General features: G+C 40.9%; 2 protein-coding genes and 1 long non-coding RNA gene across 20 annotated transcripts in view; 2 read left to right on the top strand and 1 right to left on the bottom strand.

Moving 5' to 3' along the window:
• The first annotated feature begins 4,273 nt into the window (after positions 1-4,273).
• Positions 4,274-15,454, top strand: LOC111260182 (beta-1,4-glucuronyltransferase 1). Of its 8 annotated transcripts, XM_022832752.2 has the most exons (12): positions 4,274-4,654; positions 6,112-6,264; positions 6,372-6,487; positions 9,208-9,471; positions 10,028-10,128; positions 12,496-12,586; positions 13,146-13,232; positions 13,358-13,530; positions 13,778-14,036; positions 14,166-14,344; positions 14,547-14,596; positions 14,711-15,454. In XM_022832752.2, the coding sequence occupies exons 4-12, from the start codon at positions 9,270-9,272 to the stop codon at positions 15,186-15,188; spliced, it is 1,620 nt and encodes a 539-aa protein (XP_022688487.1). In that variant the 5' UTR covers positions 4,274-4,654; positions 6,112-6,264; positions 6,372-6,487; positions 9,208-9,269; the 3' UTR covers positions 15,189-15,454. The 8 variants fall into 8 exon arrangements, with proteins under 8 accessions (XP_022688487.1, XP_022688490.1, XP_022688489.1 ...); XM_022832755.2 differs by having other exon boundaries at positions 6,112-6,487; positions 9,208-9,468; positions 10,031-10,128; XM_022832754.2 differs by having other exon boundaries at positions 6,112-6,487; positions 9,208-9,468.
• Positions 15,455-39,981: 24,527 nt separating this feature from the next.
• LOC111260173 (dermonecrotic toxin SPH) overlaps positions 39,982-58,666 on the top strand; it is a 21,717-nt gene continuing 3,032 nt past the window's right edge. Inside the window, exons 1-4 of one of the 3 annotated variants that reach the window (XM_022832736.2) lie at positions 39,982-42,515; positions 43,657-43,735; positions 46,599-46,697; positions 48,053-48,574. In XM_022832736.2, the coding sequence (XP_022688471.1) occupies positions 41,812-42,515; positions 43,657-43,735; positions 46,599-46,697; positions 48,053-48,094 (924 nt within the window). In that variant the 5' untranslated portion in view covers positions 39,982-41,811 and the 3' untranslated portion in view covers positions 48,095-48,574. Of the gene's footprint in view, positions 42,516-43,656; positions 43,736-46,598; positions 46,795-48,052; positions 48,575-58,666 lie in introns of those variants that run through there. The other 2 variants (XM_022832738.2, XM_022832735.2) reach the window with 2 other exon arrangements.
• LOC111260174 (uncharacterized) overlaps positions 52,991-58,666 on the bottom strand; it is a 13,275-nt gene continuing 7,599 nt past the window's right edge. For 4 of the 9 annotated variants that reach the window (XR_015310930.1, XR_002680141.1, XR_002680142.1 and 1 more), the window contains exons 2-6: positions 56,559-56,658; positions 55,002-55,204; positions 54,724-54,893; positions 54,225-54,338; positions 52,991-53,515 (exon numbers count right to left, since the gene is read on the bottom strand). This is a non-coding gene — a long non-coding RNA (uncharacterized LOC111260174). Of the gene's footprint in view, positions 53,516-54,224; positions 54,339-54,723; positions 54,894-55,001; positions 55,205-56,181; positions 56,449-56,558; positions 56,659-57,570; positions 58,503-58,666 lie in introns of those variants that run through there. The other 5 variants (XR_002680143.1, XR_015310933.1, XR_015310931.1 and 2 more) reach the window with 4 other exon arrangements.

Raw genomic sequence — 58,666 nt, 5'->3', positions numbered from 1 at the left:
TACCTCGAATAGAGGGAGTTTCACTTTAAAGATGAGGGTGTCTGTAGATTTGTTTAAATTTTAGGGTAAACGACTGGTTCGGTAAGTATCTGGCCGTTTAAGTATCGTTTTGAAACTTAAATGAACGCAGTGATCTGCCCATCTTCAGACGTATCACTCCTTTCTTTCATAAGCGTTAAGAGGTCATTGTATGCATGGAACTAGCTGATTGGCAACATTTCGAAATTTGAGGCCCTGAACATGGTGTGTTATGTAGTAGTCAAATATACATCAAGGGTACGAGTGCACAGTACCCTCCCGTAATGTCAAGCGTTGTTATATAACTCGGTGACGTAGTTTTCTAGGGTGAACCTTTGAGATATTTTGCTAAAATGTTGTCAGCGCCTACACCGTAGTCCACCCACGGTCGTAGTGCCATTTCTAGCTGTAGATATTAAATGATGTGCTGCCCGTCCGACAATGTGCTCGATTTAAATATAGAATAACGTTCAACCCTGTCGAAAAATAACTTCACGCCGTGGGCCTAGATATGACTAAGGGTCTTGGTACAATGATGTGTAAGGGACAAAAAAGCAAGGGAGATTTTTTTAAGATGTCGTAGATCAATTACGTTTTTTTCATTCGAGTCATTTAATGATTTTTAGATTTGAGGTACATTTTATAATGATTCGAAAACATCTAGACGCACCCCAAAACCTGATCACCTCCGTAACTGCTAAAACCTTGAAAATCCCACCAAATTGTAATTCACAAGATGATTCTTTGTGATTTTTTCCAGTGATTGGTTATTATTAAGTATCTCCGATTTAATAAACAGGTTGGAAAATACGCAACTTGAAATATCAACCTAGAATTTTACGATTGTGGATGATAACGCAAAGCAAAAAAGAGTATTTGCGTAAAAAGCCGATCTTGCACATTAGGCGTCATACTCTCTACACGCATAAGCTGAAAATATAGGAAAACAAATCGGTGCGAAAAATCGATGGCAGCATAACTTGAAACATCGGATGTTCTATACTAAGTATAATTTCGTTTAATGTAGATATTTATATTCAGTACATTTCGCTTTATAGTGACCTGTCAAAGCCAGACATCTGCAGGCGGGCTTAAAGTAGTAAATGTTCTCTTCTATTGTAAGGGAAATAGATTCAGCCACGCCCCTGCTTCTGCTGGCTTTAATCCCTGACTATCGATAAGGATAAATTCTGGATATGTGCCTTAAGTGTGACGTATAAAATTCATCCTCGTCAGTTGGAACTACATAGACAGGTGGGATCTCTATAATAAGCGACCTCTGTTTAGACGATGCTGCTCTCACCTACAAATAACGGACGGCAAACCACTCGTTAGAACAAGCCGCAGCCTTCACAGCTGACTTGTTTCGTATGCATTATACATACAATCAATGTAAAAGTGGTTGCTCAATCAATGTTCAACTGTCATCATCGAAATTCTGTTTTTTTCATTCTTTTGGTTAAGTCGTCAGAGATTTGGCGCCTTCGGCGATCTGGCCTCGATCACTACTGCACAAGTTGCCATTAAAGCTATAACAATGTTTTTCAGACATCTGACAGACAATGACATCTATCTAGATGTGTTAAGCCTTGAGAATATTGTCTTAGCCAAAAAAAACTGTCTAGAACCTGCTTCGTCATTTCGATGGCGTAATCAAATTTTATACAATGGCGTGGGTCTGTAAAGACAGCAGCGAAAGAAATGCATACAGTTAAATACTGATTTTCATCGGATGTCTCTGATCATACGACGTTCTCGGTTGTGTTAAGCGTCTTGTCGTTCGCTGCATCTGTACATGGGAGTACGATTCCATGACGTTTACCTCGTCACTCGTTATCGTTCCCGTATACAGGTCTATTTGTGTGACTATGTATTTATACTTCAGTCTATTTACGATTCGTGACTGCCACGTCCCCGACGTCGGTTTCTCTGACGTGTCCAAATGGTTCCGATGCGCTTTCCATTAATTTAGATTAACACTTAGCAGCCAGACACGTCAGCTCAGCACGATATACCCATAAACGGTTCAATACTTGCAGACAGAGCGATAGAAAGCTGGGTTTCATTGCATACTGCGATATTAGTATCGATCACCGCAGTGACCCCGTAGCAAAAATCGAACTAAACAACACACAAGTTTTTTGTTAGAAAAAAATCCTAGTGTTTATGTCAACACTTGCAGCTAGTTAATCAGTAATTATGCTTGGGCAAAATGCTATTTTATTTGCTTCTTGGGCTGGCGCTAGTGTGTTAGTAAAATGTTATAAGAATCAACACGCAGAGATAATATAGATTGTAGATATTCTGATGCTAAAAGTATGTGCATACCAACAGGCCTATGTGTACATAATTGTCTTTTAATTAGAAATCATGTCAGTTTCAAGGGGTTCTCTCAAATCCGAAAATAAGATTTTAATAATAAGCGTGCCTTAAACGACGTCGGTAAACGTAAATTCACTGCGGCGTCGCTTACATATGCCAAACACACATATACTAGCCCAAATACTAAATTTGGGCTGATAGCAGATTAGAAGCTACAAAAATGCAAAGGCCTAAAACGGGCCAATAAGCAAAAAAGGTGCAAAAAGGCGCAGAAGGTCTCAAAAAGACGAACCGCTGCAGATTTTTTAGATGACCCCATAGAAATTGACCTTCTGCTTCTGAGAACGACTGCACGAGTTTCTGAGAAAAAAATTCCAGTGTGTATCAAACTTGGCTTTTGGGCGAATTTTTAATTCATTCTCGAGATCCCGAAGCTGAACTCGATTGAGAATCTTCTGGTTTGCTTCCTCTGGGTCCTTCTCAAATTTTCCAGAAGCCGCACGAAAACCGCATCGATTTCGGACGAAAAAGGAACTTTAAGGTTCTCGGTAGAGGTTTATCCATCGCAAAAAGATTGGACAACGGCTAAGTTCCGCTCAAGTTCCCAAAACAGCGCAGTGTTCTTCGCATGACCGATTTGTTGTTTCCTTCTAAAAAAACTGGCTTTTGTTTGCTAGTAAAACCAACGCACGCTCGAAACATCTTGTAACTTTCTTTACTACTTTCCAGTGTTTATTTATCTCAGGGCAGAACGCGAACATGGCACCGCCTAGCTGGCACAGCAGGTATTTAGAGCACAAATATGGCTGTTACTCTAATTATTGTGCTCTTTTTCTAACCGCTATCGTTGAACCGTCAAATATACGTCACGATCGTTGCACAACAGTAACTGTGCTAAACACTTTTTAGGTTTATTATATACATATGCAACAGTACATATAACGATAATAGTTGATAAAATAGTGTGGGATTGCGATGTTTTACTCATACTTTTACTTGTGTCGTAAACGAGAGACCAGTTTTGCGGTTGATGTCCAATCCCTTCCCGTATTTCTAAGACCCGTTTGGTGCGGGCTTCAATTGCTCTTCCGCAGTAAATTAAAGAGGGGAGAAATGTCGACTATGTGTACGCAGTGAATTGTTGAATTCGGTCATTGAAAAGTGGCTAGTTTAAGCATAAACAAGTTCAGCGTCTGTCATTGAATATGCTCGCGGAAAAAGTTCTCATAGACTTCATACTTGCGGCCTCAATCCACTTCGGAGCGATAGCTGGCAACTCGGCATGAACAATGATAAAATAAATAACAAACTTCTCGAGCTTTTACAGTCAATACATCGTCATCCATAGCCGATTGAACTTTATAGCATCCCAGCGAGAACATAATGTTACAAGGTGACATAGCGTAACCATAATACATCCGTTCAATATATAAAGGTGTTCCTGTTCAAATGTTACTGACCACAACTACCGAAAATGTTACTAATGGAAGCGATAGTAATCTTCTTTTTATCAAACAGATAGTACTAGATTGGATCGGATAAGGGTGGCTCAGCGGCGGGTCGGCTAGTGCAAATTACTTACTTAAAAAAAAATTCTTTTATTATATCAGATACTCCCCCCCGCCATCGCTGATCGCTGCTATTGTAAGCAAAAAGCTGAAAACAGCTTTGCTGTATAGCTGCTACTGTTGCTTGGCCGCTGTTAACAGAAGCAACGGAAAGCTGAGGAGCCGGGGGTCCTTGTCCCCTTTTACCTCCCACTTCGATGGCAGCGATCGTAGTGGCGGCGACTCCGCGGTGATGGCTGAACTGCGTGAAATCGAACGCCGCCCAGCTAAGCTGGCGCAGGTAGTTGCACGACTCTCACCCACACTGAGCTATCCAGGAGCCTCGCGTGTTGTACCGCTTGCTTAATGATGGCATTCAGCGTGGCATCTGGCGGCAGTAAATGACGGTCCGCAAAAGATAACCAACTAGCCAGCCAGCCAGCCAGCCAGCCAGTCAGTCAGTCAGTCAGTCAGCCAGCCATCGTCCCCAGGCGTCTCTGATTCGACCAGGAGCCGTGTACACTGATGGGGTAGACGCGCTATGCCTTCGAGCCGTGTCCATGACTGAACGCGGTGAAGACTCCCCTGCTTTGCAGTATTACATTTAGCAATATTTGTCTGGCGTGCAGTGTAACTGTTATAGCACAGAACATATTGCCTAGAAGAAACACACGAAGGAATCCTTACTTCATCAACTTAAGCGATTTAGAACGAGACACACACGGAAAGAAGGACAAGATTTGAGTCACCTATCTCATTGAGCAATTGTGAGATTTGTCCACGCTTCGACGTGCATAGATGTTGATAAAGAGATAGATAGCAATTCGATCTTGTGAAGCCTGTAACAGGTGACCGAGAGGGAAAATTGACATATGGAACGAAGATTTTAGCCAACCGGTGCAAACAAAAGTTTCAATGTTTATCGCGGCCGAATATCATATGATTTGTGTGATGATATTGAACGCCGTGCGAGTAGTGCCTCTCTTTGATGTTTATGACGGATAGTATTTATGATTGTGATGGTGAACGATACAGAAATGTGAAGGCATTATGGGGCAACTATTCGACCAGAAGTGAACACCCCAAGATACTACCTGTGGATATAGCTTACTCATTAAGTATAACGATACGATCTGAAGTCGAATACTAATGTTGTTTAAAAATGGTATAGAACTGTCGACACGGCATAGTTATTGCTTAATCATCTCCTATACCCCACAATTTTTTTTTTTTTATATACTATGTTAACTTTAATCCCTGGTGTGTTTCTTAAACGTGCTTCCTTTTCTGCTCATAAGGCAGGACGTGAATTGAAAACCTTTCAGGACATGCTTTGTTTCTTTAGAATTGGAAGGTTTGCAAAGTACGAATTCATTTTTTCAGTTCACCTCTCGTATTGTTTTTAATATAGCTTCATTTTTGAACGGCAATGAACTGGAGCTCTTAAGGGCCAGGACACGCATACGCTGCACGAGCATCAAACAACATACCGCTTAACGACCACAACTCATTTGTGTGCAAGTCGTATGGAGCCATTCTGCAACAGAGTGCGTCTAACGGGAACACTGAGCTACGCAAAAAAATCTCCAGTTTGGACCTTTTTCCATCTTTTAGATACCTAGAACAGGCCTGCAATCGCTTTAGTAATATTCAGCTCCCATGCATGGGGCCGTTCTAATCGAAAACTTGTTTCGTTCGCCGTATTTACTACGAATATTTTTCTACTGATTTTTTTCTAGATGAACAAAATTACACTTATATATGAATGAAATGAAATGAAAATTACCTAAAAAAATGCGGTATACGACCGACGCTAAAATAATTTTTTTTTTGTTTCGAAGTTTGTTAAATCAGTAACACAATGCCAAATTGAAAGATAGTTGAGAGATCGCAGACTCGTTAACAGTTGTTTTTCTCCACGTATTTTTGGAGCATAAGCTGACTAGTCTTTGCACTGTGTCATTCATTCGCCCAACACTAGAAGGCTCGGGCGGAGTTCGATTAATCTGACTCCGTCCGTTCTTCGCTCGTATGTTTAGAAAAGATCATATTTTTTTCTTCAACCAAAAGGAACCATTAGAAACGAGTCAAAAGGCAACGCAACCCATAAGAATTTTTATGGCCGTACTATCGCCAGCCCTGTTTCTAAAAACTGAAATCATATGCAATTTATCTTGTTTTTATGACCTTTGTGTCTTTTTCGGGCATTTACCTGCGTTTGCAGTCAAGGACATATGATATTTTCTCTACTCGTCGGGATTGTTTCCATGGATATTATTATCGGCAGGCGGTCGCAGTTACCAGCTTACCTATAAATCCATAGGACGAGATGTGTAGTCGGTGGCATCAATGCTTCACAGAAGACAACAGCCTGCATGTGAGTGCATGTCGTTGTGTGGTATTCAAATGAGATTCTTCATAGTTTTCATTTTTAGCCTGGAAGAGAACTCTGGCTATTTAGAAATTCGCTTTCCGCGTTAACAGAACTATAGAGGCCGCTAAAAAAGTTGGACTATCTATTCATGTGGCGCTGGAGAAGGCTCGAAGAAAACTGTCGATACTTTAAGCATCGAGAAGGAACACACAACAGGGCTAAATAGGTACGTACGATAGGTAACAGTAACCTTATTTCCCAGATGCACGACTGTAATTCTCAGCAACGTTCTGGACGTAACGGAATGCTCTTATAGTACCAATTTATAACCCCACTAAGTGAGCAGCCTTGCTACGCTGTCATAAAAGCACAAAGCGGAAATTGCCAATACACGTCCTGCCCATTTTGCCCAACCTTTGTTTTGTGCCATCTAGCTAGAATCGGCGACTTCAACAGGGGCCAATTCTAGATTGGCTTTTCGTATGTTCATGTGTCAAAATTCGAAAGAAAAAAAACTATTTCTGCTTTGGCATGTCGCTGCAGGCTTTCAGGTTTTCAATTGGAAATCTTAGAGCTAATGATCTAAACGATTATCAGCGGTAGAAATTCGCTCAAGCTGTAGCCAATATACGCGAACAGCGTACATATATTAACTAAATAGGGTACATTTCTATAAATGACGCTTTCGGGGAAAATAACGTTATTTGGTTTAAAATAACTTGACTTTTCGATTCAAAATGGGGATTAGATTTTTAGCGTCAGACTAAAGCGCTAACTTTCGTCTGTCGCTGATTGTGTCAGATTAAAGTAAACTATCAGAAATCTTTGTGGAATCAATTAAATTTACCAAAATTGCACCGCTTCCTTAGCACTTTAATAGCCTAGTACCCGTGTCCTACTGTCGCGTTCGAGGTCCAATTCAAATATGAGCGGAGAATATTTGTATGAATAATATTGTCCTTTTACAGTTCCTGATCTATAGTTGCAGTTTCGCTGACAGCATCGGTACAGCCTTGAGTTATCATGCGCCTTGGCTCCAATTTTGAATAAGTGACCATAACACCTTTCGAAGAAAGCCTAGGTAAATAAAAATAGGAACAAAATGTGTCGTACATAAGATTGATGCGTTTGTACGCACCGCGTCATTTTCCTTGAACAACAAATTCACTTCGAAAAAATCCTGTCTAGATTCTCACGATGCTCAAGCGATTTTTTCCGCGTAAAACGTAACAACGGTTGCCATATCCTTTTAAAGACGAGTGTCTCTCGTTGGGTAGAGCATGTGGTCTATCAGACACACGGATGGATCAGGGTACGAGCTCAGAATCGACGTATTATTATGCTGAATAGGTCACACTGTAATTCACGGTTTGGGCGACACACTGCTCTGTGTACAGGGCTAGATCATCCAGAAGACCCGCATGCTTCACGTCTGCCATCTATGTGTAGTCAGATTTATCAAATGTGACACGGAAAGTCGTTAAATGATCGGAATATTTGAAAAGTCTATGTGCTTTTCCTACCGGTAGATGATAGCAATTAGCACGGACGACAGCCATGAGCCAAAAAAATCTGCATTTTAATGTCATTTACCGTTATAAGGGGGTAATATTATTAATCAAATATATCCCAATCGATCAGTTGTAAGGTAATATATGATATTTTAAAAATGGAATCAGTGGTGAGAATTATAAGTGCCCTTGACTTGGCGTAGGTAAGGCTTTAAATCAGTATGTTTCAACAGTACCGCATCTTCCCAAGAATTGGCTATATACAGTATATGAAGTTGATTAAGGCCCTGGCCCGCCACTCGAGTCCACCAATTTCTATATTAGGATTCGGGATAGGACAGAAACAATCAAATCGGAGTAAAACGTTAAATCACATAGTTCACATACATAATGCTTACTTGTTATTACGCTGCCTAGAACATTTGTCCCGTCCGCTTCGTCGACTTTTTTTTGTGTTTACGTAGTAGATCGCGTCATGCACTTACGTTTCTTTAGGCAAACGCAAACTTTTTATACGGAATACATCATCTTTTCAGCATAAAAAAATGTACTTATTGAGGCAGAATTTCAGCCCTTCACTTCATAGAAAAATCGTTGATTACTAAGTCATAAGCTCAGATGACTGACGTGCTAATATTCACGCTTGTCTTACACAGAGTGAGCTATGATTTAGTCACTGCAGCGTTCGAAAGGTATCCATTATTGAGCAATAGTCCGGAAAGTGTTACGCCTACCGCCAAATGCCGTGTCGTGTACGACGCTACAATTTTACAAAAATTCTATTTAGCCCTGATTTTAAGTCAGTGACAATTAGAAATAATATCGCAGCTAGAAGTCTTACAATGATGTGGTCCTCGAACTATCTTAACGAAGGGTCCACAGCGTTTCTACCGCCTCTACTCCCCAACAAGGCTCTATTCCGTATAAACCCATTACTTCGACTTGGCGCATCCTAAGACTGCTTGCCTTTCATATTTTCCGACGATAAGTTCGACCTCATTTTACTGCTGTTTAAACAGAATAAATCAGGTTTCAGATAATAAATCTTATTAAATAAAATAAATCAGAAAATCTAGTAATATCTTACCCACGTATCTATCCGATATACAAGTGCGTAGATTTTTTATCAAACTCCATCATATTAATAGTTCAGACAGACTACTGTGTTTATACGCTGCATGGCATTACTACATGGGACCATTAATGCTAAAGGTCATGAATGTAATAAAATTAAAAAAGCCACAATTACACGTTTATCAACCCTACAATGCACGCTCTCCCAAAACTTCAGACCCGGACGACGCAAAAATTTTGAACACCAACTCTGGCTGATTTGTTTGGTCTTAACCAATAACGAACTAACAAATAACCCCCAGCTTCAACAAACTTTAACGACTGCTGCAATCGTAAAACTAATACGTTTCGATTCTGCCAGTTCATTTCATGTCGTGATCAAGCAGATTGATCGTTGACGACCGTTCGGGAAGAGTGTACAGTATGATGCTGTGGCGTAGCGTTTCTCAGGCCGCCGTACTTCTTAGTGTCTTCATCGCGTTTATCCTCATTCTTCTCCTATTGCATCCGGCTCGGCCATTAATCGGTGGATATCGTGGAGGCAATGCGGCAAGCGTCCACTTTCGCGACGGCATACACAATGTGAACATTACTAATCCCAGCCACTTCTTTGTGAATCGAGGTAGCAGTTATTTAAGAGAAAATTGCGCGCGGAACAATTGTTTATTGTATGTGTTCTTACATATAGTAGGCTGCGTTTTTTTCAGTCATCACGGTCACGTGGTAACTATTCATTTACGCAAATAGTTAAACACTTAAAAAAGACATGTTACAATCGACCGTAGAAGAGATCGCACGTAAACAATATTTATATATATATATAACGGTTTACTCAGTGGAAACAACTGCAGGCTAGAAAAAATTAAGCATCTTGTTGTCTCGGTTAAATTAAGCAGTACAGGAAGTACTAAATAAGGACGCAGAACTGCTATAACTATGTGAAGATAAAAAGTTACGTGCGATCAGCGGTCGTTGTATTCTTGGTATTGCCTATCGCAATAGCTGTTTCTAATAGAAGAAAATCTTCGTTTCAATGACGAATTGATATGCCTTACGTTTACAACATATGTGCACAATTTATCAAAAATCAATTTAGTTAAAGTTCTTTGCATCGTCGTTTCATGATCCAACGGTCTATCCGCAACATTTGTTTCCGTTACTAAAAACATACGCCTTTACAGCAGCTTTGGCCTTGTCCCTGAAGGAAGCTGTCCGTGATTACGACGAATACTCGTTAAGGCTAATGAATCACACCGGTATCCCCTTTTTTCGACGAAACAAGGTAGTGCATTGATTTCGGAAATTCGAGTCACTGCAACTGACTTAGATAGTGGAAATTGTAAACAATAACAGCCCGATAATATATTTATCACGTTTCTTGTGTGGAAGCATCGAAATTATAACATCTCATTATAGATATCGGGATATTTTCTGATTTCGTTTAATGGGAGAGTGTTCTCCTGAGGACGAACGTTTGAAAATTAACCGAGCCAGCATGAGGAATATCAAATTTGTGATCAACGGTAACATTCTACCATCGGACCACAATGATAAATTCTGAAATACTTTAGATACTCAATATGTGTTCGATTTCATAGAACCAAAGCTCAAGCCACCTTCCCTTCATAACTGTTAAAAAATACATCTTGAAAAAATTATACGTCTGGCCTTTTACATATATTCCATATTTATGTGTTACGGCCTTAAAATGGACGAATTCTCTTATTGAAAGCGCCTTGCGCCTGAATCCTTGCAAAATAATTTGGTAGCTTGAAGTAGCTTACCCCTGTGGATTTGTTGATATCCCCTTTCCAGGAATGCAGCAATCTTAATGTCCTTCAATATGAACGGACATAATCGTTTTAACGTACGTAACGTTGAAATACAAATGAGGAGGCTTCTAAGATACGATTCTATATACCATACGTAATCCACGAGAATATGTTCACATGTACTTGCTAGATGCCAACGTGTGCATGCAAATGGGGAGCATTTCATCGTATATATATATATATATATAAATTTCGAACAGTGACATTAGTTATCAGATACCAGCCACGATACCAACTCATATTGCGAAGGCTCGCCTCTACTGCTGTGGTTTACCTAACGTGTCACTCCCGGAGTCGCCTTGGGATACAGAACGAACACAATTTCCCAGAATTTTTTTTTTAGATATATCGGATTTAATCGCCAGAATGCCGCATTCGTTCATCTGTGTCGTTAGTTATAGGATGCCAAGTCCTATAGTTTTTGTTTTTAATGCACACCCAAACAAATCACCTGCGTAGAGTCACAGGAAAGTCTGCGTTTAGCAGACTTTTCCTTCAGTCGCTTCAGCGATACAACTTCGCAATGGCAGGTGGCACCGTCTCGTTACAACCCACTCTTACTCAAGTTGAAATTTTTCGTTACCTACAAAAACGGCACTTTTCTGTATCAACGACCGTTAACAAACAAGCAAGCAAGCAAACAACGCTCTGTTCCAGACCCGTTCCAGAGCCTCGCACTGAAGGTCTGCCTACTTTAGCTTCATAACGTGGCTGTTCGTATATGGCATAAGGGTACCCTTGTGCTTATATGCGGCAGATATATATGCACTGTTCCAGTACAAAGTGTCAACCAACTAAGAAATCACATAATTTGAATCGCGTCGCTTCGGTTCACGTAACAAACATAGGACGCTTCACCTGACAGGCCGGTTTGAGTTCCTCGTTCTGCGTTCTTTGTATACCGCATCAGGTACTATTGTTTGATCTGCCGAAATATTCGCTACTTCATTGAAAATGTTCCTAGACAGATTTTTGTGACTGCTAAGGCAAGAAGCGAAAAATACATACGTAAATTGAAAGCGTTTCACAGAATGTTGCGCGAAATCCTAAGAAGTGCAGCATGGCTAATGTATAGCGTACCATATCATCGTAAACACAGGGTGTTGGAACGAGCGCTCTTGCAAAAAATGTCGATGATCTTAATTCTCGGACTCGAACTATAGTAAAGTTGAACCCTCCGTCGCGTCCGTGACTCGCGCGTGCATGATAGTAGTGCAAACATTAGGATATAGTTACATAGAGAATATATGTATATATATATATATATATATATAATTAAAATATCTATTGCTAAAATGAAGCTGAGCTGTTTGTGCTGCTTCAGAATATGCAATTTTATTGCGTTATATTAATATTTAGATTAACTTAATAACTTACGCTGCAGTTAGCCATGAGAAACCTGAAGGCCAGATTTTGTACGTTCGGGATGTTGTGCGTGCGCGACCTCAGTCAAGCAACCCTGCTATTCTGTTATAGTTTGTTATCAGTTTTTTCTTCTATTTTCCCATTGATCTTTGACATTAAAAACGTATTTTCTATCTGACAAAAACGGCTGGTTACATCAGTGAGTCGGACCGCGGTGCAAAATGAAAAAATTACAATTTTCACTTTTCTCCTATTCATTACTCTTACCGTTTGAGTGACTATGTTTTTACGCTTTGGTGCAGTACTTGTTTAATACGTTATAATAAAGTTAATATTGTTCGAATTAAAACAAATTAGAAGATATTGCCAAACAAATAGTACGCCAATAACAACGGCACCCCTACTTATTTACTAAGTTCGGTTAGTGAGTTAAAACTTTAATGACGTTTCAGGCTGACGTACAGCCGCGGATGCTTCTTCTGACAGATCTCAATGAACCAAACCCTGTAACTAGCCCACAGCAAGTTTGTATCGCTGCATATGGTAAGCATGCTTTTTGCTCTCTATAACTTTTTAGCTCCTCTAAGAGACCTTACAATTCACTGAAATCGTTCACAATTCTGTTTAATCATGATTATCTTTAAATGAAACCTACAACCGTCGAACTATAAACGTTATCGCTTAATTTAAAAGTTTTCAAAATTTAAAAGTTATAAATATTCTTCAGTTTCTTAAATCGTATGAATATATACCTTACACAAATCTTCTTACCTCATCAAATACATCACCCTAAGTTAGTATGCGCAACTTTTATAATCCGTCAAACAATACTGGATACTAAGTAGTTTTCCTACAAGGAAAACTAAAATAGATTGTGATGGAGCTGTGTTATTTATAACTTTTCTTGTCATAATAAAGTTCGCTATATTTTTAGCATTTACTTGTATAAATGGGTTGGGATGCAAAAAAGGGCGTCATGCAGTATGCCACAAAGAACTAAAATTACGTTATTTTGTCATTTAATCTAAATAATCGAAAACGTGTAATTAACCTAACTATTCGAATACGTAATAATAACTTTAGCTCTGTTTTGCGCTTTCAGGTACCTTGAGTGATTTGCATCATGCAGTGGAACTTTCTTGGTTATGGAAAACTTCACCTGTATCCGTGGCTATCTTTGCTGCACCAGGTGAATTCGATGTTGCGTTTATCTTAAATATGTTGCCTAAGTCTTAAACACTTAAGAAATATCTTGGTTACTTTCTGCATATCCACCTCAAGGATCAAAATCAACTGCACTGGCTAATTTTTTAGGTGAAGCTCATTTGGTGCTGGAGTATCTTCAGTACCTCAGTACATGCCATCGCGGGGTAAGAGCCCATTTTAATTTCGATCTTCTCGTTGCCCATCCGGAGGACTTACAGCAAAAAGAAGATGAAGCCTTTTATTCAAAGTTTGCCTGTGAAGAGTATCGTGAGGCTCTTTCGGTGAGAACAAAGAATTTATTATTTCTTAATCTTATTTCTTGCCACCTATCCATTATGTGCTATGATTCTCCTCGTTCAAGGACCTGTTAGCTGGCAACGGCACTTGCGTAAAGATAGATTTTTCAAAGGCCCTAGAGCTCTCCTACCTAAATTTATGCCCCACAAGTTCAAGTAACGAAAGTAATGTGCCTGAATCTGAAGAATGTATTAGGCTGTTAAATTGCTTCTTCTGTTTTAACTTCTGCAGTACCAACTTTCGCGGCGGTCGAAATCACTGAAAAGAGAAGAGAACGTAGATTCATTACCCGTCAATGAACTTCGAAATATTGGCCAACAAAGCTGTCGGCGCGGTATGGGCGCTCAGATCGGCCTCACGCTTCCTCTAGGTGCCATGCCTCGTCCTGGGCTGGATATCGAACTTGCGTCTTTTCTAGCCAGACTTCGTACGACAAGCTCATCAGGCCAGACGTGCGATAAGTGCATTTACGTTATTCCCACCTTCATCTGTGAGTCATGAGCAGAATCTGGTAAAATGTGTCTATATATATATATATATATATATTAGCTTTAGTTAAGGATTATAAACGCCATTTGTGAAACGTTACACGTGATTTTCTACTGTTTACATCCCGCAGCCTCCCAGAGTCTAAAGGTGCCCCGAACTAAAGCTGCTGTAGACGCACTTGTTACACAGGATCGTCTCATGCCTGATGACGAACTCACGTACTGCCGATGGACAGCTTTTAAAGGCAACTCCGTAACAGCTAGTGGCAAAGGTGGGGCTAGCAGTCCAAATATCACACTGACTTACCAGGTAAGAGATACTATACAATTAAATGATTTCGACTAGCACCATAAATAGAATGATGGTATTACTCTTAAAAGAAGCCGACGCACAATTCAATAGGTTCTGAACACTGGATAAGGAACATGTAGCACTACAATAGAATAATATTAAAAATGTATGTCTTATTTTTAATAACATTTACAACCTGGTTTATTTTCTATGATTCCAGCCAACACCGAGGTTCTTTAAGGCTTATGTTGCTCCACTTGATCTGCCCAGGTTAGCATAATCAATTTTTTGTTGAAACAAGCCCCCCCAACCGGGGGTGCTCCGCCGCACTGCTCGCACACTCCACTCGCCAATTTGTGTTTTTTCGAATTTTAATCATTTCAGGATGGACACGCGATTCAAAGGTGTCGACGCGCCGCCGACCCAGCTCATCGAGGCCTATCTACAAGGCTATCGATTTTGGGTTCTTAGCGAGGCTTTTATCGTTCGAAAGGTGTTTGGGCATCGGGTGTCGAAGAGCGTTTCGTCAACATCAATGAAGATCAAACTGATCGAACGTTCGGCAACGCAGGCCGTTCAAAAATTGCCCAAAGGATCGACAGCGGCTTCCGTTGTTGGTGACCCGACCGCCGCCGACGGAAGCAGTGCCGCTGACAGATCTGAGAAAAGCGCTATATTCAACGGTACAAAAGCAAATGTTTCTCATAACAATTCGCAGTTTGCACCATCGCGGAGAAATACATCGGCACTTAACACAGATGCAACAAACAAATTCAAGGAAGATCTCCGGCGAAAATATCCTTTGATAGGCAAAATCAACTGGACTAAAGATGAATTGGTGCTCGAGGAAAGAAAAACATAGATCGGAGAAGAGAATATTTGTTAATGGCCAATTATATTCCGTGATAATCTGAGCTGCACTAAGCTGTGATGAGGAAAGAAGATCTGCGTGTATATAATCTGTAAATAATTAAATAAGTAATGCGGGATGTTTCTAATTAAGAGAAATACGTATTCTGTAAATGTAACTCATCGTTGCCACGTATAGTAAATGACAACAAATGCAATAGAAATTCGGACGTTGTGGAGGCGCTCTTCGGTTTCAAAATAAAGCCTGCATCATTAGAAGCTCTGTGTAGTCCCTAATTTTAATTTTCGAGTGGAAACACCGATTCTAGAATTAATAATAGAAATCGTTGAGTAACTAGAAAATGTCTAATTTGTGTTAATTAATTATTAATTAATATTTACGGTTCCTAAACTTCGCTGATTGGTTGGTATAGAAAACAATTGCCTGATTGCGATTGTTATAAGCCTTGATATGGAGATCTTACAGTGGATTCCTGCACCTTGTATTATATAATAGCCGTTTATTTATAATACCACGCACGCAGGTATATATCTGTCCTTCGTCGAGGTCTTTGACCGTTGTGACCAACTAACTGTAACCGTAGCAACAGTACTCACACTTTCGAACTATCGCAACGTTACGGGTGTTATGCTTATCCAACTCTATACGTTTTTTTACCGATTGTATTTCCAGTAGATCAATTTTGTAAATATAAAAGTTTAATTCATTTCAGGCAATACGCACTCCAGTATATCGTTCCTATTCCTGAACGAGAAGCTCATAAACTTTTAAGAGCGCTGTTATTCCTGCACATTTCCCGGTTGTCGGTCCAGCAAAGCTTTGCAGGAATGGCTCAACAGGTAAATTTCGTTGATTCGCCGTTCCACTTGCTAATAATGGCCATCTCTTCACTGCCTTCACTGTTACTAATATTCGAGTATCTATGTAGGAGGCCGATGCTTTTCAATTAACGCTGCCAATATTTCGATAACGAACGACGTCTGCTTTCTACGGGTGTTCAACATGAACCTCAACAAATGAAGAACCTGCGCTATACGCAGCTTCACAAAATGCAAAGTGGGCACTTCATAATGATACATGGATGAAAAATTGGAACGTAGTCTATTTTACGTGCGCATTAGCTTTCAACATGGGCGAGCTAAACGACCATATATGTCAAAACTTCCCTTGCATTGGACCCCAACATTAAAACGCCTACTTTACACGAATACGAAGCAGTAGTTGCTTCTGCGCAATACGGCGACAACGCAGTCAAATTAAATTGATTTTACAGTGTACTTTATCGAAACCTTCAGGAGTAGTACGCGGAAAGCGGGTTAGTTTCGACTCTCTTGTTTATTATCGTTGTTTTGGAGGAGAGAGGAAGAGATGTGAAGTAGGGCTTACTGGGCATCTCTTGTTTGTTCAAGGGCTTCAAGAAAACTGGTTAAAAAGGGTCTAGGAGACGTGGGGGCCAAGCTGCCAAACTTAGTCTGCTTAGTTCCACATCAATGAGGTCCGTGAATGTCTTGCTGGGTTTCTAGTGGCCGCAGTTTGATTGTGGCGCCAGGGCAGGCGGCGCCGTTTGGGCTTTTTCCCTTTGTCTGCTCACTTTGAGCACGCTATTAAGGCAGACGTGCGCATCCACCAAACTGCAGTAGCTTAGGCAGCCATTAAAATGAACCACCGATAAATCAAGCATTCGATAAAGGCATTAGCGGCGAGAATTTTTTTTGTCCTCTTAGCCGGCGACTTGGTGGTTCGTAAGTTCGTGGCTTTTGTTTTTCTTTAGCGACTGCAAAGCCGACAGGTAGATGGATGCAATCTGTCCTGATAGAACAAAAAAGAATAAAAGAGAGGTAGCTCTTAGCGCATATTCAATGTATATATAGTTCTTTCAATGGAGATGGATTAAGAAGGCATGGCTAGTGCCAACTAATTACGCGTTACCTCTGAGCGTTAGGTATAGATAGGATGCTCAACTTAGCGCAATTTTCGAGACGCTAGAGAATGTTGCAGGAAATGGCATCAGCTACTTTTTCACACGGACTTCAGATGCGCCAAATAATTAGCAGCGTCAAAGTTTAACGAAGTAAAACCTAGAAAATAGCTTCATCAAAACAATTAGCTTGACAAATTTACGCACAGCGGACATACCTGATTTACGCTTTCCATCGAGTCGGATAGTTCTCCATCAGTTACGCTGTACATACACACGCATGCGCACATACTTGAACACATAAACACATCCGTTGCTTTCTAACAGAAGTAAGGTTTTTTCCAATGTATTGTTTGCTCAAGCGCGAACCCTCAAGACTGTCGTTGCAAGTTAGAATGCTCTCCCGAGCCTGCACAATGCACATATGGAGGCACCGGTGGAGCTTTCATTTGTAAGGGGTGATGATACCTAGCACATAAAATGAGGGCAGAACGGGGTTTTCGGCCAGTGGGTTCTGAAGAAAAGAATTATGAAAAGGCTTATTGTCAGACATGTTTGTCCGCAGTGGGCCTATTTATGCCTCTGCATTAAGCTCGACGAACCCCATTATGGAATTCCATAATGGAGTTCGTCCAATCGTCCAGGGCTGGGTCGGTTTCCTTTTGCGCCGATGAGCCGGATGAAACTCTCAAACGAATACTCGAAAGTATTGATATACGAGTATAGCATTATATGAACAGCTCTTGATTGCTTCCGCAGATAAACCAATATTCAATCTATTAAAAGCCTCGTCCGTTTTTCCTTCGCATTTGTATGTGCGCACGAACCGGCACAAGAGAACTATCAGAAAGAAGAAGTGATATAGTTTTCAGCTAAAGTAATAGCTTGAACCGCAAAACAGTAGAGTAAACATTGCTCTGCACGTGAAGACCACGCACGAGATAGGCAGGAAATTGCGCCCATGGTCCTTAAAAGGCGTATTGATGTAGCAGCTACAGGCTTGGACGGAAGGAGGTGATATCTTTGTTTAAATTAAATGTTTACGCTCATTGAGCATCATTGATTTATAGGAAAAGTCGTACGTCTCGGATAAGCGCCGATTATCAGAAAGTCAGCTAAAATAAGGATAATTATGGGAAAAGGTTCCATTGTGTTAGTTCTTATAGAATCTGGTGGTTAATATCTGGTAATATAATAATAATATAACGATAACGCCAGCGAATCGCGTCGAGTGTAGAAGTCAAGTAAACGCATGAAGGCTAAAATGAACTCGTGGCTTCCGAGAAATATTCTGCAACGCAAAGAGTTGGCGAAACACTCGCGAGAGAATTTTGCTCATACGTTGACCAATAGTCATTTTTTTAAAATATAAATAGGCTAAACATTTTCTTCAGGGCTAATGATTCAAGATAAAATACAAGCAAGTATGTTTTCTGCTTAATTCGCTGGGATTACTGTTCATCAACGTATTTGTTAGCTGTGCCGTACTATTGAGCATAGTCGTTTTGTATGCGTCAAACGTATTGTACATCCGCTTTTTCTGCGAAACCACGTCAGGTATGAGCGCCGTATAATAAAGCGTGCTCAAAGTACACATTATGGGCTCGCCTAGTACGCTATATATGTATATATATATATATATATAGATATTTTGAGACTTAATATAATTATCATCAGTAGTATTTGTAAATCTTACCGGTGACGTAAATCAAAATATGCATTTCGTATCGTTTATCAATTCGATCTGTAAGGTTTTCTTTCCATTACTTATGATCTCGGAAGTTCCTGTCTGGATTTAACTCGTCTCCAGTCCTTAGTGTCCTTCAGTGCTTTTCGCTAGAGCAATGTTTCAAGCGGAAAGGCTTGTAAAATTTCCATCCTATATGTCCGCTTTCCTGCATTATATGTCGCTGTGGCTTGTCTTGCGCGCCGACGGGGTCAAATTTGCCGACAGCTCTCAGATTTCGCTTACACATATAAGACCAACTCTCATATCGTCTTGAATTTCCAATTCGTAGTAATGGAAACAAAAAAAACCGAAAGTACGATACCAGAGAAGCGAGTAAACAGGAACGGAAAAAACTATGCACCGAGAGGCGAAGCGACAGAGAAATGGTCTTTCATCACGAATTACTCTCCGAAGCCCCCACCGTTAAGGTTAGGGGCAAAGGAGCAGAGGTAATGATTCTTTCAGGAGTTCCTCAACCGCGCTACCGTTTGGCACAGCCACGTCGTACAGATCCTATTTCATCAAAAGGCAACAAGTAAGATCACTGTAATAGATTTTCAAGTTGAACCTTGAAGATCTACAAGCGCGAAGGGGGCGAAAAACCAGTAGGCATCACGAGCCACTGAGGCTCCTCTGCTACTTGGGTTATGCCATACGAAACGGCCATGATGTGGTCGTATTGAAATGAATTCGAGACCATTCAAGATCAGGGTCCACCTCACCCAGGTCCTTTTGGACGTCCTGCCATCACCACTACCGCAAAAGTCACCAATGCCGCCGTTGCGTGTCCTGAATGAAATAAAACTCCACTGTGAAGCCGTACAGTGGCTGGCCGGAAGCCGGGTTTATGCTGGGAACAGGACATGATTTCAGTTTGGCCTAACCGAGGCTGCCTGTAGTGGAATGCCCTTGTTTTTGCAGATGTACCGTATATTGGATATGAGTGGGTGGTGTTGTGTAATAACGGCTGATATGTCAAGGGAATATCAGATGACTAATTCAAAGACGTATGTTCCTTATTGGCTTGAGTGTAACCGATTTTAGACTTGCTGTTGCACGGTGCCCACTTCCATAACAGTAACAAGAACAATTTACGGAATTAACTATTTGTAGAGAGGTAATAAGAGCAGTAGATAGATGCCTTGGACTTTCGTGTACCGATTATTAGATCGATAAGTTCGGGTTACTTATCCAGAAAGTGCTTCGTAATAGTCCTCAGAAATTTCATTTTGTCTATGCACTTGTCGTAGCTGTCATTGTTACCATTAGCTGAGACGATCAGTATATAATTTGCAGTAGACCTTAAATCGAACTTTGGTTTTCATTTTTGGTACGGCCGTAACAATGGCAGCAGTAACTCTAAGGTATTACTATGTTAATTATCGAATTATAAGACGATTATCTGATCTTTGACTGTCGAGTTGACGGCTCATGTGTCCGCCTGAAACAGACCCGGACCAGAAGCTTCAGCGGATCCGTGATCGGAATGGGTCGAACGGGCTAAATCGAAGCATTTCGCGGAAAGAAAGTTCGACTACAAATAAGTTCGGATGATACTAATTCGATGAGACTGAAAACGATTAGGAGAGGACAGACAGACAGACAGACATCCATCCATCCATTTCCGGTGTACGAGATTCTCCTTTAGCAAATACATCCACAAATGTCCGTTCGGATAGCGAAGTCGATCTACGACGAATTAACCGGGGGCTGGGGTGCTTGTAACATTAGAGTTCGAATATGCGAAAGGTTCAACGACGATGAAATTGTCCGAGCATACCCAATCTACAATGTTTTTCTTCGCGTAGCCGAGATCCAAGGCTCTTTTTAGAACGCTGTGTACAGTATCCGCAATGGAAACTACACGAATTAGCAGGAGTCGTCGGTTTGATTCGTGACACGCGCGCCTAAAGAGGAAGTTCGGGCGAAAAGAGCTGCTATACCTTCGCGCCCCCAGGTACTGATAGGTGGATAAGCAGAGTGACTGCTGACGATTGTCTACGCTGCCATAACGAACCTGTCACTCACTTCCCGGAAGCGTTCCGGAAATCGCTGCGACTGTGTCTTCGATTTGTATAAATTGCTTTTGAAGTCATGATAAGAATAGATGGAGATAGATGAATAGGCGGGTAACATACATGTACAATAATATGCTCGCGTGGGAAATTAGTGTATCTGAGTGTTAACACAGAGTATTCTGCTTGATAATCAGCAGAAAGAATGGATTCTTTTAGTAACATAGCGGGACTCCTTTGACTGCAGGCTGTAACTTACATCATTGAATAATATATAAGCTGCGCAAGTTCTACGGGGTACACTCGTACGAGGTTAGTGTTTAGGTGCAATTACTTGTAGGCCTGGGTGAGCTGATCTGACGGTAAGGTGTAACTGCTGATATAATAGAAAGTGCCAAAATCCCATGAGAGTGAATCAGGGTTTATTTTTGTAGAGTGCAAACAAAGGCGTGTGTGTGTGTTGTCTGAGACATAACATTAACTAAAACTAAATAAATTTTATTTTCATAAGCTATTGTATTGACGGGTTTTTGTCTTCACTGCGAAACGTGCCTGTCTGCTTCAACACATTAGTAACAGTCTAATTCGGATAACATGCCGTGGGTCCATATGGCAATATATTATATCATATATTCTCAACGTAAAGGCGTTCACACACGCATAATTACATACTCATATAAAAGAAACAAAGGCCAAAGAATATATATTCAGTGTAAACCCTAAGACCGGCATATAAATTGTCTAGATTTACGTAACAAGCTGCGATTGTTCAGTGCTTTAGTAAGGAAAGATAACTAAATCCAATCGTTATAGTTATAATGCGCTATATTACTTTTATGTCGTTTATATTAACGTATATAATTTACGTTAATTATTTTTTATGTTATATTTAGCGTGAACTTGGCCTGTGCAGTAAAACTGCTGACGAAGAAGGCCAGGGCTGGCTGGCTGGTCCGAAGCCCACAATCCAACACAAAAGCAATGCAAATGTTTTATCCATTTAGTTGCTACAAGTACTATCAAAGATATTTACAAATGACTAGAAATTCCCAACGCATACACATAGAGGTTCCTCATCACATTGAGAAATTTCCTTAATTAGCATAAATAAAATCATTTTTAATAATAATTCGTACTAAATTACCCCCCAACTAGTTACAGGTACGCACTAACAAGACAGAACTGTTTTCAAGAAAGAATTTAACTGGAAGGATAATAAAACGTTAAAAAGCTAAAAAAAATATTCTCCAAATCTAACCTTGGAGGAGAAAATGCTCAAGTGTGACTAAGATCGCTAGCAACGCTAAATAGGGTTTTCTGAAGTGCAAACTCCGATACCTGCTAACAACGAAAATTACCTGAAGTAGGTGCATTCACTATAGGAAGGACACAAAATCCTATCAGGGGTGCATGAACTAGACGCAATGGGTTTGACTGAAATCCAGATTGACGTGCTTCGTTCTGGACTAACGTGCTACAGATGGCGACACGTCATGCTAACTGGAAATGGCGTGAGAGGCTATGAAACTCAGACATACAGACAATTTGCCTTGAATCTTTGCGTATAACCTTGTGGTTGGCCGTTTTCGGGGTAGCTTCCGCATAGCTTTACTAAGAAATCGTACATAATGCATAGATCAAAATTGCATGCCCTAGTCTTTGGGTGTTTTGGTTCTGGGTTGAAATTTACGTTTGAGTGGGATCACCGCGCCGGCTGGGTAAAGGTGGCGTAAACATATTTACTTAGTAGTTTTTCATTTGACTGCACGACGATTTTTCACGGAAGATTTGCGTAACACAAAGAACCTTTGTATGAATGACTTTGCGGTTTAGTATTTGATTGCCCAATTCCATTATTTATCTGTTAGCCATTAATGAATGCAACAGTACGTGTTAGTTATTACCCTCCAGTAATAATCAAAGGCGTTGGAAAGGGCCGGAAGATAAACTGATATAAATAGGTTAAGGTAACACGCCAACATTACGTTGGGTCAAGCTAATCTAGATTAAGGATGGTAAAATGTACCGTAAGGTACTTTATTTACCAGGTGTTCTCTCAGTCCTGTGTTCTTAAAGGATATCACGCTGCTCATCAGGCAAACACTTTCCATGTGTTCGAAAAGCAATACAGCTTTATAAAGTTTGTTCCTTCTTAAACGCACAACGGCAACACGAAGCACCTGTCGAAAGTAAACAATAAACAAACAAGTTCCTTTCAGAAGGGTCGCTCGATCATATCGAAAAGAAAGTTGGGTAACTTTCTGGCCCGTCATTTTTGTATGAAATATTAGTCTTCTGTTATATAAAAGCCATATAAGTCGAAACCGACTAACCGAAATCATGAAATGTAATAAACGAGTGTTACGAAATCCAATGCGAATTTTAACGTGAACCAAAATTTTCTCCGTACTCTTCCTGGGACTTGCCTTTGCCCAACAAGGGCTACCAAATTAACACGCGCCTTTTGCAAGAGCGTAATTAATTAGCTCTAGGTAGAGATCCTTAGAAGGTTCCTCGGAAATTTAAATTAATCCAACGTAAATAAGTGTCCTGAGCTATTTCTTTGCTTTCGTAAACGCTCTACCTCCATCTAAACTTCAGGTTTGAGTCAATGCCGTAAATTCTTTACAATTTGTTTACTCAATTTGTAAATAACTGTTATATTCTTTGCGGAACTGTAAATATCGGACATCCTCTAGTAAGTTCAATCGTCCTTTAACGCCTTTGACGTTAGTACTATAAGTAGCTAGGATCGATGCAGAACGAAACTGGCAACAATAAAACTCTACAAATGACGCTCGTAACGGGAGCTTCCTGTTAGGCCTGCTCCCTTATTCAACAGCAATGGTCCGGAGAAGCGGTAACATGCTGCATATAGGTACATTACCAAATAAATGACCGGGGGCGCAGATCGGTCGACAGAGGCCTTATATTGGACTGCGTGAAATAACTTGCTAAACGACGGCATTCGGCGCTACCTCGTTGTTCCACGTGACTGTACTGCAAGATGATGCTGGACTGCGACGGCAATGCGCCTCATACGAGCGTTTGCCTCCGAGGCCTCATCTAAGAGGCTCGTTCTGTTCTTGGGACCTAGGGATGACAAAACCCAGCGATGTCTCTTGCTTTCCCGGTTCTAGCCATAATTTCCCCTTGCCATTTCTTGGCTTTTCTTCACTTTCTTTGCCGGTAGTCTTTCCACAGTTGTAGTGGGCCTTTGTGGCAGTAAGTTCCCGTTTCAACTCGTTTCAGTCGCTTTCGTCGACCGACCGGAAGCACGGGCGTTGTTATGGTCGTTGCAATGGGCGATGGTGCCGGCTGATCGCTACCTGCTCTCCATCTGTCCAGTGTTCGCTGTGATCAGTAACAGCAGTACCCACTTGCAACCAGACGCAAAACGCGGTGGCTCCTTAGAAGGAAATCTCTGCCAGGTTTTTTCCCCGTTTTTGCAAAGAGGAACGGAACAAGAAGAGAAGTTTGGTGCAAAGGCTAGCCTCAACGCAAGGGGAGTAAAGGACAGCTTTAGAAACGAGAACATGAACGCAAAAAGGACGACGGCAAAAAGGAAATGGCGAATCACGACGGGGTAGTTGTAGTCGCTATACTGGCAGCAGTGGTAATGCTGGCAGTAGCATCCTCGTCTTCTTCGTCTTTTTCGTCGCACTTTGTTTAGGAGGCCACCTCGGAGGAAAGGAGGCGCACAACTTGCCCTCACACTGCCACAGGAGGACAGTGACCACAGCGGATAACAGCCAGTGGGGTAGCAGCGAAACGGTTGCGACAACGATGGCTCTTCACCACCGAAGCTCGCCAGCACGAAAAGTGGCGGGACACAGGAAGTAAGCAAGCAACGACACGGTGAACAACTCAAGGGAATGAAGACACGTTGCGGAATACGACCACAGAAATAGGTGGAGCAGGAAGGCGTTTGGAGGCACCTACCTCCAGCCCGACTAACTGGCTGACCGAAGCTTCTGCTGAATGCCTGGGTTAGACTGGGTTTAGACGGGAAGTAGAGGGCGCTGGATACTAGGTGCTGGATGCTAGATTCTCGTTGGATGTAAGTAAACGACGGCGCAGGGTCTTTTCTTTCTCTTCTTCCTCTTTCTCGGGGATAACGCGTGGATATGAATGACGCTCTTACCACTTGTTCTGTTTCTGCCACCCGAATAACTTGCAGCAGTACCACTAGATTACAGGGAAAATCAGCGATGGTGATGAATAGAGACATAACGAGCGACCAGGAAAGGATATGAGGATGATCTGAGATGTCCGGAACATAGACGTTAGTGAGCGGCCCTCCAGACTGTAAGAAGAACATCACGGTGGGGTTGGTAGCGCGGAAAGTAAAACATATGCTGACTATGCCAGAAGGCGCCAAACGGGTGCTGGCGATCACGATGCCGCTGCTACTAATCGTGATGATGTTGACTGTGATCATTCTGCAATATATTTAATGGTAACGGCTACCGGTCGCATGCGTTTAGTTATGTTGTGGCGCATTTGAAAGAACCGGATGATGTGTCGCCGACCTATGAAGGCCGGTAGAACAAAGTACCAAGATCGCTATAGTCACAAAGCGGAACGTAAAAGAAATAGACCTAGAAAGAAAACGAGGAGGAGGAGTGGAAGGAAAAGAAGGAGTCCGGCAGAAATTGTGGGGTCCATTCGGGGTCAAGAATAGAAAATCCAAGATAAAGATGCTTAATGGCCTGCACACGCCTCACAATGGTACCCTGAAAAAACAAGCTCAGCGAAATAGTCACTCCTTCCGGGACATGACGGTGTATTACAATACGAGCGACAATGTGGGTAATAGCTAAGGCGTAACAGTGACAAGACAAAAGAAAAAAGGAGGCCCACTTTGTTTGGAAACGCAGCATATAACCCTTAGCTTCGGCCTAACCTGAATATTCGAGCTAGAGCAGATTAATTTCCGGTTACATTTGTTTACCTCCTTTTTCCGGTTACAGTTTTGCGATGTTTTCTCTGTTTCTTCCAAATGCGGTTTCTTTAGGAATTTTTGTTATTTTTTGTTGTCATGTACATTTCTTTTCTAATTAGAAATGTTTCTCTTTGAGTGGAATTAAACAGCTTTTGCACACGGAATAATTCCGTGTGCAAAAGCTGTTTAATTCTGTTTAATTAAGCTTTATAATAATAAAGATTAAGAAAAATATACTTTATTCTGTTTTCATTGACTTTATTCGACGCTTTCGTGAGTTGTCTCCTTAAAAGTGCCGTATTCCATTAATAGTGAATGAGTTCACAAAGGCATGGTCATACCCAAGCATCACGAAAATTTCTAATCTTAAAAAACATTGAATTTTACCGAGATCAAAATCAGAGCCAAACGATAAAGTTATTTTTAACGACTTTTTCTGCATACTCAAAAAACGAGTGCTGCACTCGTTTGCGTCTGAACATTGAGAAACTATACCGAACCTTTTCAATAAGGCGCGAATCATTGTAATATATTAGTTCTCTACAAGGTGGCATTTCTGAAAGAGGGAAACGTTTTTTTTCCATACCGTCTATAAAAAATGCTGAATGGCAGAGAAAATTAATTGATTAAATTTCAACACATAAAGTCAAGGCACAATACCTATTGTTTTGAGGCGATTTAGTTTAATTCAGTTAATAGTGGGTAGCTTCGCTCTAGCGGCGGTGATAGCCTCGAGTTGCCAGTAGTGAGGCCTTACGGCCGAACTAATTGAAGACTAAGGGATAGACAGCTCAGTAGATTTTTTCCTGTTCCTCTCCGCGATTGCATGAGATTCGTCTATCAATATGACGTTACTCCACTTAAGGTCTAACGCGTAGACACGACAATCTATTGATGAAAGCAAGCCCCCCCCCCCCCCCCACTCTCCAATCCAAAAACGCTCAGACCTCTTTGTTGAGGACGTTAGCTGTTGGTTCAAGAAAGCTTCCAACAGGTGATTCCCACATATTCCCTCTACGAGAGGCCACTGTACCGTTGCTTAGCATTGCCAAAGCGTGAGCCTGTCAAAACAGAGAACTCAGAGAAAGCGCCAGTGGAACAATGAAATATTTGTAGCTATTCGGATTTTATTGGAAAATCAATGTATGTCTTCAACCAGACTCAAACTTAGACCACCTCTGTGTGTTCTTTCAATTAGTAGACAAACACGTAACGACTGCATAATCACGGTCACATTTACTGATTTTAATCTGTGTACTGTATTGATGAAAGATATTGCCTGGTGTTCTGAATGGAGGCAGGTAGTTAAAGCATACTAAGTCATCAACACATAAAATCTAAGTGCGAGCGGGTGCTCTTGATCATTTTCTAGAGACTGCGTAGAGCGTTGCCCACTATCAATCATCGTAACCTACAACGATACTAATCAGGTAGTAAATAGTAAAAAAAAAAAAATATATATATATATATATAAATAAGAAATAATAAAAAGGGAATAAAGGTAAGAATAGCTATAAAAATACGCACGTTAGATGAACAAAAATTTGATGAAGACAAATTTGTATCGAAATAAATTAAAAATTATTCAAGGTAAAACACCGAATCAAAAGATACTTTATTACAGGCCGCTGCCTAGGAATTGACTGTACAATATTTTTTGCTATTTTTTATTATATGAACAGAACGCTGCAACAGTTTGAGAACCCCGCTCATTTAATGTACAGCTAAACACGCTGGAAAGACAACTTTGTGCGACAATAAAAACACGTGGTGATCTGCGGCTGGAAAAATAGATCCTAGAAAAAATAGAAATGACGATGTTTAGAAACTAAACAGAAGAGTTTCAAATCCTCAATGCTAAGAGACATTAACGTCTACATGCTATTTTTACTTCTGCTGGCAGCTAACGCCTTATATCAACTCCAGTTCTGTCTAAACAGAAACACCTTAAATCTAGATTTTAGGCTTGAGCCACTTTTCGACCAGAAAATCACGTCAGTGGCTTATAAGACCAAATTACTGCATTCCTTTTGATAAAATGGTGATACGCGTGTCTCGATCAGCGGGGGCCATTGCCCTCGTAACAACTGTGACGTGTACCTCCACCTGTGTTGCTGGGTTCACCGCTTGGCTTACATTGTCAACCTTTCGATGACACGTTAGTCATATAGGACGTTAAGGGTTCCATAAAAACTATCCTATATGTACAAATAATATATAAGAATCTAATTTATTCACTTTATTTCCGCCTAGAATGCTGCAATAATGGATAAACGATTGTGACTTGCCGTAATCGTGGTAACTTTGTGCAGAAGATTTGCCCTCTTACTGTTTACTTAGCTAGGGTTCGATTACGACCCAGTACCAAAGCAAATGTGTACGACAAATTAACAGAATTAAAATATATATACATTCTTATATTATGTTAAAATACTCCAGTTATCTGCGAGTGTACTGCCACACGCGCTTTTTTACTGTTGCTAAGTGTCTATTTTTTAATTTTCGCCATTTTACGCATTGAGGCACTATGCGTTAATGGGTCTTGACCCTGTCATCTGAATACCTAAATCTGGCGACAATACGAAAAATCGATCGACGAGGAGCTTAAACGTCGCAAAGTGTCACCATTGGCAATGAAGAGCACGAAGGACGAGTCAAGGCTAGTATAACGTGCAATAAGCTAATATAATATCTAAATAGAGTGTTAAAGTATTTTCACATGTACTTCATTTGTGCTCGCAGAGTACCGTTACCTAAAATCAATAAAATTGTTTCGGCTTTTAAAATAGTTGACAGGATTTCAGTTCAAGCAATTCGTACAACTTGTTTATTGTTATAGGCTGCTCTGCCCCGCCGTATCACGACATATATGATAACGTAAGACAGCTTTGATGATATATGATCAAAATTTCTAAGATAAGCCCTGATAGTAAATGGAAACGGGTGATCGCGTAGCATTACAAACGGCCTGTCAGTCTGCTATGTAGAATTTTCGTCAAAGTACAAATTTCAATAAAAGTAATAAATACTAAAAGTTTATTAATATTATGAGCAGACGAAATGTTTTTCGCTGCTCAAATCTTAAGGTTGAATCTGCGCAGTGTGATATGGCGCATTGGCGTCTCATTTACGCTGCGTAGCTGTTCTCTACGAGGCCGAAATCATGTGTTTTTTTTTTACAACAAAAATAATCTATGTGTCTCTCATCATATTCAAAGACCTCCGGTCTTTCATTGTTCCTCTGTCTTCTGTTGTCGAACCTGGCATTCGGCACTGCCATTAGATGTTGATTCTGCCATTAGATGATGTTCTTTCTTTCTTTTTCTCGGACATGATAGATATTTGTTCCAACAAAAAGTTGCCGTCTTGGGAAATCTTCAAATGATTTTGGCTAACGCTGTACTGTGAAATTCACACCATATCCACTACTTGATGCTGGGGAGATTTTTTTTCCTTAAGCTAAAGTTTGTAAAACGACTTATGTCACATATCAAAATGTAAGTAGAACAGTAGGTTTAAGTACAAGTGTCAGTAGTCTTTATTTATTCGTTTCCTTTTTCAATTGTTTATACTAAAATATTATATGAATGATTTGGCTCCTATTATCTGATTATCCAGATTATCCTGATCTGTTGTTGCAGCAGACAGATACAAGCTGCAAAAATATGATATACAGGCATCTTGAATGAATAGCATCTTTAGCACCTGTTCTCTTTCATTTTCGCGCGTGAATAGGCTGCGGAAGAAACCCATATATTTGTCCTGCGTACATTAAAGACCATAGCTAAATAATACAAATGTATCTCTCCGTTAAAAGTCGGTTAACCCAAGCCCCGGATCCCAGCTGTAAAGTCCCCCTTTGTACAGAACCGTTTCGCTGTCTAATCACGATTAACAAAACTGATAAAAATTGTCGAAAGTCGTGTTTTTGCCCCTCGACATCTTTGAATTGGCACCTGAGTTAAATATAACAATATGAGCTAATATGGCATTAATAGCAGAACTAAAGAAGCTGATGTTAAGCATTGGCCTTTTTTTCAATTGATTGACAATATGATAACCCAGCATAGCTCTGTATCAAAAAGGAGGAGCTTGACACTTGACCCAGAGCAAAATGAAAAATCCGAATAGGGAAACAATATAGAAAGTTGATATCACTTATAAACTAACCTACTTCATAGTTAAGATCTACGTAGAAGTATAAATCGTATCATTGTACTGTTGGCAAGCGTAAAGATAAGATGAAGCTGTGAAGTATGAATTACTAATGAGTCCTGCTGCAAACAGCATCTAATATCGTCAAAGAGAAACAGCTGAACTTTTCTTAGTGTAGAGATAGCAACGAGCCGACTGAGACAATCTGGGTTAAAGTAAGGTGACGCTTTTCCGCAGCCTGCTATGTAGAGTTCAGGACGCCAGCCCATCATACGGCCGTTAGTGCTTATTATTGCCACAACTTTTCGATCTGCGTCCGCAGAAAACTCGAAATGATTTCGGCCTACAGCGTCTGATACTTTTCTATTCCGAGTCCTGCTGTAAACGCACGACGTACTAACGCCGAATAATTAACTAATGGCCGTAGAGCGTGTCTTTCGACGATCATGAGAAGCGTTTTTTATGCCTGAACTCTCGCATTGTACTGACATGTACTAACAGAGCAATGAATTGTCAATGTTCTGCTATCGAAGCAAACAATAGAGAGAGAGAGATATTTCACATCCTGGGGTCTCAAATGCCAACGTCCGTAAAAGAGATCACAAGGCCAAACGGTCTCCTGTCTTGCTAGAAAAGTTACCGTAAATAAAACTTTCGGACAAGTTAGATATAGGCTAATAAAGTCGTGAATATTCCGGTTTCATCCACCTCGTGGCAGTTTGAACCTCGAGCAGTTACCTAAGCAAAAATGTACTACCACCTGAATTCCTATAGGGGATTTAGAGTAGCTCATGCTTAAAGCTTCTTGTTTTAACGTATTGAAGTAACATTACGCCGGCGGTAAGAGTAAACCGCGGGCATTGAAGCCTGGTTAGTTAGCCATTATGCCAAAATGTATTTAGGTTTGCAAAGGTTATCCTGTCACTTGCAATAGATCTAAGCTAGAAATAAAAGTTTGAGGTTTACTAGTGATTGTCGTCATCGCGGTACTAAGAACATCTTCTTGCTTCATTAGGGCCACTGGTGTCAAGTGACGTTGAGGGGCTTTTCTACATTTATGCCCACATAGCTAACTTCATTGGTACAATGGACAATTTCATCATCATAGATAAAAATAGCAAATGGTGTTGAGGTCGACGTGAGCTTTAAGAAAAACGAAGCTTTACGGACACCGCACCACGAGATATCACCTGACATGTTTTGAAAACGCTTCGAAGACATAGCCGTCGTGAGGCTTCGAGACAACGTTTGTCGCTATTTTTAGACCTCAAACGTCAATCAAGACTCAAAGCGAGGCGAGAATGATTTTCGATGGGATCGAAATTGCTCGCAAGCGGGTTCACTACTTACGGAATTCATCACCGTCGTTGTAGCAATCCCCCAATGACCTGCGCAAGCTTGATTCATTAAAATTAAAAAAATCATCGTTTAAGGACCAGGACTTGGAAAAGGCTATTGAAACGTACTGTGAATCCGATGTCACTGATGCGCGTCAGGAAGACGGGATCGCTAGCTAGTAGGTGGCAATATCCGTAGAGATTCCCAATCAAGCTGCTGCAATCAAGCTACTGCTCATGTATGATTGAACAAAACCAAGTGATAGTTACATTATTACCATAAGTCAGTTAAAAAAAGTTAGATAAGTCTATTTTTCTTCGAACAGAATTATCAGTTACTGTGATTTCATCTAGTTAGCACACATATGTACTTGTTAGCAATACGAAATTGAATTATGTTACGCCATGATGGATGAGATACGAAAAGGACTTGGTTGATATCTGATCAGTTTCCGGCATCGCCTGTGCACAGGACGGGAGTTTCATGAATCTAAAGTATAACACGCGCGCACTAGAGGCTGGTACGCTTACAATCTACATCAGGCTTCTCGCTGCCCATGGCTTCAATTGTTGAGCAGCTCAGCTCGGTGGTTGATCGAAAAATTACAGTAACATGATGTATAGCGTAGATCGCAATTATTGCTAATACCCAAATAATCCCATAAAATTTAGGTCGACCATTCTAGGATCCGCCTTACGAAATTAACCTTAGCCAGGCTCTCAAGGCCGCCATATGTGTCGTATAGGATAGCATATTAAGCTTAGTACGCCCACTTGTCGTAAATGTATATATTTCAAGTGTTTTCAAATCTGCCTGAAAAAAAGTTTTTTTAATGATTAATCCTGTTAATATGAAATTTGCGCCTTTTATCATTTTCCACGACTGTAATGATGGACTGATGCTCAGTAAAATCGATAGCGCCTTAAAGGTACTGAAAAAAAAAATAATGCCAACTAACGACTCCTGAAAATGCCATACACGAACAAAAAATGAGACTATCAATAGGTTTTTGCATGTGATGTTCTTTAGAGTAAGCACGATCTGGTACAAATGGTGTTTTTGTACGTCACATACTCCTGGGAATAAAATGTTCAAGAAGGAAGCATTTATCTTAAGTCAATCGCATTGGAACGTCGTAACATCGGGCAAAAGAGAGCAATCCTGTAGTATAAGACATGTACAAATTTACACTACGACCGTCCCAATGCAGACGTATGCGCTAAGTGGGAAAGTAGATCTGAGACACGAGCTCGATTTTACAACAAGGACGACTCTTTCATGAAATGTACAAGGTCACAGAAAAAGCTATAATATTTTTTAATACATGCTTCACTTATGCACAATTTTATTTAATGACGAAATAGGAGTGTGACGACCAAAAATAGAAACAGACAAGTTCCACCTCGCAGCTGAAGAAAGGTTCATTCCGGTCGTAGCACTGCCTATACCGGCCGTTTTTCGGTGAGGTATTGCAGTCGCCTTCACATCCAGCTCATCCGATTAGCCTCGTGTTTATAATAACCCATTTGTTTGGTAGTGGATTTCTGTTCGGCTCGCCGCCGGTACCGTACGTGTTTTAGGTAATGAATAGATTTCTATGCTGTCAAGCCCTGTTATTCATAAAGTGCAGATATTTTTGTTATTTGATTTTGTCAAGGCAAGAAAAAGCTCATCCGGCATGTCTGTTATTGCCAATTTGCTAGAAAGCGACTCTATTCATCTCCACCGATTAGTCAAACGTTACCTCTGGACTCTTAAATTAAATAGCTCCACAGCCAAATCGTGATGTCTAATAGAGTTTGTTAAGGCTTTCTTAGATAGGTTGGTATCTGCGTGGTGGTCGTAATAGACGGACACCATAGCTCTGACCGACACCAAATCGATTTGCGCGGCCGAACTGTACATGTCTTTGAAGCTGGAAATAATCGTAGCCACCTATGATAACTTTTGCATGCAAGTTTAAGGCTAAGCGAAATTCTAACATTAGCTATGAAGTTATGAAGAATGTTTCTACAAGGACGCCAGAATCGATTTCAGGTGACTAGGTTAGTTAAAACGAATTGTTAATACAAATGTATTTTAAGTTAGCTTTCTCGAGTAGAAAAGTCTAGGTCTATTTCAGCACACGCCGCTACAGAAGCAAATGCGTTAACAAGGTTTGCCAAAGGCATGTTTGTGCTAATGCAGGTAAAGTTCGGCGGCAATTTTATATATAATATAGGGAAAACCAAGAAACTCTATTGTTTACTTTTCATATATTCTTCAAATCGATATGCTGATTTTAACTAAGGCAGACTTACATTGCCCTCCCACTCAGACATTTTTCGTATAAAATTGGGGAACGAGATTGACTGTCCTTGCACACAGGGGCAAAAGCAAGCTCGAAACAACCTAAGTTCATAATTAAGGTACGAGAAACGAACGTAGGTCAGCATCTGTAAGCCAGACGCATCATTATAGACCAGCGAGATTATGCGGCATTGACGGTCCCAATTACCTGCGACGAGTTTTTGTCCACTCGAAGTAACAGGTTTAAGCTTTAAAAACACGGTTTAGGAAACATAAATTACTGTTCTAATTTTTCGTAAGTATTTCATTTGAGCAAAATTGTCTTCTTTCACGGCAACCAGTCATTATTGGTAGTTCGTGACAGCCGATGGTTTGTCGCATCGGCAAAAAGTCAATACAATCTTCTTTATCTATGGAAAAACACGACTATTTAGTAATTAAATTGGTTTGATTTAAACTACACACGAACAGGAAGAAGAAAGATAGTAAGGAAAATTGTTCTATTTAAAAAAAGCACGGCGTAGCCTTATTTCTTTAGGACCCATTTGACTGAGCTTTCGTTGTTAGCCCTTTTGAAAAGCGAAGGATCACACCACACAACGCGCTATTTGCGCTTACTCCCATAGCAAAAGAATAGTCATTTAATAATTTTTATTGAACATACAGGATAATGCATTTTATAATGCAAAAAAACACTGAAGTAGCGAGCTGTCTTCTTTGCTTTTGGGTTCAGATCAGATCGTCAGTCTCTAGCAGTCCTTGCCATATACAGGCATCACTACGACTGCTAATGCCCTGTTACCCTGAATGCAGTTCCTTAGCTAACGTCCTTCTTCAATACAAGATTGTATTGATATTGAATGCGATCTCTATATGGTATCGGCCATATGCTTTGACGCGTTAGACCTGCTTTGTCGTAGGGTGATGAGATTGAATGTGTCCCCTTTCCTCCTAGTGTTCTCCGTCACCTTCGCCAAGGACTCCATTACTCTACGAAATACAACGGCTCTTCTGCGTAATTGGAAAATGAGTTGGGATAATCGATACGTTTATTAAATAGAACGCCAACGCAATTAACACCAATGTTTACCTTACGGGTGATCTAAACTCGAAAAACTGCAACACAGTTATCGGTATGACCTGCTTAACAGCCGCCTCAAATCGACGCCATTCATTAAGCATCTCCAAGCGCTTACGGCTCGACCTCTATCGCTCCTTATTTTTAACCTTAAATCGAAATAGGCGACGGAGCACAGAACGTGAAAGAGCTGATTTTTTTTAAAGCCTAATAAATAAAACATAATATTTGTATTCTTACCATAATTGTTAACGTAATGGTTTCTAATTGAATCATTTGTTGATCAGCTGCTCAGTTGGCGTGACTCTTCAACTGGGCATTGGCAAAGACCTCCTGTGACATCTACCCATAGCAACCTGTGGGTGATATGACTGCCATATGCGATACGAGTTCCGCATGGCAGAGAGACAGGATCTCAAACAAGGAATTAACGGCTCCTCATGGCCAGTGAAAAATATTCGTACGCAAGTTACAATCTAGTGTCGATTTGGCAAAGTCAATAGTGCTTCCAGCTTAATCAGAGTTAAGACGAAGGATCACTGGATAAAAAAGCATGACATTTTTATGCCCTGGCGTTAAGCCTGCCATTGTTCACGACCTTCTTTTTTATTTCTATAAAAACATCATCTGAGTATTTGATCCGCGTCGAAAGTAGAGTCGCGAATATGATTACGTCGCGAACGGAAAAAGTGACAGTCTGTCGACGAGAGGTGCAAATGATAACAGAAGCTTCCATTCAAAGCCTGAAAGCGTAGTTTTTTTTTTGACAATTTTCGGGTAACGTTGTTATGGCGCAGAACGACCTGATTTCGTTTGTCGTATCCTTTCTCTTGAATAGCTTAGTTACTGGCTCGATACATGGGAAAAATAAACGTGCATACAGGTACATCAACAGGCTGGTTCTTAGGAAGCAGCTCGTAATGAATTAGGCCTCTGCAGTTCCACGAAACGCGGAACATAACCTTTTTCGAATGAAGTGCTGCCTAAACTCCGACTCTTGACTTTTCTTTTAAGGTCACTCGTGCCAATCTCTGCTTTACGTTGACGTACAAGCATCGCTCCTCATCACCGATTGACGATCCTGTGTAAAGATCGGTCCTGACGGCAGGGCGATATGGCCAGAGATGTTAAAATGCAACGTTAAGTTGTAATTCCTTGTCGGATTCAACGAGCTCGTGAAATACTCAAGCTCTAACTTCCTGTGTGAAATCAAATAACTTTAGCTAATTAACGATAGTTGTGTAGCTACAGCCCATCCTTTCTGTCGATTCCCGACTTGTTCGTTGGCCATCTTTCTTCAAAAGTCTCTTCACATGATCGATATCAAACTCAGACGGTCATCTGAGGCGGAAGCATTCTTTAGGTCCTGGATATTGTTTTGAAACTTGACAAAGCACTTTTGACCAGTCTCTTCAATGGTAGCATCATTCCCGTGCAAGGCAAATGTCTCAGGCGGTTTCGGAGGCATTTTTGCTCGATGGAATGCAGAGTGCAAAAGATGCTAAAGACGTACTTTTTTCTACCTGGAACATCCATGCTTGGGTTTTTCTAATTTAAAACTGCATTCATAACCCAGTTACTGCCGTTACAGCAGGCTGATAAAGCAAAAAGAACACTCGCAAACGGTACATCAAAAACAAACGACCGGTGAGAAAAGTAGAAAATTGAAGGTTTGAATAAGTGCGGGAACTTGCTCTTCAACTTATTAGGATAATACAATTGTTTGTCACTTTTCCATCTACTTTGTTAATCTAACGTTAGTAAAAATTTTTACGAAATGCTTCCTTTTTGAAAGTGACAGTAGTGATTCTACATTGGTTCTTCGTGAAAACTAATAGCTCGACTTACTCCAGATGCATTAGTCTAAACAAGAACCGTTAAATGTTGCAGAACAATACTATAATAATTTAAATACTAGGTTGGAGCCCTTTCGAAGTTCAAAGGTTCTCCAAAAGGCTCTCAAGCTGAGAAGCTTTAGAAGTCAGCCTCATAGAGAAAGGTAGGGCATCATATACGATATATGTTTCATAGCACATTTATCATATAGGGAATAGAATAAACGACTTGGGACACAATGTTTTAAGCATTGTTATAAAGTTCGTTTTGAATTCATACGTTGTCTACACATACTTGCCCAGTACAGTTGAAAATTTGTCGTGCTTTTGCCCCTCGGGCAGGATAACTTCAAACGAAAGCGAATCTTAGCATTTTTATTACAATATCATAATTCAATCGTCGATAGGACGCATATAGCTAGAAGAAATTTGACGGCAGTGTTAAATTTCCCTGTAAATAATTGTCGTTCCTGTCAACAATGAGATAAGATGCTTTTAGGAAACTTATCCACTGTTAAACTTTGTCAAGTATCTGTTATCTTGAAACTTCGTTGCCACTCTGTTGGTTTCCATCAATGAATGAAAATTGTCAATATTTAAAGTATTTGATAGATGGTGTCATGATATAGAAGCGTTTCGCAAACAAAGAAAAACCTTTTCTGCGACGATCTACAAATGTAACGTGGATTGCGCTTGAAATAATGGGTTTTTTGTTGTCTTACCGATGACCTGCCGACATGCCGGATCGCGTGCAGAAAGTAATAGACGTAGGCGTTGCTAATGATCTACAGCATTGATAATGCCATTAAAATGTTGAAGAAGAAGGAGCCAACGAGTGGTTTCGTTCATAACAAATGAACAAAAACAAAGTTTATTGAAGTAACTAAGTACGCAACCCTGAGAGTAGATACAATCGAGTATATATGCTGCCTACCTTGAGAAAAACGAAGTACATTTATAGGTTAAATGCTCATAATCGCTAACGATGTGTGACTTCAGCTGTCTGTGAAGGCTGTTTTAAGCATCCTAGCTTGCGGATCTTATCTAGTAGCGTAATCAAATCGCCAGCGCTCTTTCGAATCCCACATTAGTCTCTTAGTGGATAACTGTTTTTTTTTTTCTCTTGTATCCGTGGGCATTATGGTAAGCTAGCCATTCGATAGATCGTGTAAAATATTCGACAAAAACGTCAACCAGCCCAGCAACGAGATTGCCAAGAACAATAACAACAGTAACCATGTAAAGTGTTTCTCTGCTACGGAATGTAACTGAAAGTAGTGTTAAATGAGAAAAACATGTGCTGTACCATTTCTACTTTTTACTAAATTTAAGTATACGATTTTATTAGACTTATGTTCAAGAGCGTAGAGAAGTCCCTAAAGGAATAGACAACAACGGTATCAGACCTGAAGCTCAAAACATGTATACGTGCCTTACGCTACTGCATAAAGTCTTGGTCATCGCACCGGTGTTCCTAAAATCCTATGTTCCCATTGGACTAACTAGTGTACTGCTTTATTTGCATACGAATACATGCACCTGTGCATACGGCGTTCATAATCGTACCCCTGAGAAACGTGTCGGTCGTAGGCTTCGTAATACCGACTGTTTTTGTTGCTTCACGATGGCGGCTCACGGGCGGCAACTGTGAACACAGTGGCAGCAACTTTGTTTTCGGTCTCCTACAGTCCTTACTTGTGGAAACTATTATGCGCAAGTTACCGTGCTGACCTCGCACTCCTATTTAGATAAACTACTATATCCGGCCGAAATATAGTAGATACATTTTTATAGCCTGCAATACCCCACTTTCAGTTAAAGGGCTCAATAGTAAAGGATTTGTAACCGGTATTGGCATTAGGGTTCGAGCGTGTGCATAATCAGGCTTTGTAAAAAGTACAACTAATCAGTAGGCCTCGTAAAGCAATTATCATTCTCACGCTGAAACTTCAATTCATTAACCCAACGGACGTATGGAGCCAGCTCATTGCTATCGCGCAGAAGCTGGACTGATTTAACGGCCGTCTTTTCATTTATTTCGAATGACTGCTAAAGGCCTTTTATGCTATCTTTAGAAGCAAGTGTATTGACATGAAAACAGTCAGACAATTGTTATGCTGTCTACGGGCGTTCTACACACGAGTCGCGTTAGAGGCCTCATGAGGACATGTAAGATGTCTTCTAAGACATTAAGAAAAAAAATGCTGCCAATGCCAATCAGGAAGCACATATCAGGGCACATAGCAGGGCTCGCATTTTGCAACTACTACTGTTACCTTAATATTCGATTTTACGTGCACTTAATAACATTTTGGTGTGTAGTAGACGTTAATGTCGAAACTCCAGCCACGCGACGCTACCGCCCCCTATAACAACATGGCCAGCTATGCAAATTAGCGCGCTGGTCTCGTAACCCTATTTGTTAAATGCACATCGTTGGCTTTATTTTTCAATCCCACAATACGTATAGACCCAGTGGTCTTTTTTGCCTGCTTTGCCTTAGGTAAAGTTGTACTGCGTACTGACCGTTCGCCGCATTCTGTGACCGTTTTGCATTTCCAGCTCATAATTGGTGGCAACGACAATGGCGTTTGATCGATACGTCTGAGCATAGCTTCTCCACAAGCAAGATCGATCGTGTCTGATACACCCTTTAGTGACGCCCGAGTCACATTTCATGTGACAAGAATATATATATATCGTTACATTATACATATATATAGCAATATAAGCGTGTCAACGAATGCGGCAGCTTATTGCTTTCCAATAGCCGGCCGTCATCGTGAAGTACCTGTAATCTGTCTGATGTTACCTCTTACTGTTCACCTTTTAGCGAAGCTCGACTCGTTGTTACTATCGCGGCCCGTTAGCATCACCCGAAGTAGACAACTGCTTCTGTTATTGTTAATTCTGCGCTACAATGAACGCGACAAAGTGTAACATATTCGCTGCTCCGCATTCTATCGCCGTAGCGTGCGGGCGCCAAATCAGACAATTTGTACACACTGTTTTACCAGGCTCGACTGGTTATCTATGGTCGCTGTCGCGGTCGCGTCCTTCTGTCTGCTAGGATCGCTGCTAGATGGCGTTTTTATCGTCTGCTTTTTCGCTCTAGCCTGCTTACGCATTCCTCTACGCTGCCGTTGCATTTGGTGACCGACTAAGCATTAAACGCTGTTATTAGTCGGCAGACAGCAAGGCAAGAAGCATTTGACCCGACGCCCGGGTCGACCAACACTCTGGGTCCGCCGCCAAATAGAATTCTCGCAACAGCAGCGGCGATTAGAAAAACTAAACTCCACACAGCGCTGACATACCACTGACATCAATGCCAGTATCACTCTCGTCTCTGACTATAATATTTAAAATAGCGACAGCGGCGGCGAGTGAAGGCACCCCCTTCCACAACGATACCAACGGCGGCGTATTGCGGCCGTCCCTGTCGCTGTTACAACTTTCAGAACGGCCATTGTTGGCTGGTTACCATTGGCGGCAGACTATGTTGAATCCCGCTGTGCGACTATCGCACTGGTGTCATTTTGCGGATTCATTAGCGGCGAAATGCGTCATAGAACCCTCTACGGCAGCAAACCATATAGCTCTGTAGCAGTGCTCTTCTACTCTATTTATAATCGTTTCCCCGTCAGTTTTCAATGGCCGGTCAACCGTTGTTATATATACTCTTGATTTAAACCAGTCTACTACATCGAAAACGAAGATACCAGACTTCTTTGTGGCAAATGTAAGGTGGCGCTAGCGACGGTCGCGACTCTACCGCTCAAAGTCTGTCCGAGATAGATTAGAACGAAATGAAAGGGAGAAACTCCTGCCGAAGTCAAGCTATTCCAATAGCCACGGGACAGTACGACAATAGCGCACATATAATCTTCGACAGATAAAATCATTTGATCTCGAGATTAGTATTGCTGCAAAAATGCTAGCAAATAAGCTTCGAGTGATTCTGGGAGACCGCCCCGGCCGATATCGCGATTGTCATCATTGCGCACCAACGTAAACATGATTGCGTCGATATGCGTGTTCGAAAGTACATTCTTTGCCCTCTGTTTCACTGCTTCTGTTGGTGCTTCTATTACCGCGTATTATCGAGGGCACCCTTCGAATCCCACAACGCGCATTTCGACCCATCTCCAGCGACTCTCAATAGTGAAAACATAAATAAGGAGCTATTACTAGTGGGTAGCGTTATATAATATTCGTTGCCTTTGTGGAAGCTCCGTGAACCGGGTTCATTCCGTCGAGTTCGCTGAAGTTAGCGGTGTAATCTCGGCATTACGCGTCGACGTCCACTGTTGAATAGAGCTCGGCTGTGGGCGATTCAGCTATAGTTGACTCTCTGCTGCTCCTCTGCATCGCTTCGTCCGTTAGACTGTCCTAGTCCTTGTGTCCCTCAACCGTTCACTATCGATGTCCGGCTAGGCCAATCTAGCGCTGATAAATTTTGCCCCGTTCGCTTAGTTTTCATTGCCCTCAGTCGAACGGGGTGAACAATTGACGTCCCTGCGGAACTGCGACGGCTGTGGATCGCCATCAATGAACAGCCGACTCAACAACCGAGTTACGAGCTGATTGCTTGCGGTCCAGGCCTTCTTAGCTGAAATTGCCCAAAACAGAAGGAAATGTGGTACGGCGCTCGTCGGATTTTCACCTGTGGTCTAACGATTTTTCCGTTTTTTGACAGTGAGAAGAGCGTCATTAAAAGAAAGAGTGGCCTGAGGTGAAAAAGTTAACGAGAGCGAGAAGGAAAGAGCTGAACGCGACCAGGGAGTCCGTGTTCCATCGTAGCTGGCCATTGCTACTGCTGTGCGCGCCATTGTCGCGTAGCTACCGGCAAGAGCGATCGAAAGGTTCGATTCATTTAGCAGCGAGTCCTCAAAGAAGGCATTAGGCCAGCGACAGCCAAGGATAGGCAGGACCGTGGCAGTGGAAGTCTCGATATTTGACGTAGGTGATCATTGAACTGGATCCTTGCTAAACGTTTAAAGCCAAGCTACTACTGGTGCTACTGTGACGCTGACTAGTATTAGTAATGACATCGGCGCGCACTCGGATGCAGCAAGTATTTGTTAATCTCTGCAAATCAGTCATACACAACTTGAACGGCCGCGGCCAGTGTTAAGCGAGCTCGAGCAGCAGCACAAAAAACGCAGAACGCCGATTAGCTGTTGACTTAACAACGGCTACAACGATACGTTTTGTTGGCAAGCGACCGTGCTACCGTAAATGATGAGATACATGGACAATGGTGGACGGTCGTCTTCAGATTCACAATTTAGTGTTCATATTATCTGCTGATGCGTGCTTGTGAGGCGATTTGGCTTATTGTTATCAAGAACAGCAACAGATATATGCTGGTTACCGAAGGTATTACCATCATGAAGTTTGCAGCAGTTCTATTCGTCCTGTTGGCGAGCAGTTGCGTAAAAGCTCTTCTGGTAACTGCAGAATTGAAAAATAATCAGCGACCATTTTACGTAATAGGTCACATGGCTAACTCAGTATCCACAATGGATTTGTTTCTCAAGGACGGAGCAAATGCAGTGGAGCTAGATGTCACGTTCGAATCGAACGGAGCGGCTTGGTGGGTGTTTCATGGTGTCCCGTGTGACTACTTTCGGGTATGCCACGAGTCGACACAACTCGTTGATTACCTCAGGGCAGCGTCATCCCGAAACCTTTCTTTAATCTTCCTTGATTTAAAGTGCTCCAGGCTCAGCGATAAAGCAAAGCGTTTCGGCGGTATTGATCTTGCTAGGAAAATAACGGGACATTTTTGGGAAAAGGGCGCCGAAGAGGTAAACGTTGTGCTTTCTATTCCACACACATCAGATCAGGCCTTGTTAGAAGCTTTCATTGAGGAGATGCGTGCGATCAACGAGTCTCGAATGGCCAAAGTTTCGTTTGATGTATCAGAGAATCCGGACCTTAATGCGGTCTTCAGAATGTACCGCCAACTCAACGTGACATCTGCTTGGCAAGGAGACGGAGTTACTAACTGGTAAGGTATTGTTTAACCGGGTACTGAACCAATTAAGATGACCATCTTGATTTCTACTTGTTTACAAGTATATTTAAAAGTGTATAGTAAAGAAGGCCAGTCGAAGCGGGTTTACTGAACAGTCGACGGCTAGTCCATATCGTGGCACCATCATTGACAGGGATGAGATCGATATGGCCCTTAATTTCATACAACCATAACGACGTTCTAACGGCAGCCAACAAGGCTCCAAGTAAAGATACCTATTGTATTCTAGCCCGCCGTTAATATTTTGCTTAGCTTGAAATTTTACCCTGCATACATAGAGGAAAGACTGAGCTATGCTGATTATGATGTATTCGGATTTTGTCCGAGGTTATTCTCCGAGCATGAGTCTGTAAACCGATTATGAATGGCCACTGGAGTGTTGGAGTTCAATGGAATAGAAGAGGATCACTGAGAAAATGAGTTTTTGTACGTATGTAACGTGCACGAATCAAGCGCACTAACGCACCTTCACAATGTTTTGCATGAACATATCGTTTTAACACAAGGTCATCCTGTTTCATGTTTATGTAATGCACCCACATAGGACTTCCACTGTCACTGGTTTAAACGACTCTGAGTAAATAGACTGATCCCAATAGTAAATCCGATCTGTATAATATGATTTCAATGAACCTCGAAAACGTGTTTTTCAATAGATAACACTAAAAGCTTTACTTCGTTATGCCTAACCATTTAAACAAAGCTTCGATTCGTACCGCTTGATCAGTCATATTGATACGGGCTGAAACAACCCTGTCGTCTAAACGTGACCATACCGGAAATGCCACCAATAACATATCTGCTCTCCTCGGCATTCTTGATCGAGCGTTGAATCTAAACGGGTCTAATAGACGATACTTTAACGATGATCAACAAACTCCGTTTACGGATCATCCCACTTGATCTGGTGCTACCAGTAGCGAGGGGCATAACTATGCTTTGCTTAAAATAGTAACGTTCAAACGTTAACTGTCGATCTTCGCTCACCGATAAAATCATCAGCTATCAAACTCGAACCGGCCGAACATTATAAATTCAGACATAATAATTCTAATATTGTCGCTTAGGTACATGTTATTCAAGGAACTATTACAGATGTTCGTTCTCTTTTTAGGTTCGAGCCATTTCGAAGCTTTGCCCGCGTACGACAGGCTATCGATATACGTGATCGAGGCGATAACGTAATTAAAAAGGTAGATTGTCCTGATTTATGTATCTCGAAGTTTGTGTATGTATTTGCTCATTGTTTTTGAGTAAGGCCTTCGGCTACTAGCGATAGACTCTCTTGATAACACGATAAGAATAAACGTATTTGGTTTCAATACGATATTCTGTTAGACTCTAAATCAGATATAATCTAATTCTATCTATTATTATATAATAGATAATCCTTATATACTATAACAATATATAGCTCGAAGTATTCTTATAACAATAATCGAAAATTGGCGGTACAATACCCGTGCGATTAGGTGAATACATTTAGTACGTCACAGTTCTGACAGACTCTTGGCTATATAGAAGTATCGATAAAAATAAGCTCGCGGTTTAAACAAGTACTCGCCGATGACTTGCTTCTAGAAACAACGTTTTCTTTGTACATCAATGATACCGCAAACTTATTTTCGAAAGATAAACAGAGAGGATTCGCTATTACGTACAGTAAATTAGAACGGTGTCAGCCTAGCATATTCATGAGCTGTAGTAATTGATCCCGACACTGTTTGTTAGCGCCACTCGGATTTTTTCTGTGCTTGCCAAAAGCTGGCGGGGATTTTTTATTGAGAGCTCCTGGAGGTTGGTGGTTCTTGAAGACCAACTAACTGCCTACCGTTGGCAGCCGTTTACACGATGCGATTCAGGACTTTGACTGACGTCTGGGCAGTATCTTCTGGTGATATTGTCACAGCCGTGTAACCGGATTCGTTTTTTGAAACAGTCTTAACGGTCTAACTGTTGTAGATGTAGCATATGAGGATAGCAATAGGCCCTGTTGAGTTTTTCTAGTAGTAGCGTTGTGAACCGGGTGCATCCGTTATGTGCCTTTGATTTTTTCAGTGATTCCCAAGGAATTATTATTATCATCGTTTTCATATATCGGAAATAGGTACATCTCTGAGCACGGTGATAGTTGCTCGGACGATTGTTTTGGCGACATAGATGAAAATTTTCACTTGTCCGGCGAAAATCGAAAAGTCGCTAATACATTATTAATTTCGATATTCTACTTATCTGAATTAATTTTCATATAGCTGTGCTTAGCAACTATAACTAACAGTTATCGTAAAAATAATTGTACTGGGTCAATAAAATAGATGATTCGTTTTTCGTGCACGATGTATCGTTACTTGATAGCTCAATATCAGTGCAGGTCACAGGGTGGGTTTCGAAAATGACCAAGGCAATGTCTATAGCTCGAAGCGAACACCGTGACAGACTATTTCGAAATTGTATCACATATGTAATTTGACATTAGAAGATTGATTTTTTAAGTCTGAGGCTAAGTTGTTCAACGTACTGTCCGAAGAATACTAGTATAAAAATAGAGCATTAAGTTGGCCACGCCAAGAACCATTAGATCAATAATAATAATAATTTTTGCTAGCAGTATTTCATTCTGCAAGTAGCGCAAACAACTGTGCTAGTTAATCTGGTAGGTGGAAGAAGCGGTGCATTTAGTCGTAAGTCTACAGATTAAATGTCGAAGAAACAGTTATTCAAACAAAACGGGCGTTCACGTTTATTTAGAGACTTAAAGCGTACTTGAGCCATTACTACAAGCGATCACAGCGATTGTTTAGGCGTCATTTCGACCTACCTACCTACCTACCTACCTACCGAGAAGACAACGCCTGATGTCGGTCGGCTGCGATCGTAGTATTACAAAAAAAAAAATAGAAGAATCACGGTGGAGATGAAGAATGTTTTGCGGCAAATGCATTTTCAAGTATCTTATTAGACGGCTATATAACAGAATTTTCCAGCTGATTTCTAATCGGACCATAGATTCCTCATAGAAAGTATGTTAATTCCAAACAGAAATGAAAGGAAAGCTTTAAATACTGACCTGTCTCAAGTGACCCCTTCCTAACTGGAAACGCAATATCAAAGAATAATTTTCTCCCTAAGACGAACTTTAGAAGAAGCCAGAATTTCGCCTTGCGAAGAGTTGTTGTGACAAATGCTGAGAACTTAGCAGACATCTGGTAATACGAAACAGCTAACCTTGTAAGAGGGCCAATTAGCGCAGAAACTAACTCTAGATCACAGACGATCAATAGCAGGTCAATCAACATTGACGCTCGCGTCAATGTTGATTGACCTGCTATTGAAATGTTGTAATAGATAATGGGAAGCTTAATTTCTTCTAAAGGTAGCCAAACGCGACACATACGTGTATCTACACGTAAAAAATTATCATACGAATACGTTGTACAAATCCACTGTTGAAAAATTTAGAATGTTTTTGGACCCGAAATGCACGCAGGCACTGTTCCCATCATGAAGAAACAAAGGCAGCAGATCGAAATAGTAATTCATTTCCGCACTGAGAAGCCGCGTTTGGCTACAGTCTATTGATTCTGAATTGAACAATCGCGGACAAGAAGCCTTTCTGAGTGGCCTACTTTATATAATAGAGCCCTTACGTAAAAGAGTTTGGTCAAATAATAAAACTTGTTGCGAGATGATGATCATATTATTGTCATATGTTTCCAGAAACAAGCTGCCACTTGGTATCTGCACGACCAGATACTTTTTTTTTCTAGTTACTTACGAACGGGCGTATAACCTATTAAACTTTATTTCGAAAACCATTAGCGGATGCTTAATTTTTTTTATTTCGAAATAGAACTTAGCTGCGTATTAGTGGCACTTCATCGAGAAGCAGTATTGCGAAACTCATAATTTCTGATTGGAACTGTTTCAAACTATCCAGCTTTTGAGTGTTTCCTGAGCAAATCCTCTTTAGGTGTTCAGTGCGCTAAATAAATTTCAGGTTCGGATATGCGATTTCTAAGCATATTTTACCTAACCAAGGCATTTTTTATGATTTAGGTTTATCGGTGGACCGTGGATTGGAAAGCCCGTATGCGTCAGTTGATCTACATGGGTATTGATGGTGTTATAACAAACAAACCCCACCGAACCGTTCAGGTAATCCAAGAGACGAAGGGGGCTCGGGTCGCCAGACCGAAAGATTCAATAAACGAACTTTTCCTTAAAGAATAAACAAGAACTACCATAAAATCGCTATTTGTTCAAGTATTCTTGCGGTAGAGGTAGCTGGGGTACTTTTCTTCCTGGTCTCTAGCCGAATCGGCTGAATCCAAATGGATCTTTTAAAAGATCACAACACAAAACCACCAGTCGAACAATGCATAGTGTCCTGTTGTGACGTTCTGTTTTCGTTGTTCTCTTATTGTACATATACTTCGAACGTCAGCTGTAGCGTGAATTTGGAGAGGTTTCAAGATGACCGAAAATTATACACATATTATATATAGTAATTAAAGCCATGAGTAAGTTATGGCTTAGTAACAAATGAATTGCGATGCAGTTATTTATAGGCTTACATATATAGTTAGTGTATGTATTGACTACATTTTGAATAGAACTAAATAAAATGAAGTCTGGAGTTCTAGTACGAAAAGTAAACATTTATTTAAACAGTAAATTGTATAGTTGAATTCTGTATTGTTTACGTGTCGGCCGGAATTATACGGAACATCGATGATAGTAGAAACAGCGAAACGTAAGATGTAGCTCAAAATGTCCTTTCACAGTTTAGAAGAGCATCGTTTAGGTTAGAAAAGGACAAACTCATTTCAACTTTGTTTATTTTAGTACATGATTTTTGAGCAAAGTTACGAAACCATTATTCTCGTTGGAGTATAGTAGATATATAAGCACCCGCTGATTTTTTTTCTCTTATGCAACACTACAAGGGGACTCTGTGACTGTAAATAACAAGAAAAATGTATATAAAGCTCAATCGACAGGATCGATGTACGGTTAGTTTCGAAAATAATAGACACCAATTTGCTAATGGCATTAATAATTAAAATGGAGTTTATTAAAGTCAGGAATAAACTGGGATGTAATTAAGGGCCGTTTACTTATACATCAATTACATCGATGAAGTTTTCGACATGTACCAATCGACCCATTTAATAATGCCCCAGAAATTATTGCCACTTATTATTATTATTATATTACGTCTTGCGTGGACATGAAGTTTGGTCAACATCGCACGCACTAAGGTATACAGAGTTTTCGAGATAAATTACAACGAATTAGATAAGCGCCACGCGGCGCCGCATGGCAAAGGACGGCCGGCTTCAGGCGACCGAGAAGTGGCTTGCCCTTGATGTCAAATATAATGGCTGAATGCGTTCTCATTATGACAAACAGCCCACAAAAATATTTCAATATATCCCGAACATCTGTATCATACAATCGTTTACACCGAAACATCATATTTTCCTATAGATAATAGTGTTTGATTTTAGGTGATGTCGTCGAGGCACTTTTGTGTGGTCCACCTCGAATAAACGCTTTTGTACATTTGTCTTGTTCGGACATTCTGGAAGCCCAACGCGATCTGGAAGCTACAGTGACTACTATGAAATTAGCCATGAGTCATCGGAACACATCCTTTCGTTACAGCCAACTAGTCCAAGGGCAAACATAACGTTTCGTCACCTCGTTTCAAGTTCAACTATTTTCCGGAAATGCATCGATATATAAAGCTGATAGTTCATCAATTAGAGATTCCTCGAGCCAACTGAAAAAAAAAACCATCCGATTTCCTATTTATTCTCATCTAGGCCAGACGGTTAGGAGAGGCAGTCCAATATGCTGGGTGGGGTTCTAACGAATAATTTTCTCAGCGTTCAGTACTTAAGAGGTACGAAATATATAAGGAATGTCGTTTTACAATTTTGAAGCAACTTCTCAATTATCAAAATAGATTCTATGTTGCATATATTTGTATGAATCTGAAATGGTAAAAAGAACTGTACATAGAAACAGATTTATCGTATTCATCTCAACATTCGACTGGTGGACATCAATGGATATCAGATCACTGCTGGTCGCCGAATTCGTCTCTATTTTTCTCCTAAAATCTTATTCTCTACATTCGTCCCCAGTTCTATTTATAGATACGCTACTGCCGTCCTAGTTGGACCTTACGAATCCCTAAAGATTTGCCACTATCACAGTGTTCTTGAGAGCAAAACAATACTGGAAACTCGAACGTTAACTGTGTTACCCAGTTCGAGCAGAGTTCACTTCTGACTTATTAAACACCGGTTATTCAACCACCCAGTTCTAAGTGACAACCATGCACATTATATTAGTCCCTGTCGGTAACCTATCCAATAGAGTCTTCTGAAATTTCTGAGAAGATTGTATGCTCCAGCGATTCGACTGTCTCCCAGCGACGGAACAGTTACGTCACAAATTTGTGCATTTGAAGTTAACGTATTATAGCCCGTCCGTGTTGTTTATAGAACAGTGATCCAGAGAGTCCCTAGAGAAAACACTTAGTGAGCAAGTGCTGGACTTCCCATAGCTCTGACCGTAATCACTCTCTAGATGACGGTCCTTTTTTGTTTGTTGTCTTCCAAACGAAGCGGCCGGTAGCGCTCGCTTCGGCGTATAAATTTAGCTTCCATCGGTGTTCAATTTGTCTTCTTGCTATGAGAGCTGTTCGGCTTCTGCTCGTGAACAAGTGCGTGAGGAAGAGATGGCAAAGTTACTTGGACAATATACAAGGACATTGCCAAGTATTATTAACTGCGTATTTGAGGCAATGATAGTAGTGAGAACAAACTACATCTAACGGATGCATGTAATAGCAGGGAATCAGAGGACCCAAAAAATAAGAATTATTAACACTTGTGGCGACTGTATTGTTTGTTAACAAGCGCCTAGCGTTTCTACCTAATCCATATTATTCATTGGGCAGGATATTCTGAAAACAACAGCACGAACGCTACCATCTTTATTGACTTTCTAAATCAATTCTTTCAAGAAAGGCGGTACGGCTGTTTACGGAGACCTCATAATTCTCCCGGTCCAGAGTAGTACTATTGCTTTTTGTATATTTTTTCTTGCTAAACTCATTCAATTAGGCCGAACACAGATTTTTCTGCTTTGAAAGTCAGCTAACGCAACACTGATATCGTTCACTTTATTACCCTTTACAACAACGACGACGCAAGTGAGACTCCCATGAGACCAAGCCATTTCTCAAATATGAAGCATTTTTGGATCCGTACTGCCTTCATGATTGCCAGCGATGCACACCTTCGGTTAGGTTCTATCAACGTAAACAGCGTAATTTCATTGCACGCCAATGTTAGTAGTGTACGAATTGTCTAAATTTTCTCTGTTTTTTGCTGCATAAACTCTTCCTAAATGTCAAGAAAATATTAATACTTATGAGCGACAATAGTTGCAACTTGGACTTATTATTACTATTAGATGGAGATAATGGAAACTTCAATAATACATAAGGTTTTGTCTACCATTCCAAGTAGAAGACAGCCATATGACTCTCTTTAGTTAGCATACAACGCTTTCATTTCTATCCTAATTCTTAGTCATATGATCCGACCCAGTAAGATCAGACCTTGTTTTTTTATCGCGTTAGCGGGATGCAATGCTCACTCAATACTACCTAGGAATAAGTATTGCTTTAATCTTCAAGTCAGCGTATGTTATAAGAAACTGCCTTTTCAAAAGACTGCCATGCAAAATAAATACACGACAGTGTCTACCTAAACCATTTAATTACAGTATACCGAGATCTGTCACAAGTTACCGACTGGGATATTGCTATCTTGGTTAACGCCTCCTCCCTCGTCCTGACAGCGACTCTACCGTCCTTCTTTGAAGGACGGTAGAGTCGTTGAAAATGGCCTTATATAGCCTGATCGCCGTGGCTAGCTCATTTCAACTTTTTTCTCACTTACCAAACTGACGAATATATATTGCTTATTGCTATTATTATGAGATCATCCCTATCACAAAAGGAGTGGCGCTTATCACTCATTAATTTTTTAATAGAACATTTTGAACGTGAACAGCTTAACTATTGATTAGGTTTGGAACAAAATAAGTATGGGACGAAATGACCTGAACCTAGGTTGACAATCGGTTCAGATGTATCCTTAGTAATCGTAGAATTTCTTGGATACTGCTTGTTTGTTTCATGATCGCTGTTGGAAATGTGTGATTTTTGAACGTTTTACATCGCCAGTCTTAGTCTTCTCCAAACATTACCTACGTTTCTGTAAGCATATGATCGGATGAGCTAAGATACCAAAACTTGCAACATCTTTAAATAGGCGAATTGACAAAGCGCCATTGTCGCTACTGCCTGTACATTATACTTTATAGCATATAACAATAACAAAAAGAACTACCCCGTAGCTGTTCTCGTATCATTGGTCTTTCGATTTTACCTTCAGTACCCCGTTCCTTACCGAAGTCATACATGCGTACTCAAGCTCCCTAACTCATACAGGCGCGCACAATTCTCAAAGCGCGATTGTCTAAAGGATAAACGCGGATTTTCACAATGCAATTACTGTCATGAAACCTGCTCGCTCCAGATACCATTGTTCTACCTACTGCCACGAACGGTGGCTCCTACCTGGAACTGCTGTTGTTTTTCAAGACGCTAAAATTCAGCTGGGGCATTTACCTCTAGCCACAAAGACAGTTTTGTGTGGCAGCCCAGACATATCCGACTCCTTGGGATGCCCAACGCGCTTTTCTCCTCTCATCCAATTCATGTTTTAGGGACAAATTGGGTTTGGAGAATCTCAGCTGCCGCGGGCCGTAGGCTGCCGCAACAGTATAACGGCAAGGACGCAGTTTTCAGGCTGATGACTAGTAGCGAACGAACCAACTTCTACGTTTACTACTACAGTAGTCTATCGAGAATAACAGCCAACTAAAATGGTTTTTGAATTTTCCGCTCGTAGTACCGTCTGCTTTTCGCCGACGTTCGTGATCTGCTCCGTTCGTGCTTTCCGCGCAGAAGTGAACCTCGTAGAAAAAGAAATTGAAGAAAGGCGGGCGAAAAGAGAAAGGGCCTTGGGAAGGTTACTTATGTGGAGGTTGTGTTTAAGTACGAATCGACAGAGCGAGGTAACATCGCTTGCCGTACCTTATTGTCGTAGCGCACGTCTCATCTGACTCATGGTACATAATATATAAAGAGCCTGTACAGAGGTTGTATGTATAGCGTGAACCTACAAAGACGTTGCTATCGACGAAAACGCATACAAGTCCACCAGGAAAGAAAAAGAATTCAAATTGACTTTGCTGCCTATATACGCGGTCTTACCACCGGGGGTCCCGATTACCTTTTCTCATTTCTTTTTCTATAACCACCTCTGCAAGCACGCAAGCAGATTACAGGTCCGGTTTACATAGTATGTTTTCTCCATGCAGCAGCTGCGTAACGACGTACCCGCAAAGGTTCTTCGTCAATACAGCCAAATGGTTAGTTCGAAGCTTTCCGAGAAAATCGATATTAAGCTAAACCTAATGGGTACATTTCGTTCTCCTAGAATTACCAGCTACCGTATATTATAGATATACTACTATGAGTTTTTAGTAGTAAAGATAATTGCTTTAGTTCATTGCAATTAGAAAATCACAAGTAGTATAAATTAAGTTTGCTTGCATACTGGGTCATCTTCGCCGAACTACCTTTGCGGTAACTGACAACATCAAAATAACTAAAGTACATGGTTGCAGAAGTGACTGCAACACTTAGTGAAGATTCAGGTTTCTTCTCGAACATGAAGTTGCACATTTATAATATCAATAAATGTAGTTTACAGTATAACGCTATGATACGCAGCAGCTGGCCGCATATCTCCGAAATATCGAGTGTCATTGAATCTATGATTTTAATCTTATATTGATACTGGGTCCATATCTTTCTTACCATCGACTAACCTGAGCCCAAATTACGCTGCTACAATTTTTCCCAACAAGGTAAAAGCAGGCAACCTGGCAAGACCTTACCTGGGTCTCATTTTCTAATTTGCTTAGGTTTAGCACATGTTTGTGCCCTCGAGTTAACGTAACGTAGGTTTATCTGCGAAAAAAAAAGCTCACTACGGAAACTGATTCCAGCTCGCTCATAACTTAGCCAATGATCAGAAATTAGTGGATTTCTTGAACTTTCAAAAATACTAACCAATTTAACGGTAATGACACAAAACATTTATTGACACCAATAAAAATCCACTTTCATCATTAAATTTGTCTTTTGATTCTATTGGAAATTCGCGTGATCATCGACTCTTGGCAGCTATCTTCTGTTCTACCACGTTATTACATCGACTGAGCGATGAAACGACAAACTGGGGCAAGCTGCTTTAACTAATCTATAATTGTTTTAATAAGAGCCACTCTGCTACACTGGCATTAATAACCGATGGTTTTTATATGCGACACACCGTTATATACATACAGCACGAACTAATGTAACTAACGAAAACCCCTGCCGATAGAACGGGGGAGAAAGGGTATTTGGCCAACAATGGCAGTCACTTTTATTTTGGACACGATCATTCCACTGTGCTCTGCAGGTTATTTCAACAAGTCACTATCAACAGGTGTTGCCTTTTACTCGAATGGACGTGGCGTTTTTGATACAACCTTATCAGTCTCCAGGATAGGTATATATACTAAATTGGCATATACGAAACTTCGGCTTACTTTTTGTTCTCTTTTTTTACCTCTCCACTCTTGATTTAGTCGTATACACTGTTCGGAAAGTGTTTTCTTCTTGGCAAGCCGGCTGCTGTTCTTAACGGGATTTTTTGTCGAATTTGCGCTTCAAAGTTGGCGGTAAACAAGTGGACACCCACTCTGTTTCTTTTACCGAGACCATAAGCTTCCGGAGCAGCCTAGGATACCTCTGCCGTGTACGTCGACAACTGTAACTCAAAAAAAACATATTACTAATAAGTTCAAAAATAGATTGTTAGGCCTGGAATGTATACCCCACACCCCGGCCCGCAATTCAACGTAGATCGAAACCTCGAATAGCAGACAACTCGCTAATTGGCCGAGAGGACAGGCTGTACATACTAGACCACATCTAGATATATATCTAAGTGCCTGATAATAATCTCAGGTTGCAGAAGGTGCAAAAAATAGCTTGAACGCACAAGCGGTATCTTAAGGTTAAGCGTGAAAAGAAATGGGGCGCTCCGAAAAATATGTCTGTGCCCAGAGTCGAATTGGATCTCAGTCCCAATGTAACGACTTGCCTGTGGTGGATCTTACGCTAGGAAGTTTTTCAGAACGGGACGGTCGACAAGGGTTTGTATATGGCCTCCGCGAAAACGATAGTAACCGTTGTCGATTTCTTTAGATTCGTACAGAAAATTTTGATTTTCGTCAACGTAGACTTCTATGTAAAACAGATTAATACCATTAAGCAAAATTATAAATTTCCTATAAAGTTTCTTAAAAAACCCACCGCGGCTCCTACAACTTGCACTCTGGTAGTAGTCTTCAGTATCATACATCACATCACCTCCACACAGTCGGGCAGACATCAAATATTTCCTTGAAACTACGTGTTCTAAGCTTAGCTGGGATACTGCTGTTTGGTTGTTTATACAATTATACAATGATTACCTGTATGGTAATTAGCTTAAACGTTTCACGATAGCGCAGCTGCAAGACGCATTACCGTGTGTACGACATGCCCATGGCTGTTATTCAATGGTGCCGCGACGCTTCATTTTTCAACTGAAATCAATTCAGCTATTAGAACAGCATATAATTCGGCTTGATCGAATTTTTTTGATTGGTTTGACTAAGCACGACCCCCTTTAGATAGATTCCATGTAAAAAGATTGGTTAGGAAAATAAATCCTGAAAAAATTTCATTAAAAGGTAACCCATCTCAACCCAGAACTCAACGCACCTAAGAAATAAAAAAAAAAAAAAAACTCACAAAAACAGGCAATTAGAACCGGAGGCAAAAAGTCAGGCACACAGACAGCATGAAAGCTAATATTAACAAGAGGTAAACGAGTTCCTTGAACAAAAAGTCATGCACCTAGTACTTATGGGACGATAAAAGTAGATGATCATGGGTTGGAGCAATAAATGCTACGGACACGACATGAACCTTCGTTAAAGGCAGAATGAAGGGTCATTTTTTTGGTCGGTGTGCTCGTCCGTGTTCGTGACTCAGCTTCGTTAAACTTAGCGTTCTTCTCAGTCGATGCTAGTCTAGATAAACGAACGTCTGCGAACAGTCGGTGCAAAGACATTCCGATACCGATAAAGCTAAATCGTCTGAAAGAGAAACAAATTTTCCATACAACAGTAAGGGTTTCAGAGAGCAAAGACGCTTGAAAAGCTCAGGATCTTACAGCACAATTTAAAAAAATAAAGGGAAACTACCAGGATGGAAGAATATTCCTTCACTACATCCAGCAGCCTGCAGAAGATATTGGTTCGATTCCGATGTCAATGTGCGCAAGAAAAATAAGCGGCTCCAGCCGTAAAGCGATGCCCCCGGGGGCGCCCTCTCTGTCAACGGTACTCCGTTCAATTCGTCCGCTCATTCAAATTCACGTTCAATGACACTTAGCCAAAGGTGGCGCCTGTAGAGATAGAAAATCTTTGAATTTGGCTGGTTCTATTTCGGTAACCACCAGCTTTTCTTATTAAAGAACTTTAAATCCTGGCTTGATGAGAGAAGCACTCACACTTTCCTATTATGCGTACATAATGAAGATAACCAAAGAGTTCTGATCTACTGCATCTCGGAGCTGTAGATACATGCCATACTGTACACTTTAGTAGCCAGTTCCTAAATTAAATAACGTGCATAGAAATGACGTGCGGACGATGTCATTAAGTATGCTAATTTTTTTTTATTAGAAGAGGAATGCATACGTACGATAAAATAGATAATGAATACCCTTTTTTACACAACATCATCCTAGCAACGCTCATAAATTCGTCTCGCTTGTTTGCAACCGCTCATAAGAACGCAGTTACGATTACAATATAAGCTACCTGCAGGTAAAAAGTTTTTTGCAAATACGTTTTTAATAGGACCAAAGGTGAACTTATATTCGCCTTACACAGAAAATGCAATCTCGTCTACTTGCTCTTTCAACTTCGAATGAGCCTGGTACTCAAAGGCGAAACTAGACGAACAAAATGCCCACTCAGTCAGTTAAATTTTAAGTCAACCTTGCATATTTTTTACGGCTTATAACGATGAGGTAATCGATGTTTAAAACGAACGTTCTGAGAAAGGCTATTTAGCTTCGAAAATCTAACTTCATCTAAAATGCAACAAAGAAACTTTGAGCTTCTTTACATTCGTCTGTGTTCTTCATTCTCCTCACCAGCTGATAACTTCTATCCCGTCCGAAAACCCATATGCAACACTCAGCTGTCAGCACTACGGAACTCGGATTGCCTCCAGCTTAGTTAAGGTGACAGGAGGGAAGCACTCCACGTCGGTATTCAACGAGCTGGAAGGGTACACCTTTACAGCATACCTATTGTAGCAGTTATCTGATCAATATCTGTTTCTATTGAAAGAAAAAAAGGGATCTGTACGCACAATGAACAGCGGTCTGTCTAGCCTCAGGCATCAGTTTGACCCGAACATAGCTGGTGACACTTAAGAAGCGAGGGTAACACGAGTGAGGTAGAATGAAATAGCAGACGAATTGTCCTCGAAAGCGATATGGTTACGTGGCTGGTACAGCAAGGCACGTGTCCTTCTCTTTGTCTCCCCCTCTTTCCTCCCCCCCGCGGGCGACGGGGAAATTGTTGTAGGCTCAGCCTCAAAAGTCACTTCGCTGCCTTAACTTGAACAGAGCTTCAACTAGAGGAAATTTGATTTCAGTGCTTATTCTCACAACCTACTTTGCCGATCCGACACATGCAAATGATAATCGAGCAGGAAGAGCAGAATTCGACGAATCTGATACTCACTATTCAGATTTGGATATAAACTGAGAACAGGTTGCCGATGACGGACATATCCAGTAGCGTGCTGTGCATCACATACGCTAAACGTGATCTCATATAGTACCTAAAAAAATAAGAGAATACTGGTTATTGATTATGGCGTAAATGTTCTGCTATTAGGACAAGACGTATTTCGCCTTAAAGACTAAATTATTAATAGATGTTTGCAATTACGTTTTAATCATTTTTTCAACCGCACGAATACATCTTATAGAAATGCTTTTGAACAATACGTGTCTTTATAACGCAGGGCATCTAAAGATTGGATCTCAGATGTTCAACCGTGAATCATTGTATTCTCTCTACATTACCGACGAACCTGGATTTCGTAACGCTATACTGTAGTCGACGTTTCTAAGCCACATTGACTTGTCGTAATGTAAGCCCATTTTCACTATTCCGTTCGGGCGCGTCTGACAAATGCCATGCATTAGTGCCCCTTTTAGGCTGTTGGCCTCTAGCTGGAATGGTCAATATCCGCTTATCCGGCTAGCTTTTTCTCGTATGAGAGACACCAGCCCCATGGGCAAATTGATTCGCAGCATAGAGTAACCATACTTCCCTGCACTCGTCTAAGCAGGTGTCATTGTTTTTAAGTTCAGGTGACCTTCATATAATTACATAACATACGTCTTGTTTTTCTTACATTCACCTACAATTTGGTACAAATTGTTTTGAGCTAGAGTTTATGATGACGTGGAACAGTTCTGTTACATCTCCCAAAAAAATTCTTTACTTGTTGGATGTACTTGCTTCTAGATCGTGTGTTTTACAACATGACTTCTCAATTACATTGTTGTAACACTTAGGATCTTTTTAAGACCCACATATCTCGATCGAACCTCTTTAAGTAAACCCGTAAGGGCATCATCGTTAGCTATTACAGTTCACAGTCGAAGCCTGTGACGTTACAAATAAACACAAAAAAATAATAACGTGGGTTGAAATCGAGTTTGAACAGCAGCATTACACGTACATTTGGTATACCTTCAACAGGTCTTAGGTCACAGGCACCTTCGCAGATTTTCAAGTAAGAGATTCCGCTTGCTGACTCGCGATCGACTGTAAACAATGGTCCCAAAATTTGCAAAACCCAAAAAACAAAAAAATACAAAATTGTAGAATGCCAGGCGGAACCCAGATGCGAAAAAAGGGCTCGCCTATATAGCATTACGTGCATTTTGCCTAAATTGCTGTCACACTTCCATTTCTCCGGAAAACAGCTTCTGCTAATCTGTTGTTTACTGTTTTAGAGACCGCGGCTCGTCTATAGCATTAATTGCAATATCGTTTTTTCGACGAATTAGATACTGATAAATCCGTAAGCAGTAAAGTGGTTTCTCACTCTCCGCTTTTGGCAAATCGCGTATAAAGGCCGCGTCCGCACGCAGCGAAATCACTCGCTTCCAGCAGTCGACTTTGACATGAACTAAGAACTTTGACTGACCCGACTTGGGTTAAAGTAGCTGCTTTGAGGAGGAGGCTCCGACAAAGAAACATCGGTCCTAAAGTGGCTTGTTTCGGATTTAGCTGTTAGCTTCAGACGCTGCCGTGTCACCCCGCCAAGAAGAAGAGCGGGCTTGTGGTGGCTCAGTGCCGCTAGTAAGAACCATAACAACAACAACAACAGCGTCGGCGCCGTCATATACTGTGATTCCTGATGTCGAGTCCGGGAAGCTGGTTTTCATGGGGTGGTTGAGGAGGAGGCTCCAACAGCCTGTCACGATTTTGTCAGGGTCCTACAGTGACTTCAGGCTGCGATCCCAGGATTGGACCAGTATATCCTCGTAAGCTTCGTTAGTGTCAGTGATCTTGCGGTGACAAGAAAATTTCGCCGGTGTGGTGGATTCGTCTGCTAGTACATGAATAAAAGTGACACGAATATCGCATTAATCGCGTACAAAATTGGTTTTTCCTTGTTTCGATATATCGATCTACATGATCGATGATCGATCTTTCATGATCCAAGATCCTTTAATCTGTATCGATCTTTCTGATCTATATATCGATCTTTCATGATCCATTCTGATCTATATATCGATCTTATATCATCGATCATGATGATCGATCTT

Source organism: Varroa jacobsoni, unplaced genomic scaffold, assembly GCF_002532875.2.
Source record: "Varroa jacobsoni isolate VJ856 unplaced genomic scaffold, vjacob_1.0 scaffold_408, whole genome shotgun sequence".
Classification (NCBI taxonomy): Eukaryota; Metazoa; Arthropoda; class Arachnida; order Mesostigmata; family Varroidae; genus Varroa; species Varroa jacobsoni.
Note: the sequence above shows the minus strand (reverse complement) of the source record. Positions and strands in the feature narration are given on the sequence as shown.

What these genes read in the sequence shown, in the direction of transcription:
- LOC111260182 (XM_022832752.2), top strand. Translation starts at nt 9,270, where the DNA reads ATGATGCTGTGGCGTAGCGTTTCTCAGGCCGCCGTACTTCTTAGTGTC. An exon ending in GGCTATCTTTGCTGCACCAG is followed by an intron (nt 13,233 to 13,357) that starts GTGAATTCGATG and finishes CTAATTTTTTAG; the next exon opens with GTGAAGCTCATTTGGTGCTG. An exon ending in ATATCACACTGACTTACCAG is followed by an intron (nt 14,345 to 14,546) that starts GTAAGAGATACT and finishes CTATGATTCCAG; the next exon opens with CCAACACCGAGGTTCTTTAA.